Raw genomic sequence first — 72089 nt, forward strand, 5'->3', positions numbered from 1 at the left:
TGAAAAAGGCATTTAGTCCTGCATCAAAAGTCCCCATAGTGTATCACAATATCAGATAAATTCAAAATCTCCTCTGAGATTCAAGCACTCTTAACTGTAATTCCCTGTAAAATCAAAAAGAGAATGCCAATTGCATACTTCCAACATATAATGGCTTCACATCACCATCCCAAAAGGAAAGAAATGGGGCATAATGAGGAAATATTGAACTAAGTAAGACTGAAAACCAACTGGGCAAACTCCAAATTTTGTATCTTCATGTCTTTTGTCAAGACACTCTTCAGAACTCCAACTCTTTTCAACTATATTGAGTGCAATACTTTAATTTTTCTTGGGCTGGTTCCAATCCCTCTTAGCAGCTTTCTTCAGCAGATATCAGACTGTGGCATCTCCAATATCTTGGAGTCTCCACAGCAAGCCAGGATTATTCTTTACAGCTTCATGCAATAGCTTCTCTGCGTCTCCATGCAGGGACACCCTGAACACATATTTGGCCTCAGTACCTTTCCTTAGACATAGAGGGAGATTCTACACCCCTCCCTTCTCTCCTTGACTCTAAAGTTAGAACCACATGACCAAAAATAGTACCCATTTTTCTCAAAGTGTACATTTTGTAATTTTCCTTGCTCAACTTGCTACCTTTCATTATATATCTGAAAAAGCATGGCCACCAATAACCAAGCAACACTACTAGTACTAATATCTTTGAATATCTCTTCTTCCAAAACTATTAACCCATAACTCTTTAAGACTCAGGAAGATTTTTTTGGACAAGGGCAGAAAGCAGCCTCATTGTTTACCAAACTATCACAAGATCAGATTCTACACCATTTATTAATGTTATTCTTCTCTGGAAACTCTTGAGCTAAGCCCCCACAGTTCAAATCACTCCCAGAAACCCTGTCTTCTATGCTCCTACTAGCATGGATCATTAAGCACCAACTTAATACATCCAACTGCTTTTCTAGTCCAAAGTCCCAAAGTGTTCCATCATCCTCCAAAGGCATGATCTAGCCTATTACAATACTTCAGTCTCTGGTACCAAATTCTGTCTCAGAGTTTCTATTACTGAGAACAGACACCATGATTATGCCAATTCTTATAAAGTGAATTTAATTTGACAATCTTACAGTTCAGAGGTTAGTCTATTGTTGTCAAAGTTTGGAAGCATGGCAACACACATGCGGACATGGTGATGGAGAGGTAGCTCAGAGTTCTACACCTAAATTGACAAGCAGCAGAGAATGAGAGAGTGGATCTAACTCTGAGACCTTAACGTCACGCCAGTGATATGGTTCCTCCAACAAAGCTATGCCTCATCCAACAAGGTCACATCTCCTGATAGTGCCACTTCCTATGAGCCTATGTGAACTATTTTCATTCAAACCACCACACCCAGAATACAAATCTCAAAAAAAAATGTTGTACAAGTTAAGATTGAAAAATGCCAACATTAGTTTCAAAACATTTATATGATAAAAAAATGTACTTTGTTATATCCTAATGAACTTCCATGTCAACCTGAATACTACATTCTTTGTTATCTATTTGTTTGATCCAACACTCAGCTAATATTTTACATGTAGTGAGAGTTCATGAAATAACTATTTTTATGGATTTGCCACAATTTAAGTTCTAAGTCAAGTCAGGTTATTGTTGTAAAGTCAAAAACCTAGCCACAGCCGGGCGGTGGCGGCGCACGCCTTTAATCCCAACACTTGGGAGGCAGAGGCAGGCGGATCTCTGTGAGTTCGAGACCAGCCTTGTCTACAAGAGCTAGTTCCAGGACAGGCTCCAAAACCACAGAGAAACCCTGTCTCGAAAAACCAAAAAAAAAAAAAAAAAACCCTAGCCACTAAGGTAAAAGTAAACAACTGAACTATAATTTATACTTGATGGGAGAGGGAAAATTAGTTTTATCTGGTGGAGTAACACTGGCTGTATCAACCACTACAAGGCGGGCCTCACATACAAGTGTTTTTGATCAAAATATAATGGACTCCACAGTTTTTGTCTTGTTTTAGCTTTTGGTTTTGGTTTTTCTTTTGTGTGCGTGTGTGCAAGTGTGCATTTATTTGATTACAGGTTGGTGGGTTTTTGTTTGTTTGCTTGTTTGTTCTTTGTGGGTGTTGTTTTACTTTTTTTCTTGCTTTTTTGAGAAGGAAACTAGAGCTGAGTGGGTAGGAAGGAGGAGATGATCAGGAAGGACTCTGAGGAAGAGAATTGAATGAAAATAAACTTATATTTAAAATTGCTTTTAAAAGAATATAATTAAATATGAAGAAAATGACATACTAAAATAACTTAACATTATTAAGAAACTATTCCTGTTGACTCTCCGAGCTGGTTCTTGTATACAAAATGGGTAGTAAGAGTGGAAGTCTGGCATGCCATTTGGAGATGTATATATTCTACTGTCACTAATGATACCACAAAAAAATTATCTAAAAGTCATTTTGCTTAAATTTGAATATTTGAAAGGACTTTTCAAATCTTTCATTAAGTGGCTTTTTAGTAGCTGATCAACAAGTCTATGAAAAGAAACAGATACATTAATGAAATGCTTATCTCATATGTCAGAATTGTTAATGCAATCAACAAGAATCTAGTGAAGTGATAATGTGTAATAAAATAAGTTATTCTACATACACAGTTTCCATGCCTATTTTGATGCCTATTAATTATGACAACTTTCAACATAAATAATTTTTTTATGTACATGTAATTTTTCTATGTATGTTTACATTGTTTAACTGAAACAGACTTGGACAAATATAGATTAGCATTGTCCTTTTTTATCTGTGTCTCTGTAATACTGTGATAAAATAAGTTTAACACAAACAAATGTGTTCTTGCTGAATTGTGAAATCATTCTAACAATATACTATTTACTTTCCCTACTAGCCATTAAGATGTAATAGATATTTTTGCTAATATAGCATGAACACACAGAGTGAATGACATTTGGAAAGTAATTAACATCATTTTCACAGTTAATATTGTTTCCTCCATCATGAGTATCATGCTTTTTGATCTGGCCTCATGTTATGTGACATTCCTATTTTATAAGACATGTGTCATTGTCTTGAAAGTATCTTCAAAAATCTGACTTTTACAGTTCAAATTATGCATTTCACATGGAGGTTGTAAATCAACCACAGCATCTTTTTATTGAAGAATCAGTCATGCTCCTTATGTCTAGAAATCAGATATAATAGTCATCATGCTCAGTGGTTATTTTAAAACAAATAACATCACCATTATAACAAAAATAACCCTAGTCATTTCTCAATTTCATATCTAATTTCACATGTTACTGTCTGGTTCCTTCTGCATAATTTACAAAAATTCTATTATCTTCTAATAATGGAACCTGTAATTTTCCACATTTGATAGATATCATTCAATTTCAACTATTTTGGGGCAAAGATCTTTCCATTGCTTTCTGTTCTTTAAATAATTTATATTATAATTGATTTTTGGTCATATTTGAAAGGGAAAATAAACATTTTGCTGTTATATACATTCCTTATATTTTATAAACTATTTTGAGAAAAGTCACTTGTAGAAGTTTTGTGTGTGTGTTATAGTTTTTCATTCACCCATTTTATTTATCAAACCATTATATATGTCTGCAGAAACTAAGTTACACATAGGTGGTAAACACACTGGGAAAACAAAGCACACTTACCTCAGCTCTAACATAGACTATACTTGGACTTATAAGGCATAAAATTACAAATAATAAGAATAACCTCAAAAAAGAGATACCAACCAAAACCAAAGGAAGCCGGTCTGAAGTGAAAGTGAAAGGAAACCTGTCTCACATAGCACGCAAGTGAGAACAACTCATGGACATACTTTCTGGGAGCAAAAGCATCATGGACTTCATAGACTATGAAGCTGACAAGTGTATTATCAGAACACAATGAGTTCTGAGTGCATAGTGAAAAGGTAATTCCAGAAAATTTGGTTGCAGCATGAGCAAAGATTAGAAAACAAAGATTTTTAATGTACTCAATAGAGTTTTCTTAGTGAAATAATTTGCTCATGATCCTTAGTATTTTTCCCTTAACCTTTGCTCTTGGCTGTTAAAATATTACCACTCTTGGGGAAAGTAGCACTTGGGCATACTATAGTCATTTCTACAATATCAACATTGATTAGGTGATAAGCATGTTAGGTTACAGTCACATGGTGATTGTGTGTGATCTTGGATGATCATCTCTTTGCTTTGATCCTAGAATAGACTGATAGCATCTAAGGAACAATTGTGATGATGATGATGAAGATAATAATTGTGATGATGATGACAATGATGAAGATTATAATGATAATGATAAGAATGTGAAATAATGAAATACAAGGATATACCTTTAAAAATAACAGAAAAGAAGTATCCTGCAAAGTGTGAGAAAGGAGTCATAAGACATAAACCTCAGAAAGAAAACTTTTGTGGATAACACTGTTATGTTACAAAGGCACAAGCTTAGCGATTACAGAGGAAACTTTGGAACAACCTAAGAGTTATTGACAAGAAAAATGGCTGCAAATGCTAGTTCAAAGCAGTGCGCTCAAAAGAGAGTGAGGACACACAGCTGTGCCTATGAGGACCACAGTGGATGGTGAGGGCTTCCTTTATAGAAGTTCTATTCACGATTCCAGCACATCGACTAAATTAATGGAGAAATGTTCCACTTCAGTGCATAAGGAGACTCAAAACTGATGGGCCAATTCTCTGAAAATTAATTATAGGTTTAATACATTTTCAATCAAACCCTGTTAAAACAAAATAGAAACTATTTGAATTCATCTATATTCCAAATAAAAGCTCCAGACTTAGAATTTAACAAGATTTAAAATAAGAATCATAAATTTGTGAGACTTACATTCTTTCAACCTTAGACATGACACAATATTGCTAATAAAGATGAAAAATATTTGTGTAGAATAGTAAAGAAAACAAAAGGACTAGCGGAAGCATACAGACATGCCAGTACCCGATGGATGAATTTTCAACACAGACAAATAAGAGCCAGAAGAATGTCAATTTCTATTTCTGGTCTTCTGTCAAGGATCTTCTCTCATACAAGTTCAAATGATCTTGTCTTATATAAGGTGTGACTATAAATTAGGAAACTTTGATTGCTAGGAATGTCTTGTGTATATATATATATATATATATATATATATATATATATATATATTCCACAAAGTTTACAACAAAAGTAAAACCTTGATTCATCAATGTACTTATTTCAAGGGAAAGACCGTGATACCTTAAATAAAAATAGGATAACTATGGAAAAAGTTCTATGGAAAATTATGCTGTTAGGTCTAGGCCGAACAGCATGATAGTTTCCAAAGAATTTTCACTGATGTGTCGTAATTTTATTTATAAGAGAACTATCATGGTTAGATTCATATTACAATGTGCAATGACAGGAACAAGGCAATTTTTCCAGATCTTTAATGATTTATCATCTTTTGTGCTAGAAACTTTCAAACCCTCTTTTCCAGTTCATTACAAAATATATGAACAATCATGCATCACGATTTATATTATTATATACAGATATGAGACGTGATCCCTGTAATCATAAGGCTTAATAACCTGGTCCTATCTTAACATTTCAGAAGGGACCGAAATCCTATCAAGCAAAAGGATTTAATATTTTAACTAATTTAATTTGGTCCACTTGATTGCATAAATTCTATATGTGTGTGTTTGTGTATTTGCCTATAATTTTGTTCACCTAAAAAGACTGTATACATACATATACACATTACCACCACCACGACCACAGGGAAAATACTGAATATGTCTAAAACTACCACATACCTACATGTCCAATCCCTCCTTCTACTTGGTTCTTCAGAGATTTTAAAAAAAATAGATTTTTGTTTCTGTGTCATTGTTATTCCATATTTTCTTCACTCCTCTTAACATTTATTACCTTAAGATTTATTCACATTGATGCCTCGACAATTCATTCCTCTCTGTTGTTATTGATGAGCATTCTATCAATAGGTTGTTTCTAGTTTGGGTGATATTTCAAGTAATCTATGGATTGGTCATATATGAACCACAAGAAAAATATGCATTTAAAATTTTGAAAGATGAAAAATGCTTTCTAATAAGATGCATTGTTATTTAATGCTGTATATTAAATTCATAATTTTACTAAATCCTTAGAAAATTTTGACAAGTTTATCTTCTCTTCCTGCCCTATGCTTTAATTATCTTTAGAGTTTGCAATATAATGTGTGTGTGTTGGAAAAACATTGTTAATAATTGTTTATGGATTGAGTTATATCATATTTAAAAAGTGATTCTCTAACGACCAATTTTCTTCTTACCCTGTCCTCATCCAATCCTTCCTTCCTTCCTTCCTTCCTTCCTTCCTTCCTTCCTTCCTTCCTTCCTTCCTTCCTTCCTTTCTCTCTTTCTTTCCTTATTTTCCTTCTTTCCTTCCTTCCTTCCTTCCTCCCTCCTTGCTTCTTCACCTCTCTCTCTCTCTCTCTCTCTCTCTCTCTCTCTCTCTCTCTCTCTCTCTCTCTCTCTCTGACAGGGCAAGCCTGTGTAGTCCTGACATGCCTCCAACCTCTACCTTTTGACTGTTGAGATCATAAGCATACGTCATCATGCTTGACACTACAATATTTTTCTACAAGTCCCTCCTTCTAGTTCTCTTCAAGAATACTAATTGTATAGATAGAAAACAATTTGAATATATTTTTCAGTTTTCTGAATAATTTCCAGCTTTCACCATTTTCTTTTGCTTTAAGATTTTGTGAGTGGTATACATGATCATATGTGCATGTGTATGTGTTGAAACTTGCGTATGTATGTGCATATACATATAAAAGGCAGAGTAGAATGTCAGATATTGTATTATTTGGATGAGTATGTTCCCCATAGGCTTGGATATTTGAATACATATTCTGAGATTGGTGACACTGTTAGGGGAGTTAGACATTGCCACTCAGATGGAGGAAGTTTATCAGTGGCAGAGGACTTAAGTGCTAAGACTTCATGGTAATTACAATTCAGTCCCTGTATATTGTGCTTGTATTTGAAGATGTGGGCTCACAGCTTCACTTTCACCTGCTGTGCCTTCTGCTTGCCTTAAGACTCCCAATCATAATGCATTCCTAGTCCTTTGGCGCTACTCACACAAATAACCTTTCCATCAATAAGTTGCCTTGGTCATGGGGTTTCAGAGGCCATGAGAGTTAGCAGGTGACAACTAATGTTCAGATGTCAGCCCACTAGAAGAAGATTCTCCAATGGAAGAGAATCCCTTCAAGGCATGGCCTACAGGACCACCAACTCTTGAAACTGTTGCTCCTGTCTGTAATTTCACATTTCCTAAAGCAGCTATGGTGTCTCCCCAATACCTGCACTGTAGTGTGTAATGTCATATGATATGTATGTGTGATCTTTTGGTTACATCTCGATCTTAAGGTCACATACATCCATGGGTGGATTGTATAATTTTGCTAATGAAGAACATATAATAGGACATGCTTTATAACTATATCTATTGTCCCATGAGGACGGTAAGATACTTAACAGCCTGATTTATTTCTTTTATTCAGACTAACAAAAGAAAATAACAATTTCTCCCCAATCTAAGACAAACTACACACAATTAGCTCATTTTCACCTCAGTGCAAGTTCAAATTTGATTGAATGTTTCTGTGAATAGATCAAAAGTTATAAACTTTACAGACATGCACAATATCAGAGTTGCAGGTGATTAACACAAAGCATCCTAAAATATCAGACCAATTCTTTGCATGCCACGTCTGACTGAAAAGACCCAACTCTCTGTAAAGATCTCTTCACATCTTATCTCACCCAGACACTGTGCACCAGGCCTCAGGTCACAGTCCTAGGCTGGAACCTTGGAACCTGGTGCTGTCATGGTAAATTGCTTGACTTATTATTATTTACCAAAGGAATTTGATATGACTAATGAGATGTAACTTTTTTCTTATTGCCTCAAGCCTCCTGTATAAAGTGTTTTTAGGCTAGGTGAACAAACCAGCAAAAGAGAATTGTACAGATAATTAAAACAAGGGAGAACTAGAAAGAATTAGAACTTAGGAAAAATAGAGGAGAGAAAAATAGAAAGATAAGTAAAGACCCTTACTGAAACAGCATGTGTGTGAATTTATTTCATATCTCTCAGATTGAAAACCTTACGTTCAGAATTGCTATACAGTGGAGCTGTTTTTCAAACCCTGGGAGTAGCCTTGAGAGAGGGTCTTTTTTAAAATAATTTTTATTGATATTTATTGAGCTCTACATTTTTCTCTGCCCCCTCCCTGCCAAGAGAGTGTCTTTTAAGGCTGCCAATAATGTGGTTTTATCAAGGCAACAGAAAAGTAAGTGATCTTTCTCTAATGTTATTTCCTGTAGGCTATTGTTGGATATTATACTCTATTGCTCTTTTTCTTTCTGAAACAGGGTCCTTTCCTGCACCTGGAAGTCACAAATTCTACAGGACTATTGGGGCAGAGAGTTTCAGGGATTGCCCTTTCTGCCTCCCACTGTCAACACTCCCGACTGTTAACGTGAGCTTCGGAGATGTGAACTCAAACACTCACTTGCATGAAAAGCACTTTTCAAGGTCAGCCATCTCCCCAGCATTACTATCTTTTCTATGGATACCATTTCAGATGATTTCTACTGTAAATTCTCCCATATCAACACTCTTCCCTCAGAGGCTTAATGTGCCATTTAAGTCTAATTCTCTTTATTTATAAAATCTGTTTATTGCAAAGTTTATTTATTGAACATTAAGACACGTATTCAGGTTTTCAATGGGCAACTGCCTTGAGCTCAGAAAAGGCTGATTCAGTAATGGACACATTTATTAGAAGTTATGGCCATTATGGGCATTCCTGCACAAATAAAGACAGATAATGTTCCAGCTTATGTAGCTAAGAAAATGAAACATTTTTTGCTTATTATAATATAAAGCACATTACAGATATACCAAACAATCCTACAGGTCTGGCAGTTATAGAAAGGTCAAATCATACTTTAAAGGATATGCTGAACAAACAGAAGGGATGGAAAATACCCCCCAGAAATAGATTGCATACTGCTTTATTAACCTTGAATTTTCTTAACGCTAATGAGAAAGGTACAACAGCAGCAGAGAGGCATTGGATAATAGCAAGCCAATAGCTAATATCAAATTAAATGGAGAGAAACTCAAAGCCATTCCACTAAATTCAGGAACAAGACAAGGTTGTCCACTCTCACCATATCTCTTCAACATAGTTCTTGAAGTTCTAGCAATAGCAATAAGACAACATCAGGAGATCAAGGGGATTCAAATAGGAAAGGAAGAAGTCAAACTTTTGTTATCCATAATTCTTAACCGGTGTGGGATTGTCTTGCGGCTTCAGTATCATTTCAGGTGATTTCTACTGTAAATTCTCCCAGATCGACACTCTTCCCTCAGAGGTTTAATGTGCCATTTAAGATTAATTCTCTTTACTTATAAAATTTGTTTATTACAAAGTTTATTTATTGAACAACAAGATCATTTAATAAATATTTCTATACTTCAATGTATTTTCAGGATATTTTTATATTCACTGGATTGATTATTTTATGCTCTAAAATTATAATTTGTTCTGTCCAGTTCAGTTTTAATTGATTAAATGCTACAATTATAATTGATTATGGACTGCTGGTTCTTATACTTTTGGGAATTTTTATTGAATTTTAAACAATGTAATTTGGAAGTTTTGCAAAGGTAGATATTTCTGTGTTCCTTAAAATATTGTTTCCCGTCATCTGTGATATAGTCAAGAGCTAAAACTTCTGTCTGATCAGATGCTGCATTTGAGCGCCTTCAAAATGTTTTCAGTTACTCATACGAGATGAAGGTTCAAGCCCAGTTGGTAAAAATGGGAGGTATATATTCCTAGAAAGAGCCACAGTGAATTTCTGCCTAATACATCCCCAGCATTGGGACTTTCTACACATAAATGTGTGGATAACACTCAGTAACACACAAGAAATGTTCTACAAATATCCACAATTTTCTCTAATTGTAGCTCTTGTCTCTCTGTTATTTCCTTTGCAAATTGCAGTGACCTTGACCTCATTAACTTTTGAGTTCCATGTATTTCCCGTCAGAAGGTCAGAAATGATTAGACATTTAAAGAAAACTTGAAATGAGTCTGATATCAGAAGGCACACATTAAGGAATACACAACATAAAACCTCAAAAGAAAAATAAAGTCTGAAAAGGAAAAAAATAGAAACATTTGAACTTTAAAGAATAAAATATTTTTTAAAAGCATTTTCAGCTGGGCATGGTGCCACATGCCTTTTATCCCAGCCCTAGGGAGGAAGGGACAAGTGGATATGGAGGCGTGAAAGGCACACCAGGGCTACACAGTGAGACTTTGTCTCAAAAAAGAAATAAACAAAAACATAAGGAGTATTTTTTAAAAAAGGATAAATTCAGAAGAATGTCACAGAGAAACAGGTGGGTTATAAAATTAAACTTAGGGGGAAATCACCATAATAGAATACATAAAGTTGCTTGTCTATAATTGCACACTCACATACACACACACATATACACACAGACACGTATACACACATGGTGCTAGAATAAAAATAACTGGTCTAAAGCTACTTCCTTCAGTTAAAATGTTATATTCAATATTTAAAATGAAAACGTGGCAAATAAGACAATAGAATTGATCAGAAAACATTTTAGTAGAAATAACAATTCCTCAAAAATTCTTACAACTCTATGTATATACTATAATTTGTAAGAAACAATAAATATCCCTTACAGTATTCGAACCAATGAACCAACTGATAAATCATTAAGTTGTGTCAGATGGAACAGTACTGAGTTATTGATATGTAAGCATTTTACATAATATTACATTAACTTCTCTTACTATTTTAACAAGTTTCTACACTTTAAAACTAAAGTTAAAAAAAACAAGAAATTTTGAACTGATAACTTTACCCTCATTAACTGCATGAGATTAAATGTAATTAATGCAAGTAATTGTTATATTCTATAGCAGTCATTTGCCATAACGATGGCAGCTCCCTCTTAGTGAAGAGCATAAGTGATATAAATGATATCAGGAGCAACACTGTTTAAGCAGCCAAAACTATTTGTTTAAAAGTAGACATAAAACTAAAGGAAGACACTTGTGGAGGTTATCAATGTTAGGTAATGACGATCTAGTTTCAGGCACCAATTTGCCAAATACTATAGCATAGAGAGTGAATGTCAGACATTTGAATTGAAATTTAGATAGAGTCTCTGACCTTATCACACACTGATTTCTTTTTCCACTGAAACCTTTGTAAATATTCATGAGTATACCCTAGGATGGAAAAATAATACATTAGAAGGAAGAAAGGAAGGAAGGAAACATGGAAAGGAAGGAAGAAAGGGAGGGAGGGAGGAAGGCAAGGAGGAAAAAAGAGAAAAGAAAAGAAGAGGAAAAAATGTATCCCTGTTTTTTTTTTTGTTTTGTTTTGTTTTGTTTTGTTTTGTTTTGTTTTTTTGAGACAGGGTTTCTCTGTGGTTTTGGAGCCTGTCCTGGAACTAACTCTTGTAGACCAGGCTGGTCTCGAACTCACAGAGATCCACCTGCCTCTGCCTCCCGAGTGCTGGGATTAAAGGCGTGGCTAAATGTATCCCTGTTGTAAGACCTGCGGTGGGCTGCGTTCCCGCCCAGCTCCGCAAGGCTAGCTTTACCTGAAATAATTACATGGAAACTGTATTCTTTTGAACACTGCCTGGCCCATTAGTTCCAGCCTCTTATTGGCTAATTCTCACATCTCGATTAACCCATTTTTAATAATCTGTGTTGCCCCACGAGGTGTGGCTTACCAGGAAAGATTTTTTTTTTTTATTCTTTTTTAATTAAAATTTCCAACTGCTCCCCGTTTCCCATTTCCCTCCCCCTCCTCCCACACATTGTCCCCTCCCCCCACTCCCCTCCCCCATCCCCACTCCTCTTCTCCTCCCCCCAGTCCATTCCCCCTCCCTCTCGATACTTAACCTGCGTTTGTGTCAGATGGGAGAATCATGGTGACTGCCTGACTCGGCTTCTTTCTCCCAGCATTCTGTTCTGTCTACTCCGCCTACCTAATTTTCTGTCCTATTAAAGAGGCCAAGGCAGTTTCTTTATTAACCAATGAAAGTAACTCCTCCATCATATCCCCCAAGAATTCATCAGGTGAAATCAGAGAACAACAACTTAAAGGGTGATTAATCTTTATAAAATTCAGGGTGGTAATAAATAAGTCCCTGGTTTAAAGATGAAAAGGTTATTTCGAACAACTGTTGGTTAATGCTGTTTATATTTTATTAATAATTAATAAATGAGTGAGTAATGCAGATTGTTTTCTTCGAAATAAATTATCCAAAAGGGTTATAACAGATGTGAATAAATCATGGGCTCCTGTTCATGAGTTCTCTGTAGAAATTTAGAGGGGGAGAGGAGTGGGAGAGGGGGATAGGAGTGGGGGAGGAAGAGGGAAATGGGAGGCGGGGAGGAGGAGGAAATTTTTTCAAAAATAAATAAATAAAATAAATGAAAAAAGAAATTTCGAGAGTATAATATATTTAAATATTAGTTATGTGTGTGTTATATGGATAAAGACTCAATCATAATGTATTAACCACTATTCTTATCAGTGAGGTATTAATTACTGAAATTTAGCATGATATAAAATGATTTTCTGCATGTTTAATTGTTTAAATCCTGTATTGATACTGATCTAATTTCTCCTTTGCAGTTAGTGTTATATAATTGGATTGGGGAAAACACCATTTATAACAATTAGTGAAATGCAAAAATTATCAATACTGCAGTAAGAAATATGAACTTTCCTTTCTTCTTTTAAGAAATTGAGTTTTACGTTGGATGGTGGTGGCACACACCTTTTATTCCAACACTAAGTAGGCAAAAGCAGGTGAATTTCTGTGAATTAGAAGCCAATCTGGTCTACAGAGCAAGTTCCAGGACAGCTAAGGCTACACAAAAAAATCCTGTCTCGAAAAGAAAGAAGGAAAGAAAAAAAAGAAAAGAGAAAAAGGAAGGTAGGATGGGAGGGAGGGGGGAGAGAAAGAGAGGGAGGGGAAAAAAGAAGAAAGAAAGGAAGAAAGAAAGAAAGAAAGAAAGAAAGAAAGAAAGAAAGAAAGAAAGAAAGAAAAAGAAAGAAATTAGGCTTTTATTCAAATGATTTGAAATTATTTTCTTTCATAAAGCTAATGTTTACATGATGATAATAAACTAACAAAGTGATTTTCTATCATCCTAACCATTATTATCGATATTAGTGATAATGAATATGACAATCAATGAATAACATATTCTAAGTTCAGCTTCCAATATCCCAATCTCAATGCATTCTGAATATATCGCTATGATTATATTGCTTGCCTTAAAATGGAGGAAATCATTTCAGTATATTTAAAATATTTCAACATACAACATTTAAGAGACTGCATTAAAAGTGGAAAAGATTATTTCTGGAGATACCTTAAGAAATCATTTATAGAACACAAAATTATGGACTTTATAGTTATGGAACCTAAAAATGTATTCCACTTGAATATAAAAATTGACTTAATCTCAACATTTTTCCATCCCCAATCTGAATTCTCAAAGAATTATGGCTAATGTCTAAGGAACAGAAAGCAAACAACCCATCAGTTATTTGTGCCATTTGTGTGTATATGTATATATGCATACATATTTAATCATTAAATATATTTTTAATGTGCTAGAACTTAGGTTTCTCTTTCACAGATAGAAGACACTGAGATTTAAGCAGCTTTCCCAAGTCTTTACAGGAAAAGTTAAAATAAAACATGAAACTTAGCTCTGCTTACAACCTCTGTTTCTAATCATCAAGTTTAAATGCTGAGTGCTTATGAATGTGTTTAAGTGTGAGGTGCAGGCACTTATTTATATAGGAGACTTCTACTGAGCCCAAACTTGGGTCATTAGGGATTCTGTTTTCACTGCTGTAGCCTATGTTCCCCATGGATATTTACAGTATGAACTTATTTCCCGCCAGACACAGCATGATTCCGAGATGCTTGGCTGGTCCAGCTTCCTGAATGCTGAACACATGCTTCTTGTCTTTCCCTGTGTCTTAAGTACCTAAATGTCAAATTCTGGATGTCTAAAGAAACAAACTGGAGACATGGGAATTTGAAAAGGGCAGAATCGTCTCACAAGGTAGGTACGATCTACTGATAATTTTCTGTAGTGCCTTTTGGAATTGAGAGTGGTCTTTGAATTGGGTGTTGTCAATTGATTCACAATATTATTTTATCATAAGCTTAGCTAACAACTGCCATGCTCCTGAAAATGTGGTTAGCCACCAAATCCATCTCACTTTCTTCCTGGATCTTCAGAAAATTGACATTTTCAGGCTATTCTGTTCCATCATGTAACTGGTTCATTTAATATAAACTGATTTGATGCTCACTACCACCAGGAATGGCTCACAAAAAGCCCACATGTGCTTGCCATTCTTTATCTCTCTCCTAAGTGGGATGTAACAGCACTTTTGTTAAAAGTGGCACCTGCTGAGCTTCATGTCAGGTGAGTAAATACAAACTTCTCCTGTATCTGAGCGGAAACAGCTTTCTTTCTGAGGCAAGTGTTAACAGTAGCCACCATTACACTCAATAATACATAAAGCAAAATACGTAATAGTCAAAAGTTGCCATTGTTGACAATGTTTTAAGAGGAACGGGCAGTAACTTTACTTTCCAGCCTGCTGAGCCTGCCTTGTTGTGGAATTTTCTGTCAGCTCTCTAGTTTTATCTTACCCCAGCCTTTTCTTGGGGCCACTCACCTTCACTTGTATTCTACAGAAGCACACTTATTTTTTTCCCACCTATATGTTCTGTTTCCTTAGTGCAGACACTGTCTCCTGACAACTTTTAATATTTAGTTCCTATTATAGTTTCGGGTGTCATTACAGCAGGGGGATTGCTGATACTGGAGGTCAATATATCAAAGTTGGATATATGGCATTGCAAATATGTTTTAGTTTTATAGCAAGGCTACGCAATGTGACAGTTTTTATCATTTGCTCAGTTTCAGCGGTCACAGTAATTTCCTTAAGAAGTCTGAGGAGTGAGTGAGAGCAGAGTGGGGCAAAGGTGGGAGGAAAAGGTCTGGAGGGAGATAAAATTGGGATTGGTATGGAAAATATGATTGTTTTAAAAATAAAAAAAGAATCCTCTTGTGACTCTCGTAATGGATAATACAGATTATAAACATTTCTATAGGCAAATAGCTCTAATACACAGTGCTGACATTTACAAATTAGTTAGAGGCTTAATCTGTCTTGTGTTTGAGAGGTCATGCTATAGGGAAACAGCCATGAGTCTCTCCCTTTGTCTTGGTTAAATTTGCACACTAAAAACCAAGTTTCTGATAGTGTGCTAGTCTACTAAGAACAATCAAGTGCAATTGCCTATAAAATCATAAAACAAGAAAAACAGAGAAGGAAGCTGAGGCTTCTCAGTTATTAAAGAGTTGCATACTAAGAAGCATTATTGATTTCCTTAAAAGGTGCTGACTCCAGTCAGAAAATATGACAGATATTAAGAGTTTGGTATAGATTTTATGGAGGTTATTATCTGAGAAATAAAAAATATGAATTCATATCTAGTAAATGAGAGGAGACTTTTAATAGATGAAGCCAAAAAGAATCGTGAAAGTGGAGAACACAACTGTTTCTTTGGTGGCCAACAATTCCAGCCTTCAAAACAAGTGGTGACATGCCAGCCAGCAGAGACACGGCCTTGGCATTGATGGAATGGATACCACCCTCAGTCTTGATGCTGAGTCTGACTATGGAAGCCGCTTTCGTGTAAAGGTGCTCTGAAGATGTCCTGTTTCTCTGTTGTCCCTGATCCATGTTCTTTTACTCACTTAGTCCCTGCATCAGGATATCTTTTTCTCTGTTTAATAGAGATGTTATTTACTATCATGGGTTTTCTGAGATGCATACTGAAAACACATATATACATTATATATGAAGTGTTGTTACTTCAAATTACTGAAGAAAGCATTTGTGTGTGTGTGTCCATGTTTGAGTGCATGTATTGACACTTTTTCTTTTCTTTTCTTAATTTCCTTTCTTGATTTTGCATCCTACCCAAACCTTCTCCTCCCTGCCCTCTTCCCATCGCCCATACCTCTGCTGCCACCTTTACTCCTTCTCCACTGTTTCTCTTCAGATACAGGTAGATATCCCATGAATATCAGCAAGCCATGGCATACCAAGCTGCAGTGAGACCAGGCAACCCCTTTCTACCAAGGTTGGTTGAGGTAATTCGGTAGGAGGAATGGGTCCCCATAGCAGGCAACAGAGTCAGAGACATCTGCTTGTGCAGCTAGGAGTTCCAAAATAAAACAAAGTCTCACAACTGTAATACAGGCATAGGATGTAGGCCAGTCCCATGCAAGCTGCCTGGTTGTCTCTTCAATTTCTGTGAGCTCTTATGAGCCAAGGTTAGTTAGTTTGTGGTTTTCTTGTGATGTCCTTGAACCCACTAGGTCCTGCAAATTCTTCTTCCCCTCCTTTGAAAAATTCCCAAGCTCTGCCTAATGTTTGGCTGCTGGTCTCTACATCTGTTTCAGTTAGTTACTGGTTGAAGCTTCTCTGATGACAGATGGACTGGGCAGCAATCTATGAGACTAGAAGAATATCATTAGAAATCATTCCATTGACTGTTTTGTTGTTGTTGTTTTGTTTTGTTTTTGCCATTAGTGTACTAGTGTTTGGTTCTATCCTAGGTCTCTGGGGGTATCCTGCTTCTGGGTCCTGGCCCTCAGGGAGGGATCTCCTTCTCAGGGTATAGGTCTCCAGATGTGCCAGTCATCTGTTGGTCATGCCCACAATTTTGTGTCAACTTTATCCCAATACGTCTTGTAGGACAGGGCAGATTGTAGGTTGAAGGGTTTGTGGCTGGGTTGGTGTCCTGGCCCCTCCACTGGAAGTTTTGTCTAATTACAGGAAATGGCTGGTTAAGGCTCAGAATCCTCTATTGCTAGGAGCCTTAGCTAGGCTCACCCTTGAATATTCCGCAGAGTTTCCATTGCTCTAGGTTTCTAGTTCATCACAGAGATGCCGCCGATTTCGTTAGCATCTCCCTCCAGTGCGTTTCTCTCCCAGTACTTTCTCCCTCCATCTTTCCCCTATCCCTCCTGTTCCCATCCTCATTACCACTTCCAGATCCCTCCCCCAACCCCCTGGCAATGTCTATTCTATTTTCCCTTCACGGTGATATTCATGTGATTCCCATTGAACCCTCCTTGTTAGTTTTCTGGATCTGTGGATTGTAGCATGGCTCGCCTTTAGTTTATGGTTAATAGTCAATTATGTGTGAGTGCATGGTATGTTTGTCTTTCTGGGTCTGAGTTACCTGACTCAGGGTGATCTTTTAAAGTTCCATCCATTTTCCAAAATATTTCCTATAGTCATTTTTCTTAACAAATAAGTAAGACTTCATTGTGTAAATGTACCACATTTTCTTTATCTATTTTTGGGGGGGACATCTTATGTTCTTTGCAGTTTCTGGCTATTACAAATAAAACTGCTATGGACATTTGTGAGAAAGTGGCCTTGTGGTATGGTGCATCATTCTTTGGGTATATGCCCAGGAGTGATATAGCTGGGTTTTGAGGTAGATCAACTCCCAGTTTTCTGAGAAACCACCGTATTTATTTTCAAAGTGACTGTATAAGTCGACACTCCCACCAGCCATGGAGAAGTGTTTCTCTTTATACATCCTTTCCAACATGAGTTGTTACTTGTGTTTTTGATCTAGGAGATTTTAGTAGAAGAGAAATTATGATAAACCTATTTTTCCTCCTACTATATTAATCTCTTAAGATGCATGGTTTGACCTCTTGGTCTTAAATAATGTTACTATAATTGTGATTACTGTATGTTTGAATTAAATATTCAAATTTCCATTTGAAAATTAATCATCTTACTAATTTAAGATTAGTATTTGCCCCACAATATGCCTATTCAAATACATACTTTGTCTTTCTGTAACCTTAGATTGCTTCTAAGTGCAGGTTGAGCCAATGAAAACTGCAGAATATTAGGAGTAAGTCTTGTTTAAGTGAGTAGGCCTGTGTGTTCAGTAATGGTAGCTGGTTGTGGTAGCACATGCCAGTAGGATTTGCCTGGGAGGCAGAGACAGACAGATCTCTGTGACTTCAAGGATAGCCTGGTTTACAGAGGGAGTTCCAGAACAAAGATACACAGAGAACCTGTCTCAAAGCGCCAAAAGTTAAAAGTAGAAATAAAAGAAATAGAGGTTAAAATAAAGCCACGTAAAGATGGAAAATACACAGAGAATCTTGATACTGTATGCTATTATGCTCTCTTTAAATTGTTTGAATGCTGAGGAAGGAGCAACAGCTACTAAAAGATATTTGCTTATAAATGCTGCTGAATTAATCCAAGATAAGTATTCTGAAAATACCTTGACTTCAAAATTGAAGTCAAAAGGTATATTACTTTGGAGAAGAGATTTTGCTTTTGTTTCCACAGGAAATGAGAGGCTGTGGATTCATTCAGAGTTAAGAAAAATCAGCTTTGATCAAGGAAGACCACCTGAGAAATGTGCAGCAGGAATAGATGGCCCAGATGTCTGAGTTCTTCATCCAGAACAGGTTCAAGACTGCTGCCTGAGATGATCAAGACTCACAGGATACTTTAGTCAGGACTTGATCATAACTCTAAATTTTCTTTAGGTCCTTATAAGATTATCAGAAACCCCAACAAGCAGGGCCCTCATGTTACAAATGGGCATTTACTAATGTGACTCTTTAAGCTCACAAATACTAGGTTGCAAGGTCATTGGGTTCATTGATATTTACATTCAAAGGGAAGACTCTCAGATTCTTTAAAAGACAATTTTGGGTTGTATGTCAGGTGAAACACTGGAATTTCATCTTGCAAGAAAAGAAAAAAAGAGTTTACAAGTGAGATTTTTTTCTGAAGCAAATGCTCCCAGGAAGGATGTACCATGAAAGTACTGTTAGTAAGAAGACTAAGATTTAATCAAACTGTGGGGTTAGTGAATGTTATTTTGGTCATGGAATAAGTAAAAATCTTTTCTCTCAAGTCTCATGCAATGTACTTTTTCTAATATTCATCAGATTGCTGAATTATGAGATAAATAATTAGTGATATGACTTGGGATCTTCATTAGTGATGCTCACAGTCCACATATGACTCTTTGCTTTTAGACTTGTCTATGGCATTTTCTATTTCCCTCAGGAGTAGGTGTTGTATGGTCATAGTGTTTTCCAGTATTTGTGGAACAATATGATGCAGATCATGGTGAAACCACAGGTTGTAAAGATGGTGTGTAAACTACCACCAAGTCAGCCTCAAAAGTGGCAAGGATGCTACATAACCTGATTTACACAGTGAAACAATATGAAACTCAACCTGCAACAATCTACCATAAAACCAAGAAGAAACAAACTATTCTGCCTAAAAGTCACTGCATTTGAGACACTGCAGGCTATTTAAATGCCTTACATGATTTTGAATTCTGTGAGGATTCTAACTTTCTTCAATCAGGAAAACAAAGCAGAAAAATTAAATCTTTGTGAGTTCCAAGGGTTAATCACCAAAACTAAGTAATAAAGTAGAAGTAGGTTCAACTCATGACAAAACTTTTGCATGAAGAGTGCAGAGTGGGCTGTGCATGTGGGCATGAAACATTGGTCTCTCTTCTATTATTAAAAAGCATTTATTTTTCCTTGTTCATTTTTTGATAGAAATATGAGCCATCAATTTTCTTTTCTTTCAAGATCCTATAGATTTTCTCAAAATCCATAGCAATGAAAACATTTATATTTTATTATTATACATTCTACAGGGAGCCCTTTCTCTCTTTTATACTTCTCAATTTTATTACATAATTAAAATGTGAAGTTCCCCAGGGGAAATAATAAAATATATGAATATATACCTGTCCCAGGTAAATATGTAGAACATTTTAAGTTGCTTTTGCTTTCTCTTGAAAATATACTTAATGACCTGACTTAGACAATTACCTAAACTTGTACATTAATACACTCAGAGTGGCAATTATATTTTAATTAAAATGTCAAAGTGATAGAAAAGGCAAGAATAAGCTATTTACTGTGTGGAGTCTAAACAATGAAATAAATAAGGTGATGGTTTAAATCTTTATAATGTTTTTGTTCTAGTAATGCTAAAAAAGTGATATTGAGAGCAATTATTATTTTTTTTCCAAAACACAGCAATACATAAATAAGGGCAAATTAAATCTACCACTCAGCAAATTGTATTTGCCATGGGGAGATTAATATAAAAGGAGCTTCTGGATTTTTATCAGAGCAGAAAACTTAATAGGATATTTCGAAAATTCAGCCGTGGATGGCTTGAGAATAGATAATGGAAGTTTGCAGCTTAAATCTTGAGGTCACTATTTCAAAAATGCCCCAAGTTGGCAGTAACTAAAAGGCATTGCTATCTGATGGCACTGTAGTGCCTATGTGAAATGAATTATTGGTTTCACTCTGATGGATACCAGATAGAGATCTAATACCACCTGAACAACTAGGGCTAATTGGCCCAATTGCTGGTATTTCAAGGAGGCATCCAACAGTTGAAAATGGAATTACATTGCCACTCTGCACTCAGCTGCTTTCCCACGATGGGCATGACCGTTGTGAAGTTTATCTAGGTCTATCTTGAGCTTTGATGTAAATAAACCGAAGATTAGTTCTGGCAGTTCATGCTTTCAGCCCTCGGGTCCTGAGGATCTAGCGTATTAACTTAGGGGATAATGTATCTTGTCCTGCTTGCCCAAAAGAGTGACTGTGCAAATGAAAGAGCAATGTTTAGTGAATCCTGAGCTCTATGGATAAGGGACTTGCTCTGAGCTACAGGAGGTCATGAAGGCTGATTTGTCTATGGCCCAGTTGATACACATCAGGCTCCTAGTATTTAAGATTGATAAAATAGGAAAAAATTGGAGTTAGACAGATGTTTTATTTAGAGCAAATAAATTGTTCACCCTTATATACTCTTCAATTTAAAACAGTGAATGTGGGGTATAGACCAAAAGACAGGGTCTGTGTTTCAATCATGGATGTACATAAGTAACTCTGCTTTGGTAGTGTGCTCTACCAAAGCCTCAGTCCTCCAGTCCCCTCATATGACTATTTTGAGAACATAGAAGAGATAATGAGCACAGCAAGACTCTCACACTAAGTAAACACATAACAAGCCCATGTTATGCTATTTTAATTTTATTAAATAATAAATAATGTTACTGTCTCCTCTGAAAATTTATCTATGGCTTTTTTGAAAATCAGCTGATGCTGAAAGATATTGATCTCAAGAATTCATGAAATGGTTTTGAAGATTCATGAGCTTGATAAGTATAATCTTATTTGTATAGCTTATTTTTTTAGTTTTCAGTGTTATCATTCTTTTTTCTTTAAAAAAAAACAGAATTTCTAAATAATTGCACTGGGAATTTTTCAAAACCAGAGCTTGTGTTAAAGGAGAATCAAATGGTAAGAGAAATAAAGAAGTCCTGCGGGACTCTTGGGCCAGGGTGGGGGATGTGTTGTGAGATCTATCATTGCCTCAGGCAGGTTCCCTAGAGCTCTCAGTTAACAGGACTGCCAGGTCACCAAGACTTTCTTTGTACGCACTATTTATTGCAGCTGGTAGGTATTAAATTATTTCATCAAGCAGTCCTGTAACTTTGCAGCTCCCTGGTGGGTCCTCTAATCTCAGATTATGTTCACCCATCGAGCCATGATTGCTGGAAGGGTTATTACTATTTCTCATTATGCTGTCTCCTGAGTCTTCTTTTATCCCTTTGTTAAAATTGCTCCACTAGGAATATTTTTTTTAATTCAAATTGAATTTCCTTCCAGACTTCCCACTATGATGGCATAGGGACTGGGTTCCTATAGATCATTTAAAAATTATAAGAAAAAACAAAACATGTGGGCTATGTATAAATTGTTTCTTTTAGTGGGAAAATTGCTTCTTTTTCTGTCTTTCAAGTGTATATTAACAAATCCAAGGTCAGGGTTTGCAAACGTATGTGTATACGATCATGCACGTGTGTGTACAGATTGTACATAGTGTATGGAAAAGGAAAAAAACTGTTTTGATCTAAATTCATACTATCTTTTGAAGAAGATGTCATTAAAATTAATAGCCATCTATCCAAAGTGTTTGAACCCCAACATTTATTTTATTACTCTTTTTTGCCCCTGCATTCAACACAGGTCAATATTTTTCTTCTTTTTATTGATTGACCTTCTTAATATATAGCCATTTGCTAGGTAGTGTGGAAGTGAATTATACATTAAAGACTAGAAACAATAAATCAGGAGTACCCTTTGCACAGAGTGGTGGATCCATTATGTCTTCCTTGGACACACACAAGGTTTGTGCTCCCAGCCTGGAGTTTTATGCCTGAAAGGGCTTTCCTGTATCTCTTATCAAACATTATCCTGGTCTTCTGAATATCCCCAAACCTTGCTAATGAGTGGCAGTTATGATCGAAGACCAGCACCTAATTGCTTCTGTTCGTTAATCTTTGATATTCATTCCTCTTATAGATTTTTCAGAAGATTTATCCCAAAAGAAAATACCTATTTTCTAAATCTCAAATCAGGAAGTTAAAATGCTTATTTTCTTTCTGTGTTTTTGTTTCACATTTTAAAATAATCAATTAATTAATTTTTCCAGTCTGATCACAGTTTCCCCTCCCTCCCTCCTCTCTTCCCAGTCTCTTCCCCTAACCTACACACACAAACCCTCACATTCAAATCCTCTCCCTTCCCTTTTGTAAAGTGGAGGCCTCCCATGTATATTAGACAGCCATACATAGCATATCAAGTTGCAGCAATATTAGGTACCTCCTCTCCTGTTTAGGCTGGGTGAGGCAACCCAGGAGAAGGAAAGGGTCCTAGGAGCAGACAGGAAAATCAGAGACAGCTCTCACTCCCTCTGACAGGAGTCCCACATAGGGCAAAGCCACACAACTGTGACACATGTGCAGAGGGCCCAAGTCAGTCCCATAAAATTTATCTAGTTCAATCTCCATGAGTCCCCAGAAGCCCAGGTCATTTGACTCTGTGTTTTTACCTATGGTGACCTTGGACCCTCTGGCTCCAATGGTCCTTCCTCTCCCTCTTTCACAGGATTTCCTTATCTCTACCCAATGGTGGATCTTTTGCATCTGCTTCCTTCAGTGTTGGATGGAGTCTTTCTGAGCTAGTCAATGATCTATGCTTATAGCAGAATGTCTTTGGTAATAATTTCACTGACTTTCCTTTTTGCCAGACTTGTTTAGTTCTAAACTAGGTCTCTGGCTAGTGGGCTCCCTCTCATAGCATGGATGTGGTGTAATTCCCCTCTGTATGCTGTAATTACCATTACTGAATAAAGAAAACTGGTTGACCTGAGAGGATAGACAAGAGGTAGGTGGGGAAAATTAAACCGAATGATGGGAGAAAGAAAGATGGATCCTTTCTTCACACTAACCATGAACTCAATAAACATTTTGTATAAATAAGAGTCAAGGGAAGATCCTTGACACAAAGTCAGCAGCTTGCAGAAGCCTGTGAAGCAGAGTAAAATGGGAACAAAAAAAATGCTTAAGGACACATGCAGGAAAATCCTAATCCCATGGAGCCTGCCTCTTGATATCTAGAGTGCACAATATCAAGAAGGGTATCATGGGGGTTTTCTTTCTCTGGACCCCTCCTAGTCTTCAAAGGCTCTTCTTTCAGTATCCATTGCCTTTTCCTGGTAGCTAATCTTAGGAAATAATTATCAAATCAAGATTTATAGTTTCTCCCAAGTCATTATTACTAAATATTAGAAATAGTTGTAACCATGGTCAGCCTCCTACATATGACTTATGTTTCAGCAAACACTTCCTATGTGTCAAGCACTACAGGAAAAAACTGAACATGAAATGATCAATAGAATCCTATTAGCAGACTGTAATATTAGCCATTTCCCTAACAATAATGAGATGTAGCTTCAGAAGAGTTTAAGATATATTTACTGTGAGCCAGAGTTAAGAGGGGCAAAAGGAAAATGAAAGAGCCATGTTATTAACATGATTGAATAAGTGTTTTGTGGTATGATAGGGAATCCTTTGGGTATATACTAAGGAGTTGTAAACCTAGGTCATAGGATAGATCAATATCCAGTTTTTGTAGAATTGACCATATTGATTCCCTTCTTAAGATGTACCTTGATTATTATTGAATACAAGTTTATTCAAGTATATAATGTATACTATAAAAGTTATATACTTGCATATTCATAGCACAATGGTAACAAAGGCTGTATGTTTTATGTTACCTTATCTCCGGACATGCTGTATGTCTTTGGGAAAACTGAAAGAAACTCTTTCTAATTGCATGCATATCATTAATAAAGAAAATGCTGGTATTTATCATTATGTTTCATTGTAAAGAATAAATATAAATAATACATGTAAATCAGTAGAATATTAAATTTTGATAATCAAGTTCCTAATAAAATTTACTGGAGAAATAATTATTTTCATAAAGTCAATAATTAATGTACCGATAATTAGAACACCAATCTTAGGGAAGATTCACCTGATATGACCATTAGGAATGAATAAGAACTGTCTCAGCCTTACGGCACAGGACACCAGTCGTGACAGAATATCATGAACATTGACTATCAGTGTAAAAGGAAATTTCTTGTAAGACACTCACCTCCAAATTATAATCATGGGCATGCTTACTGACTCTTGGCCAGAATGAAACCCATATTTCACAGCAGAGGATGGATTCTACAATCTGGACCATTGATCATACAGAGATGCATTGTCAGTTTGACTTTTAAGGTTTGCCAGGTATTAGAAGAGCTTATTTATAGAAAGCAGATGGCTTTTTGTCGTTTAATTCACTGAAATTTACTTAGCACGAGGAAGGGAGGAATCAAGCTGGCTCCATGATAAAAGCTCTTTAAATACATTAGCTCCTGAGTGGACTGCAGAGAGACAACTAGAACTCTGCTTTTAAAGTGAATTAGCCTTCTTTTATGTTTTAGAAAAGATAAGACTGAAGTCCTCAACAGCGAATGATAACATGAGTAGAGGCAATTTCAGAATTTGTTTTATCAAATGCTGAATCCTTTTTTCATCCCATTGACCACAGAACTGCCTTCATCATAAGATGCCCTTGATGCTTTCCTAAGATACATCAAGTTGAAACAGCAGCCTAGTGCCCAATTTCAAACCTTGCTATAATTCTTCTCCTCTCCTCAAAACTGTGCAGCATTTATTGACCGTTATTTTTCCATTTAATTCAAAGGACATTGGTTGTTTTTCACATTCTATACAATTACTTTTTGCTGATTTATGCAATGACATATTGTACCTACATCTTATCAAAATCCTATCCTTTATGCCTCCCTTCTCTTTCTGTCTCTTAACTATCTTATACCATCAGCATTTGTCTTAAGTGAGAGAAAGAACAAATTTGGAGGAGGTAGCTTTGTGTCATGTTTTCAGTTTGTTTACCATATGTCTTAAAATTCAATAAGAAGACACCTTCTTGTAACTGTCCAGCCTATAAATAATTCTGCCTAACTAAAACAAAAATAAAGTAACTGAAAGTAGTACCTGTGAATGTAGCTATTTTTTGAGGGCTGTTTTAATTCATCATTCACTATAAAGTCCTACTTAGCTCCCACCATTTCTAGCAATCAGAGAAAACTCTGAGGATGCTCATGGAGAAGCACACTGTCTAGATCTAGACGAGATAGAGCATCATTATGGTGGTAAAGATGTCCTGGACTAGTAAAGTCAGGGTTTTAATTCCATCTTTTAGCTCAATAAACAGTTTCTAAGAACCTCTCTGTACCAAGGAAAGCACTTAGGATTTATTCTGCTTGAACTTGTGATGGCCTTGAGTTACCTTCCCAGGAGCTGCCCAGAACTGTAAGATAACAAAATGATCAGGTCGGTGACTAACTCAAGACATAGCCAAGCCTGAATCACATTTGATTTCTCTCTTTCACTGGTTCTGCTGGGTTTCTAAAACTCCTTTTACAGATTTTGATCCTTGCTACACATCTTCCATACTAATCTCAATCTCTTCATTTATTTCTGGAGAAGATGACTTGTCATACTGCATTTCAAATTTAGGACGGTGTGAGCCACTTTTTTTGTACAGACAGAACTTTTCCGAATACAGTCCTACTCTGCATTGTATAAAGAAGTTTATGATAGTCCTAAAGAAATGGAAGAGGATGGACACAGAATTACCTCACTTTTTTTTTTTTTTTTTTTTTTTGATTTTTCGAGACAGGGTTTCTCTGTAGCTTTTTGGTTCCTGTCCTGGAACTAGCTCTTGTAGACCAGTCTGACCTCGAACTCACAGAGATCCGCCTGCCTTTGCCTCCCGAGTGCTGGGATTAAAGACCTGCGCCACCACCGCCCGGCCTCACTTTGTTTAAATTGAAAAAAATCCAGGAATCGTCCAAACGGTTGGAGTTACCTATGTTTATTGATGTTTTTAACCTTGGAGGTTATAACAATGGATTTTCTGTTTTCCTTCTTCAAAAAGCCATTCAGGATATTAATGAAGATCCAACAATATGGCATGATGGGAAAAGGCACTTGGCATCAAGCCTCGGTGACTTAAGGTCATCATCCACTAGGTCACACATGATAGAAGGAAAGATCCATATTCCACAAGGTGTCCTCTTCTGCACATGTGCTAATGTGTATATGCATATGCCCCCAGAGAGAGAGAGAGAGAGAGAGAGAGAGAATATTTAAAGATGATAATACAATTGAACGCACATCATTTTGAGTGTACTAAGTAGAGCTGGATCACACCCTGCACAGGAACTCGTGATTGAGAAATGATGCAAAAGTGACATGAAAATCTCTCATCTTCAAATTTCTGACATCAACCTTCCCAGTCCTAGGAGGGAGTACAAAATAAGCATAGAAGGGAGCAACTCTGGTTTAGGAATGGAATAGATATTAATATTCACCTCAACTAAAAATATCATTTTCTAAAAATTCACAAATATATAATTACACCAACACAAAAACAATTTAATAAAAAAATATTCAGACAGACAAGACTCACTTGAGGCAGTAGGCTTCAACCTGCTTAACTTACTGTTATATTTTCTCATTCATTTATCTGAAGAGTTATTATTCACAAAAGCAATTCTGGCTATGTCATTCTTTTGTTGAGAACAATTTAATGACATTTGTTTTACAAATATTCTAACTACTTACATGGTGTCATGTATGTATCTTATATTCATATTTTTTCTCTCTCCCATCTTACGAAATTAACTCATACTATTGCCTCTGACAAGTATGTTCATTGTCCTCCTTTGGTCTGGTGTTTGATATTAATTGTTCTAATATCAGATTAATTATTGCTTCTACTAAAACATTCCCTAATCATCAACCATTGCAGAGAGTAAAAATTAAATAATAAAAACCAGAAATAATAGCATACTTAATTCTGAAATCATGCATATCCGGTTTTTTCTTTTCTATTGGCCCCCGAGTTTGAAGAGAGTATACTAATGCCAATTTGACTCTTCATTTCATCATCAGGACTGATTATGTCTTGTGCTTTGATAGATGTGCTTTCTCCTTAATGATGGGGTGACCCACTGAACTTACATGCTGTTACAGAAAGCCCTAATGGAGGAAGAATTCATCAAACTCTAAACTACTGCATCTTTCCATTCCAGAATGTTATTTATCCATCTTCAAATTAGATAGACATTTTCTTGAGAGTCCCTTGAGTCCATGATTAGTCACAAAAGAATCACACCTTTAACTGGAATAATGATGGCTTGGAAGGCAGATGACACAGGTGCTCGTGTGTCACAGAGGACTCAGGAGAGTGAGACAGATTTGGCATTTGAAGATTTGTTGAAGCAAAATGAATACCCCCACCCATCAATCTTGATAAAGGTCTGATTATATGAAATAAAAGAAAGTACCATTTAACTCAGTGGGTAGAGCATCCATACTTCTATTTTCTCTAAGACTGGAGAATATAAATAGTTGAAAGAGGATTGAAACAAATTAACTGGTCCAGAAGACAGTACACATCATTATCTATCGCCAGGCATCAACAGCTCACCATGACCCCGTTTCTCCTTTCTTTTTGCATCTCCGAGTGTAGGGAAGTGAATCTTCACTTCTCCTAACCTCTTACAGATACCACTTTCATAGTTCCTTTTACTACTCTCTTTGAGGCCAGAGAGAAAATTATAAGAAGAATACCATCAGGTACTTTAAGAGAGCAGCCCAAACCTTCAAAGGTTTTAAAGAAATAATTGTACTCGCAAGAAATGAAGTACATACCATTGTCCTAAACCTAGTTCTTTAAACTTTCCCTCTCTTTGTGGATTTCTCTTAAGCATAAGGTCTTGAACATCACTAACCTCATGGTCAAAGCATGAGTATATTTTCAAGGACCTCAGCTACCTGGCCAAAGAATATTAGGAGGCAAATTCAATCATTCTGATTATAGGAGGTTTTCTTTGCATAATGCAGTGGTATGCAGGGTCAACAAACACTGTCACCAAGCCAACTCTGTAGACAACCAAGTTCTTTTATTATTATTTTTTGTTTTGTTTTGTTTTTTGTTTTTTCGAGACAGGGTTTCTCTGTGGTTTTGGAGCCTGTCCTGGAACTAGCTCTTGTAGACCAGGCTGGTCTCAAACTCACAGAGATCCGCCTGCCTCTGCCTCCCAAGTGCTGGGATTAAAAGCGTGCGCCACCACCGCCCGGCAGTTCTTTTATTATTATACAGCTGTTATCCATTGCTTAAATATTATCTGGCTGCTTTTATGACAACCGCAAAGTAGTAGGGTGAGGCAGGTATTACTAAAATTGAATTTGTCGGTTATATAAACTTCTGACACCTGAGAATTTATTGTGTTTCTGATGCTTTACAAATTGGCTTCAGATGGAAGTGGAAAAGAGAAGACGGCCTGCTTGCTGAGCCCAAACCTGCAGAGTGGCAGTAATGATGCAGATAGACGGAGGCTGTAGAAAGGATCTTGAAAGCCCAACACAAAAGGGGGTGGAGTCTGAGGCAAGGGATTTGAGCACTTTGAGATTATCTTTAAAACTAGCAATATATAAAAATATATCAGTCCAGGGATGGGAGTATCAGCTGTATTGATGGTATTTAACTAATTATGGGCCCCATTGGAAGTAAACAGACCACCGCTTTCCAGAAGCTGATTCAGAACAGGTGACATTGTGCGCTCAGCTAACATTTTACTGCAGGCATAATCACTGAAGGCATTTCTTTCTTTTTTTTTTTTTTTATCAATTACTGAGTACCCAGTAATTACAAAGAGAAATTACTAGATCGATGTCCAGAAAACTGAGACTTAAGGCTTTGTTTATAAATAGCTGGTTTGCTATTTGTATTTGTTTTTAATGAAAACAGCTTTTGAAATAACGTCAAAAATACCCAAACAAAAGAAAACAGGAATCACTTGAGAGTCACTTAACCGTCAGTCAGTTACTGCATGCCTGGTACTCAGTTCCTCAATTGTGTGACAGAGATAACAGTAGTCATTAATTATTAAAGTTGAGAAATCAAGTAGTCATTATATTAGAAATACACAAAACATTTTTACATGGAGTACATAATTAAAATCTGTTTTTCTGCTCAGGATGAATTCATATCCACTAAAATGAATGTGGTATGCGCAACCTCTCTAATGTCCCCGTCCTCTGTTTAGTCAGGTTATTATCTCAAATATGAATTTGGTGGCTGTTAAAGAAAAGAGATTATTATCCTCAACATCGGAAGCTATGCTATTTTGTCTTATGCTCATTTTCTTACACATAAAGCAATGGCCTTTGATTCTCATTAATTTCTCCCCTGGTGGTGACCCCATCTCATCTCTAAACATCCTTTCAGACAAACCCAATTTCCTCTTTTTTCCTCAGATATTTCTAATTTTCCACAATTTAGACTTTAGATTTCATACCTTCAGTGTGGGTCAAGACATTGTGACCCCACTTCATGTACTTTGTTTGATTCTCCGGCTAGATGGCATTTGTACTGATTGCTTTCAGTCATTAGGAAAGCCACCTGCCTTCTTGTCACCTAACAGCTACTTCCTGAGAGATGTGTGTGATCTTAGATCACTCAGTGTTTCTCAAAATGGGCTTTCATGTTCTAGTTTATGTCTTCTCAATACTATCCATTGTTGGAAGTCTATCCTTTATTACAGGAAACATTACAGTAATTAAATAATGGAAATCTAGTGAGATTTGTTTTCCTTGGCATTTTATAAATATTGCAGCAATTGTCATAGCCAGTATTGTACTAAATCATGAGTTTGAGGCAGAAGACCCTATTTTATTTATCTTGTTCAGGAACATGTTGCATCTTGTAAGTACTAGTTCAATAATTTTTAAACCGCAAATATCATAAAATATAAGTGTCATTTTAAGTCCCCTCAGAGATTAAAACAGAGTACCATTTCTTGTATAAACATAAAATTAATTTAGTAAAGAACACAGAGAATTTATTCTCATTCACCACTCAAAATGCTGAATTAGATTTTATAAGAAAAAAGCAAAACCAAAAGTGGATACTCTCACTGATGACTTCATAGCATCATTGTCAAAGACTAGAAGTTGTAACAAACTGGTTGTGATTGAACTTCCTAACATAATCGGTTATTTTACACACTTCTGCCACATTGGTGATTATGAGAGCCATTTACCATATGTGTTTACTTAGATGTAAATTTATTAAAATAAATACAAATTAAGATTTTAGTTATTTTACTAACACTAGCCACATTTCAAGGATGTAATTGTCACAAGAAGTCAGTACTGATGTGGAGATTGCCTGGGACAGAAGTCTACACACAGGAGTCAAATCTTTAAAGAAAATTGACTGTTCCTCGCATAGAAACTATCGATTGCTGGGATCTCCTCAGCTAGGGCTGGAGTTTCACGTCCACATTCTCTCATTCACGCTGGGATTTGTTCTGGCTTGAGTCTGCTTCCGTCTTCCGCATTCTGTCTCAGTCTCTGTGAGTTCCTGTGTGAAATCGCTCTGTTGTGTCTGGAGAAAAAGACTTCCTTTTAGCAATCTACCATCTCCTCTGGATTTTACAATTTTCTGTCCCTCTTCCAGGATGTTTTGTGAGCCATTTTAATGGTGTGTACCGTTTTAAATTGGCAAGTCTATTGTATGCATTTATGGGGTGAAATGTGATAACTTGATACATTAATGTAAAATGAAATGATGAACTATACCTGACTAGCATATTTGGCACCCATTTTATTTAAGGGGATGAACTACTTGGGAGACACTCTCAGTAACATTGAAGCATACATCTTTTTTTCTTTTTTGTATTGCTTTTTATTGAGCTCTACATTTTTCTCTGCTCCCCTCCCTGGCTTTCTCCTCCCCATTTCAACCCCTCCCCCAAGGTCCTCATACTTCCAATTTACTCAGGCTGAAAGAAAATGTTTTTAATTTTGACACTTTTCATCCTTTCTACAGGCTCTTTCAACTTGTAGTCCTCATTTGTTAATGCTTTGTGTATTTGGATTGATAAACGTTCCTTCTATCCCATCACCAGTACATTTTATTTATTTTTTTACAGTCTATTGTTCTTAATTGCATTGTATCTTATCACATTTCCCCCTCTCTCCACTCTCCCCACTCTCCCCATCTCCCCTCCCCCTGAGATCCACTGCTCCGTTTCCCTTCAGAAAAGAGCAGGCCTCCCAGGGATAACAACTGAATATGGTATACAAAGATACAATAAGACTAGGCACGACCCCTCATATCAATGCAGGACTATGCAACCTATTAGGAGGAAAAGGATCCCGAGAGCAGTCCAAAGAGTCAGCAGCATCCCTCACTCTTACTCTTAGGAGTCCCACAAGAACAACAAAGTACTCAGCTATAACATATATGCAGAGGACCTAGTGCAGAGGCATACAGGCTCTGTAAATGGTTATTACTTCAATCTCTGTAAGTCCCTATGAGCCCTGCTTAGTTGATTCTGTAGACCATGTTTTCATGTTGTTCTCAACCTCTTTCTCTTGCAATCATTTCCCTTCCTCTTCTGTAGGGTTTCCCAAGCTCCCAACTAGTGTGGGCCTCTGCATCTGTCTCTGTCAATTGCCGGATGAAGCCACTCTAGTGATGACTGAACTAGCCATCAAACTATGAGTATAACAGAATGTCATTAGCAATAATTTCATTGACTTTTTTGCCATTTTTGTTTGGTTTTATCTTAGAACCTCTTGGACTGAGTCTTTTTTTTTATTAGAATTAGTTATATAACTGTATAACTTTTGTAAATATCCATATATTTTATGTATAACTTCTTTTTTTAGTTCTTTTTTCTTATCTATTTATTTATTTATTAAAGATTTCTGCCTTCTCCCCGCCACCACCTCCCATTTCCCTCCCCCTCCCCCATCAAGTCCCCCTCCCTCATCATCCCTAAGAGTAATCCGGGTTCCCTGCCCTGTGGGAAGTCCAAGGACCACCCACCTCCATCCAGGTCTAGTAAGGTGAGCATCCAAACTGCCTAGGCTCCCACAAAGCCAGTACGTGCAGTAGGATCAAAAACCCATTGCCATTGTTCTTGAGTTCTCAGTAGTCCTCATTGTCCATTATGTTCAGCAAGTCCGGTTTTATCCCATGCTTTTTCAGACCCAGGCCAGCTGGCCTTGGTGAGTTCCTCATAGAACATCCCCATTGTCTCAGTGTGTGGGTGCACCCCTCGCGGTCCTGAGTTCCTTGCTCGTGCTCTGTACAAATCAGACATTAGCATATTTTTCAGATAGGACAGACTTTTAGTTAAAGGTTTTGTGGCTGGGTTAGTGTTCATGTTTCTTTTTCATGAGCCTGCAGAGTACCTACCTGCACCATAGAGACCTAGAATATAGGGTGAAGATTCCATGTAGAAACCAGTTCAGCTTCTCCTTGCTCAGTGAGTTGTATGGGAATTGACCTCAGCAATGGGATCCCACTGTCGATTTGCAAGGTAAGCAACCCATTGCCCAAACAACATCCTGGATTGTTTTAGAATTTCTATGAAATCCAATTGGTCAACAACTCAACTGAATGCAACCTATTCTTACCAGTGGCCATTCTTAGCAAATGCAAAGTAAATCTGCTTTGAAATTCCATCTTACCAGTATAGGATAGGGTCATTTCAGGTTCCCTCTCCTCAGTTGTCCAGGGACATCTCCCTGGACACCTGCGAGCCCCTCTAGAGTCAAGTCTCTTGCCAACCCTAAGATGGCTCCCTTAATTAGGATATATATTTCTCTGCTCCCGTATCCACCCTTCCTATATCCCAACCATCCCATTCACCCAAGCTATCCCCATCCTCCCCTTCTCACGTTTCTCACCCCATTTCCCCTTAGCCCCATGCCACCTCACCCGCAAGTTCCCAGTTTTTGCCCGGCAATCTTGTCTGCTTCCCCTATCCAGGTGGATGATTATACGTTTTTCTTTGGGTTCACTTTCTTAATTAGCTTCTCTAGGATCACAAATTATATGCTCAATGTCCTTTATTTATGGCTAGAAACCAATTATGAGTGAGTACATCCCATGTTCCTCTTTTTGGGTCTGGGATACCTAACTCAGGATAGTGTTTTCTATTTCCATCCATTTGCATGCAAAATTCACGATATCATTGTTTTTTACCGCTGAGTAGTACTCTAATATGTATATATTCCACACTTTCTTCATCCATTTTTCCATTGAAGAGCATCTAGGTTGTTTCCAGGTTCTGGCTATTACAAATAATGCTGCTATGAACATAGTTGAACAGATATTTTTGTCATATGATAGGGCGTCTCTTGGGTATATTCCCAAGAGTGGTGCACCCACCCACTGTGACAATGGAACTGATCTATTGGGAGCCCACCAAGGCCAGCTGGACTGGGACTGAATAAGTATGGGTTGAAACCAGACTCTCTGAACATGACGGACAATGAAGGCTGATGAGAAGCCAAGGACAATGGCACTAGGTTTCGATCCTAATACATGAACTGGGTTTGTGGGAGCCTAGCCTGTTTGGATGCTCACCTTCCTGGACCTAGATAGAAGTGGGAGGACCTTGATCTTCCCGCAGGGCAGAGAATTTGGACTGCTCTTCAGTATCGAGAGGGAGGGGGAATGGAGTCGGGGGAGAAGAGGAGTGGGGATAGGGGAAGGGGAGTGGGAGGAGGAGGGGGAGGGAAATGGGAAACGGGGAGGAGGCAGAAATTTTAATTTAAAAAAGAATAAAATTAAAAAAAAATTCCATCTTACATCTGTCAAATGTCTAAAATCAATAAAAGTGGCAGTTCATGCTGGCAAGGATGTGATGGAGAGAAAAAGAGTACAGAGAGATAACTGGGTTGGAGGATGTTTGATGTGTGGTGTGGAAACCTAGTGCAGGTGAAATCTCTCAGAATCTATTAAGGTGATCCAATTGTATACTAAAGAGTAATACAGTCTCAACTGATTATTTCCTTCAGCTGGGATCCTCTGCAATTTTATTATATGTTACAATGTCATTTTCATTTCTAATCTTTACTGATTTATAAATTCTCTAGTTTTGGTTGATATAGATAAGGTCTAGCCAATTTTACTCTTTTATTAAATAAACTATTTTTATTAATATATTTACTGTCTTGCTATTATTTAATTCATTTATATCTGAGAGTATTGTTATTTCCTATCTTTGCTAACTGAGAGTTTAGGGTTTATGCATTCTTCATTTTCTAACTTCTTGAGATGCCACATTAGATCATTTTATATTTTTCTTCTGTTTTGATATAAGAATTTATTGGTATGAATTTACCTCCTTATATTCCTTCCGATTTCTCCTGAAAGCTTAGTGCTGCATTTCCATCCGTTTTTGCTTTACACAGAGTAATATTTATTTATTATTATAGCTTTTCTTTTTGATTTTTGTTGACTATTTTGTGACATATTCCTATGTGTAATTTCTGTAACATGTTACTCTTTGTGAAATTTTTCTGTAATTTTTTTTATTTTAAAATTACTATTCATAATATTTTTATTGATCCAGTCAGTCTTTATTCCTTTTAAAATTTTGTCTCTCTGATTAGAAAGGTTAGTATATTTTGTCTTCATAGTCAGAGTTTCTTTTTACTGCTTTATCATGTCTACTGCAAGTGCTTTCTATTAATTTTTGTAGCATTTGTCTCTGTATTTTATTGTTTCTGTTTGATTTCTTTTGGAAATCCATTTATTTCTTTTGGATTATTTTCAACATTTCATTACTCTCCCATGTTCCTCAAATTTCTTCACTTTTATATTTTTTTTATATTTTGTCTTTTGGTATTTAATTCTTTGTTTCGTTTGGAACTGTTTGAGGATTGTGTTTGTTTGTTTGTTTGCTTGAAATTCTTGAGGTAGTATAGCATGCACTTGCAGCATACAGGCTGTACTTGACCTCACTATGTCTCAAAGGATAATCTTGAACTACTGGTCTTCCTGCCTTTACTTTCTGAGTGCCTTAATTATGGGCATGTGTTTGCATTCCTAGCCCCTGCCCTTCCATAAGAGAATTATTCTCAATTTTTTTTTTTTTAGTGCACTATCTTGTTTTTTGTTAACATGACACAGCTGGAATCATCTGAGAGGAAAACAACCTCATTTGAGAAAATATGTCCATATGATTGGTTTGTGGATAAGCCTGTGAGGCATTTTCTTGATTAATGACTGTTGGGGAGGGTCCTGATGCGTGTGGGTGGTGCCACTCTCAAGCAGGAGGTCCTGAGTTCTATGAGAAAGCAGAATGAGCAAGACATGAGGTGCAAGCCAGTAAGCGGCATTCCTTCACAGGCTCTGTATCTGTTCTCTCTTCTAGATTATTGACTTGACTTCCTACAGTATGTTACATTTATGAATATGTACTATAACCTAGAAATAAACATTTTACTCCCCAAATTGCATTTGGTTGATCATGGTGTTTGTCACAGCAATAATAACTTTATCTGAGATAATCAATTAGATTGTTTCATAAAGAACCATAAATTTTCCCTGATTCAATATTGCGGATACACTAGTTTCTTTTGTTTTTATAAGATTTTATTGATTATTTCTCATGCATATGTGAAAACAATCATCTCTTCTTCCTTTTGAAGATTCAGTTTTGTTGGTAACACACATAACTGTTTATGCTAGCCTGCAATTTCAGATTAACCAATTGACAGTAACCTCGAATAGGTTCATAAAACTCATTGGATCTCTGGTTAGGCTGGACATCTTGCTGCCTGTCATGACGTTTGTAAATATGTGACTATTCCCTTTGCTCTATAGTCTTATATGATGACTGATTAGACTCCAAAGTCTAGATGAGGGATATTAGCTGCTCTCTATGATGACACCTTACAGTCAGTGTTGCAGACTGTATTTATATTATATTATAAAACTACTGATTAAGATTGAATTTTCAAACATGTGTTTGGATAGGTCCATGTGTTTGATTCTAAGGCTGGCTGAAGGCTAGGAGCTCAATGTTCACTAATGATGTGCAAGGCTAGAGGTCATGTCTCACAAACAAGAACAGACAAATCAAATTAGATGAGGGAAATATGTCAGATTTAGGTACAACCAGATATTCCCATTTATTGACATACATCAATATAAGTTTATTCCTCACCTGAAGAAAATTTAAGCAAGGAAGCGGGCTTGAAGGTATTCCACTTTTTAACTCTAATTGGGCAGTCCAATTGTTCTTATTCACAGATGCTAGTAGGCCAGATTTTTCTTGCTTAGAGAGTTCTTAAGCAGAGTACCAAATCTGAGTAGGAAGGGCAGCAAAAACCTACAGCCTGACCATCATGTCAATTGGAGCCTGAGAAATGTTATTAGCTAGTTTCTCCGATGGGAGACTTCCATCTTCAGAAAAAAAGGTCTCAATGACCTCAGTGATGGACCATCTGATGGTTGTGAGTCACATGCCTACTATTTGTCTCTAACTGGCTCTTTTGTCTCTAACTCTCTCAGTTCCAAAAATGTTCTTCTTCAGAAGAAACTACAGCTGACTTTCTACCAATGATTCCAGACTGAAGTGGAAGCTGAAATTTCAACTACAATTATTTTCCTACTATAGAAGCCATGGGATCTGGTATTACTCAGAATGTGCCATCGCATGCTGGCTTATGATTTTAATTCAGATTTTCTATGTCTGTGGTCCTAAAGTGAATCTAGGCCACGCTTTATTTCCGCATGATTTACAAGGAAATTCTTATCTTTATGTAGTTTCTAGTTCAATTTCTGTGAGGAATCATGGAGCCAACAAAGTTTATTCTAAAAATTTTCTTACATCATTCTTCTCTCAATTTTTTAAAATGATAGAGATACATGATGGTTTGGGGCATTGCAAGCATTATGCATCTGAAAATGCACTTCAGTTTGTTATCTCTTCCTCTTAGTCATGATTAAAAAAACATAAACTTTCAAATGATTTTTTTTCCTGTGGTAAATCAGTACCTTTTAATTTAAAAATAGTCATGAATTTGAAAGAGAGCAAGGAGAGAGATATAGGATGGTTTCAAGGGAGGACAGGAAAGAAAAAAATTGTGTAATTATATTATATTATAAAACTATAAAAAATACAATAAATATTTTTTAAAAGATTTGTAGGCTACATGAAAGGTGGAGACAGGAGAAATGGTGGGAAGACTCCAAGCTGTTAATTTGGTGTAAGCAGTAGAGCGAGAACTTTGTCTTTCCTCAGACAAAGTGGATGATAAGAAGCAACTCCTAATACTTTTCCCCTTACCTCAACACATGCAAACATGCATGTATCTTTCCACATACAGACCACAAGCACACACACACACACACACACACACAAAAGAGAAAGAGCCAGAGACAGAGAGAGACTGAGAGACAAAGAAAGGAAGGAAGAAACAAAGAAAGAAAGAATTTACATATATCCAATTTGAAAACAGAGATAGTGAGAGTATCTTGAATAAATCATGAACAAATCTAATTGCAAAAATCCTTACAAATGGAGGACCATACAAACACGGAGTTTTAGGGTTGTTGATTAAAGAAGAAACAAACATTATTGTTCACTTTGAAGAAAGTAACTGGGTGATTTAATGCCCTGTGGAATCATGGTAGAAAGAGGCAAAGGAACAGGAAAGCAAAAGATATCAGCTAAGGAAACTATGAGCACTGTGGTATATGCAGTCATATTTTCTGCCAAATATTTCCATTTTTTTCTCTCAACATGCTTATCTTTACTCCCACACTCATCTCCTCTGGACTAGATACACAAAAATAAAAGCAGTTCTCGCCCCCGCCCCCGTGGGGTTGTGTGTAGTTCTAAATGGTACATGAACATGTGTCTGAGGGCGCACTTGCTCAGGAAGTCATATGTAGAGGTCAAAGGCTAACTGCGGACTTCATTCTTCCTTAATTCTACACCTTACTCTGGTGCATGATCTCCCTGAGGCTAATATTCACTGTCCCCACTGGACTCTCTAGCCAACATCCTGCTGATCCTTTGGTTTACACAGAAGTTCTCAAGTTACAGACGCTTCCTATTATATCCTGCTTTTGGTGTAAGTTCTGGGGATCCAAACTTAGGTACTCATGCTTAGGGGCAAGGAGCAAAAGGAGACACTTTACTTGCTAATTCACCTCCAGGGCATCTTCCTGTTCTGAAATGTGTTCTTCCATCCATCTAGGATGCTATGCCCACTATTTAGACAGATGTTTTTGGTCATCCTTTATCAGTAAGTGCTATGTGTGGTCTCTGATAAGTAGTTGCATAAAACCTGTGTTCCAATTTCTACACTTTATTTTTATTGGTGAGTGAAAGCTTCAAGTAATAACATCACCTAGATCACACAGATTTTAGTAACAAATATATACTTACTATTACTTTATCGGTTTAACTTTTCTGATGGATAAATATTTGTTGAGTATCGTGTATGTGTATATATTGTTGGAAACTACTAATAACAAACCTAACAATAGATAAATATAGATCATTCTTCCTGGGATCTTAAGGCAGAATCCTCCAGTCTAATAACTCACATATCCATCATTATAACCAAGAATACTAACCACAACTAACCTAAGATAGGAGGTGCTTGCTAAACATTTTAAGTAAAGACAGAAAAAAGAAAGGGACAAAAGAAAGAGAATGAAAGAAGACAGAAAAATGAGAAAAATTTAAAGAAACACTTTGTGCCAAAACCAAGGAAGACAGAAGGGGTGGAATATGAAAACATAATGGGCTCTTTATCTACCCAAATCTTCCAATCCAAAATTGCACTAGACCTGGTATGGACAAGAGAGGAATAATCAAGTGTCTATAGAAAATACATAGCTGCCATTTTGGCATAAATTCATTATTTTTTTCATGTAGAATATCAAAGAGTTGGTGGTGCAGGCTTTCACACATATTTCCACTGAATTATTCTAATAGGAAAGGGGAGTCGCTGAAAAAGAACCTCCAGAGGCATTCAACTGACGGGAAAAGCAAAAGTTCTTTTAAGTCTCTGAATTTATTTGAAAAATACATGCAAATTTCATATTCTACTCATAAGCCAGCTGTGTTAGTTTAAATATAAAAACACTAGATTTCTCTCAAATCTGTTACAAAATTTATGCTCTAGGAATTCTCACCTATAGTTACTGTTCAAGTACTCATTCTTCTCCCAAACTGATGAATCCTCTCTAATGATAGATACATACCACCCTATAACGCTACTGACTGGGAATTGTCTGGGATTTATGGTCTTTGAATCTGACACTAAAAGTGGACAAGAAGCCTTTCCACTAAACTTATCCTAGTGAAAGTTTGCCATGTAATGACCTGATCTAAATTTATATTCCTGAAGCTCCTCAAGCATTTTATAATAGCAATTTCTAATTAAGTTCTGTTTTAGCAGTTACTAAACTAGTTAATAACATGTATTTTCCTTTTACTATCCTTGTGAGGAGACTAAAGTGCCTCTTATATAACTTCACTAATCTGTGCCTTTTCTTTTCGAAAATAGGTCCTTTCATCACTTAAAGTGCATTTTTTTATACGAAGTAAATATGTAATATCAATGGCTTTGGCTTAAATAATGGCAATGTTAATAAGTAGACAGCAATTGTGGTACGTGCTTCAAATTATGAATAATATTTTGCTATTTGATTAATGTAAAAAACTGATGGCATATGTAAATCTTTTAATTTTGGAGATAAATACATGGACAGCAAGATGACATTGACAGACATATGGGTCATTTAAATTTCAAGGACATATTTCTAATGTGAGATTTTTTTTTTAACTTGAAATGGTCAGCTTATAGTGTCACAACTCATACAGACATTTCTAATTATGGAAGTGTAAGAATGTGTGCAGAGTCAAAAAGTGTTGTTCAACTTATTACATGTAAAGAAGTGGTACTGATAGTTCATTCAATTGATTAACCTATTGCCAAGTTTCAGCTTCTTCAGGGCGGTTCAGGTCCCAAAGAGGAGGTGTGGCATCAGTAGGGGAAGAAAGGAACAGTGCATGTCTGAGGACTCAGCAGCTATCCCTCAACCAGAGAGACTCTATTTATATTGCATCTACATAATTCATTTGAAAAGCATCGGAGTCTTGGATCTCTTTAGCATTTCCCCATTAAACGTCCAGGTAGAAAGGGCAAAGTACAAAACAGACAGTCTTATACAAAACAACATCTTTGGACAGAATCTGTCCAAATTTCTCTGTTACAAAATTTCTCTGGGTTTGCAAGACATGGGACCTTCCAGTTTTACAGCCTGTGTCTAGGCTGGCTGCTCATACGGTTACAGTATGTTAGACAGTCTGAAATTAGTTTTACCTTAACCAAGTACCTGTAGGATCTTTTGCAATCTTCTAAAATGCAAGCTTTACAAAATATCTCATAATAATCATTTAACTGGCTGATTATAGAATTTTTCTTTTCCTTGATTTTTAGTAGGGGATTGTTCTTTTCATATTTTCCCAGAAAGGAAGATTCTCTTATCTCATTCTTTTCCCATCAATTTCCACTATTTCTGTTCCCTCTACACAGACTCTAGTGTAGGGCAGTGGATATGCTTGTGACACTTTGGATCCAAAGATGAGCAAAAAGTTTCTCAAAATCTACAATGTTGGTAGATTGAGGCACAAGAAGGACTCTTTATTCTGTGACTCTCCTTTCATGCCAAGAACCTGTCTTCAAAGTTTCCCCCAGGAACATGACTATGTCTCCCCAGGGGACTGCATGTTGTAATAAGAGCGGCGGGGCTGCGTCCCCAGCACCCAGCCACCCACATGGCTAGCTTATGAACCAAAATAATTACATGGAAACTGTATTTTTTTAAACACTGCCTGGCCCATTAGTTCCAGCCTCTTATTGGCTAGCTCTTACATATTGATTTAACCCATTTTTAATATTTTGTGTAGCACCACGAGCTGGCTTACCAGGAAAGATCTTAACCTGCGTCTGTCTGGAGTGGGAGAATCATGGCGACTCACTTACTCGGCTTCTTTCTCCCAGCATTCTGTCTGTTTACTCCACCCACCTAAGGGCTGGCCTATAAGGGCCAAGGCAGTTTCTTTATTAAATGAAAGTAACTCCTCCATCAACTGCATAAGCAGAAAACTCCTCATCAAACAAATAACTGCTCCTAAAAACAAAAGCACAAGCCACATGCTAAGTTCCTCTGGAACTTTATCAAGCAGTGTCCTCTGCCTCAGGACTCCAACAGTCTCTTGCACCATGGCCTGTGTCAGCTTATATATTTAAAAAACAGTTACAAAGCCTTAGTGTATGCATCACATACCCCAGTATCCCAACCCGATTCTTCCTAAAAGATTTGAATGGGTTTTTATTAGTGACACCTGTGAACTTTTTTTATTCAGATAGTGCTCATGTGACTATGATCTTTTCTTGTCTCAAATATGGCTATTGGTAAAGGCACCCCACAGAGAGAAGGTACCGGTTTGCATTTCTAGTGTATGACATGGATGAATGTATGTCTCTGCCCTGTTTCATTTGCTTGAATATGTTGGCACATACACAAGCCTAGCTTTTCAACAATAGAACAATCCCGATGTTTACCTTAAAGTATCAAATAAAGAGCCGGGCGGTGGTGGCGCACGTCTTTAATCCCAGCACTCGGGAGGCAGAGGCAGGTGGATCTCTGTGAGTTCAAGGCCAGCCTGGTCTACAAGAGCTAGTTCCAGGACAGGAGCCAAAAGCTACAGAGAAACCCTGTCTCGAAAATCAAAAAAAAAAAAAAAAAAAAAAAGTATCAAATAAAGGTCCCATTGTCTTCCCTAGTACTAACAGGAGGATTGGGAGTTTTCACTTTAACAAATGCTCAGTCCACTGAGTAGCAAATGCACGGCAAAAATTTTAAACCTTCTGAGTTGTTTCATGGTGTGTTGATAGAGAGCAAGAGAGAAAACAAACAACCCAGTTTTCCTTATGCCACTGCTCTGGCTGTGTGCTCACGTGACTCAGAAGGCACGATGTAGCAATCACTGCTGATTGACAAGGCTGTAACTAGATGTAGAAGTGGATGTGCTAGCAAATTCCCACATGGCTCAAAGGAAACACCAGTCCTCACCACACCTTACAACATTGCCTCTGCGACCTGATTTAAAAAAAAAAAAAAATCTAGCAAAGTGTTTCTTTAGTCCTAAGTAACTAATTTTAAATCAAGCTATTCTCCCACATTATTAACAATAAGATGTTCTTTTTGTACACAGTATTCATATAAGGCAGACTCATGAAGGAGTGACATTGAATATGAGAAACAAACCTAGAGTTTTGTGTGGCTTCTCAGTGGCAGTGTCTAAAATATGGAGGACTAAACTGTTTTAGACAATGAGGAGCAAGAATTGTGGACTAGGGAAGCAAATGCAAGTCACATATCCTGGCATGGCAGCAAACAGGCCACAAAGGCAAGGGTAAGTTGTAGAGGGAGAAGCATTGCATGTGAGCAGTGTAGACACTCCAACCAGAGACTTGAGCAGCAATAGCACTTGTTTTACTTATGATTAAAAGCGAACATTCTTTGTACACCGTGTGGGAAAAATTGAAGCAGAATAAAGAAAAGTAAAAGGGACCAGGGAGCAATCAGGAGAACCCATAAGTGTCTAGAAGATACTAAAAAAGGATTGTTTGTACTTTTATATGCTAAAAGGGAATGCATTTCTTATATCATTCGGAATTTAAGGTGGGGGAGAAAAAAAAACTGCTGAAATCTCGAATTTGAAGAGTAAAAAGTAACTGTATGGGTAAGGAAGTATTTAAATAACAGTGTAAATGTCACTGAGATTTACAAAGATGAAAACACAGGGTAGATTCAATTCGAGCAAGCACACATGATCTACTCCCCACTTTGTGAGGATAAGCTTTGAATTAGATATGGATGTGTGGATGTAGTATAGTCCTAGTGATATTTCAGGGCAGTTCAATGTGAGAACATACATGCAAAAACAAACATTTCAGTATTTTCAACCAATGTTTCGCAGTGAGAAACAACTCAATGAGAATTATGAGCTGAACACACTTAGGGAAAAGAAGTATAATGATTGATCCTTTGTCCCTTCCTCCACTTTGATGTCAAGATTAGAAACAGAGGATGCAGTCATAGAACCTGAAACTCTTCAAGCAGAGCAGTTGGAAAATTGAGAGATGAATAATTCTAGGAAGTCAAATAAGAGGTTTAATTTAATGAAATTGTTATTGGGGCTGGAGAGATGGTTTATCAGTTAAGAGCACTTTTGCAGAGTACCTGAGTTCAATTTCCAGCATCCATATTAGGCAGCTCACAAATAATTATATATTCAGCACCTCTGAGGGATATCACACCTCTGGCCTCCGTGAGCATCTGTAGACACACACACACACACACGCATACATGCACGCACGCGCGAGCACACACACACTAAATAAATAAATAAATAAATAAATAAATAGTCTTTTAAAATTGTTACTAGCTATATCAAAGGATTCCATATGAAAGAATGAAGTGAACATTTAACCACTGGCCATGTCTAAGTTAAAATTGTTGGTGATACAAAGTAGTGGGGAAATATAGGAAACACTAGGGGACTGGCCAATTTTAACCACTTATTTAAACTTGTTCATACAAAATTGTAGCTGTAGCAGGAAGGGACATTGAACCAAAGTGATTATTTGTTAAGAATTAAAAGTTATTGGAATATGTTTTACTTATTTAGTCTATTAAAATATAATTACATCTTTTCTCCTCTCTGCCTTCCCCCGCAACCTCATCTGTGTCAAATTTACTCACTTTTTTTTCCAGTGTCACCTCCTCTGAAGAGTGGACAGGGATGGGGTGGGGATGTGGGGGATGGGAGAAGGGGTGGGAGGCAGAACCGGGGCTAGTATGTAAAAAATAAAAATGACGTATTATTGTTTCACAACATCGATTTTTAACTGATTATGAAAAGGTATACTCAAAGTTGTAAATCTAGACATTCATGTTCTTCAGAACATATATATTTTATAATGTATCTGCGGATTAGCCTTGTCTGTCCTAGTATTTCCTTTGTAGAACAGGCTGGCCTCAAAAAAAGAAAAGTGTGTGTTTATTCAAGGTTAGTAATGCAAACTGGAAGGTTGGCTACTAAAGAAGCTGAGGAAGGAAAATCACAAGTTCAGAGCCTGTCTGAAGCAGAGAATGAATTATTCCAGGCCAAGCTTAGGAAATCCACGTCACAAAACCACGACAAAGCAAACAATACACACACTAACAGAGATACTCACACAGACACATGTAGATGCACATATACATACATACACATTTACACACACAAACGTACATACACACACAAACACACATACATACACATATACATACACAAGCATACATATAAATAAACAGACATAAACAAATGCACACACATACATACACACACATATACATATACACACAGGCACAAACAACCACATATATATGGACATAAACACACATATACATAGATACATATACATACACACACTTAGTTACACAAACATACATGAGAGAAACCGAAGCTCAATAGTAGAGTAATTTTCTAGGATTCCTGAGATCTTAGGTTTTTTTCTCTAGCATTACAAAAACAAATAAAGATAATAAGGCAGCAATAATAAAAAATACATGTTAAAATAACACCCTATGATCTCACTAACTCCATGAGCAGTCTTTCAAGTGGCCCTGTGATCCTGCTTAGTAACCTCTACCATCTGAATTAAAGCTGCGTGAAAAATTTGTCTCAGCAATGAAGTCAAATCTACTAAAGTCTTCTTTCAAACTGCTCAGCCTCAAAATCATGTGAGGGCTATCTTCTCAGTTGTTTATATAACATCTAAGCGAGTGGTTCTCAACCTTTCTAAAACTGCAGCCCTCTAATATAGTTCTCCAGGTTGTGGTGACTCCCCAACTTGAAATTATTTCATAGTTACTTCAAAACTTTATTTCCTTACTGCTATGAATCACAGTGTAAATATCTGATATGCAGTCCCAAAGGGATCTCGACCAACAAGTTGAGAACCAGAGTGTCTCTGATATTTACTTAGAGGCACCTAAATTCTTGAAGGTAAGGTATAAACAGATGAGTTCTAAAAAAATATTCTGTGGAATGTATAGGAACCTTGAGAACCCTAACATTTCTTAATCTGAATTTGTGTCAAATTTAAAAGACATTGCACTTTTGTAACTTATAATTTTAACAAATAATCAGATTTTCTGTTTGAATTATAGTAAAGAAAGATAAAAATGCCAAAGCACCTTGATTCTCGGAAGCAGTTTATCTGTGTTTTAATCCAAAGACCATTTCCTCAAAATTACTGATGCATGGGTGAAAGGACTAGCTCACTCTGGGCTTCAGAAATCATACACTTTGTTTTTGAACATGGTTTTACTGATCAAAAAAATCCCATGACTCTGTTTATAATAAAGTTTTTAGGATAAGCTAAATATGTCTATAGTCTTTAAGGTCAATAATGAAAAGAACTTTGGTCACATTGATTTTTGGAGGCTAATTTCACTGAAAAACTTATTGAAATATAAATCTAAAGTACAGAACAAGCTGTATTTTTTAAGTTTTATAGCTCATATTGCACTAAAACAGAAATCTGATAGAGACACACAAGTCTCCTCTATGGTTTATTACCATGTCATCTCTACTTACAGTCTGTCCTTAGAAAATTTGCTCTGTTTTTACTGAAGAAGGACTAAGTACTCTAGAGGACAAAGCCCCTCAGACCACAATTAATTAACTAAGGCTCTAGAATGAACCATATATTTTTTTAATTTTTTAATTTTTGAATCTCAGAAACTATAGATACATGATATTTGAATGTGGTATTAATTCTATCAGACATGAGTGTTTGGGTTGTTTCTGTTATCCGAAAATTGGGAGTGGAAGGAGACTGTAATATAAGTCTTTGTCTGTGTTAGTATGTTTGTCAACTAGATATAAGTTAGAGTCATGTGGGAAGAGGGAAACTCACTTGAGAAAATATTTCCACCAGATTGGTCTATGGGCACATGTATAGTGCCTTTTCTTGACTGGTGATTGATATAAAGGGCTGACAATTATGGGAGGTGTCACCCATGTGCAGATGATTCTGGGGTATATGAAGAAACAGACTACATAATTCATGACGAACTCTCCAGTAAGCAACATTCTTCCCTAATTTCTGCTTCAGTTCCTGAGTCCATGTTAGTGACATTGGTTCCTGCCCTGACTTTATTCAATGGTAAAGAGTCACATGGAGTTGTAAGCCAGGTTACACCATCTCTTCCCCAAGTTGTTTTCGGTCACTGTGTTTTACCATAGCAACAGAACTCCTTACAAATACATTGTAGAACATTAGGACACAACAATCTAGCACGGCAAGTTCTGCATTCAGATGCTTGCTCGCTCTCTCACTCTTACTTTCTCATCCTCTTACTTTCTCATTTTAGGAAAAAAAAAAACATAACAACACAGAAACATCATCAAGTGACTTTGTTTAGTTTTTCCTTTAGTAAAGATAGATGAGTTTACATTACAATCTTGGAGTGGAGGATTCATCACATTACTAATGACATTTATTTTCTTTTAATTCCTTCAGTATGTGTTAAATTGAACTTCACTTAGGCGAATGAATCAGGGCATCTGTTACAGTTACCATTCAGTAAAGCCAACTGTATTCAAGGTATTTAGATTCCCTAGGAGGCATTTCTCTCCTATTTAGTCTCAGTCAGTCACTATAAATTCCTCTTATTCAAAAATGACCTTATATGCATGCAGTCTTACAATAAAGGTATTTCTAATCAAGTTATAAAATGACTTACCTTTGTATCAGAAGAAACCTGCTTGCTCTTTGGGCTGAGGAGGGAGAAAGACTTGATTGGGGGAGGGGGAGGGGGAGGGAATGGGAGGTGGTGGCGGGGAAGAGGCAGAAATCTTTAATAATTAAATAAATTAATTAATAAAAAAATTTAAAAAAAGAAGATGGTAATAGAATTTAATGTTGTAGCTGTCATCAGTGCCATGTGCTTAAAGATTTACTGAAGGTGTATTAGTTACACTAATTAAAGAACCATAGTCAGAGAAAGCAACCAAGCTACTTGTACTTCCCTCCTCTAATTATAACCTACTTGATCCCTTAAAATGATTATATTTTATGGGATATTTTTAGGAATCTATGATGTACTGAGTTCCAAGCATGGAAGAAGCTATGATTCTAACTCTGAATGGACTCAGAGCTGAACAGACAGAAAGCCTGGAAACTGCAGTGCAATGTATTAACTGACCTCGCTGTGTGATAGAGAGCGCTGTACACCAGAGGTCATAGCCAGGTCATTCTTTGCTTTATCTTTCAAGGAAATGTTATTCCTCATGATCAGGAGGACTTTAAGAAAGCTCAGAGAAGGCATTATATTCTTGCAATTTGTTTGCTTTATTTTTATGTCTCTGCAGCTAAGAAAATTATCACAGTCAAACAAAGTGACTATATTATATGGAAAACTATTGTATATCTTAAGAAGTAATAAGGAATGGAACTCAAAGGCTCTAGTAATAATGAAGACATGGATGCATAATTCCCTAGATTTGATAAGAATTCTCTGTGTACATATATTAAATTCGTATCATGTGATCCATAAATGTGAATAATGCAGATAATTATCACTTTGGAAAATGTCTCTGAAGGCTAAAAATGTACAAATACAAGCAAGAATAATAATTAACATATGAACAAGAAATATCATAGTATTTAAGATATGCCAAATATTTTATTTAACTATAATTCTAGAGGCAATGGTACAAGGCAAGTGCTTCATTAAGCATGGTAGCAGTAAGGGTACATGTTATCTTACCAAGGTCATAAAGATACACTGGTAGTGATGCAGCCCAGAGTACACATAAGTCATTTCAACCTTGGCATCCATACTGTTAACTGTTGCTTGATCTTGACTGCTAAAAATAGAGCTAGTAAGTAAACAACATTCACTATTTATGAGGAATCAATAAAATAACTCAGGTGTGCTCATGTTCAAGTTAGGCATTCTGAGAGGACTGTGTCTTATGTGAGTCATGGATAGAGCATTTAAATGTTTACAATAGAAGAAGTATTTCTCCCATACGAGTTTTCTGTGATTCCAAATAAACATAGAAGCAAAGTATCAAAGTACTGAAAGAATTTTCTTACTAATAAAATGAATGCACAGATTTAAGTATATTCCATCATCTGACAAGAAACAAGCTCCAGATGATGAGCATCGTTAAATCATGTACTGTTTGCTGTAGCCATATAAGTGCCTGGATTGATCCATTTCAGTGTAAAATTGCTTTTAAATGGGTAGATAAACTTACATTCCAAGTTACTTGAGAAAGCTTCAGCTATAATGGAAATATAAATGACGTAGATGCAATAGTTTTGGTCATACTACGGACAGGGGACAGGCAGAGAAGGGTGCATGGAGACCACTATGATTTAGGTCTTCTTTAAGCAAAGGAAAGAATGTGGTTAGTGACAATGTGGGTTGTGATGTGTCTGACTGTTCTCTTGCTTACATAGTAGAAACAAAACAAACATAAAAATTAGCACACTGTACAAAATCATAATGTCTGCTTTGCAGAATTGTCTGCAGACTAGAGTGAATTTGTACATAGGCCTTCCTCAGGATCTGGTACATTAAAATATTTTTATGTTATATAAAAGAATGTCATAGGCTATAATCTGGCATTGCCCAAAGTTGGAAATTCAGTAGTGAAAAATAAAGTATACTTATTGATAACAGAGACATAATTATTTCCATCAACTTGCTATTAAATTCACTCCTCAATTTCTGAGTTGAGTATTTATATCAGGAACATTTCAAATGTGAAGAAGTACTGATCACCCAGAAACCACCACTGCTAATATGACAATACACATATCTCCCCGTTTTGTTCCACAATTAACCCTTTCCCTCTACTAAGGGTTGGAGATATTCCTTGCCAGCTAAATGTTGTAAGCATGGCCTCATATTCCGATGTCTTCATCTTTCATCAAACTAAAAATGACTGATACAGTAAAAAACATGCGCTTTTCTGAAGTCAAAAATTATAGGTATTTGGCATAGTTTCACAAATTCAAGATATCTAAATTGCAGGCATGCATAATCTACTGATACAGTTTGGATGGTTTTATCCCTCCCTGACTCAATCCCTACAGAAACAGTATTGGGAAGTGTGGCCTTTCAGAGCTGGTTATTAGGTCATGAGGGCTCTCCCTTTATAAATAGATTAATGTTGTTATAGAAAAAAAATAACGTTTCAAAAGTGTGTTCACCCTGGACAGCTCTTCTGGTATGTGAGGACAATGAATTTGCTTTCTCTTACCCTTCTGTCATGTCAGTATACAATAAGAGAATACATACCAAATGCCATCACCTTGTGCTTAGTATAGGAGACTCTAGAAATGTGCAGGAATAAACTTATTGGCTTTGTAAATGAGCCTAACATATTTCATAAATGCACAAAGCTGACACAGACAAAAGTAATGGCAAAGAAGTTAACTCTTGATACATGAAAAGTTTCACTTTATATGCATAGCTATGAAACACAGTTATAAAAAGGATCAGGGAAGAGGAAGGAATCCCTTTGTTATGCTATGTCTAGACTTTATTCCAGGTGGCATAAACATGCATTAACTAAGCCGAAGACTTCTCTAGATTTAAATAAATCTTCAGGTTTTATTTTTCCTCCTGCATTCCTAACACTAAACACTAAATTAGAAATGCATGTGTTACTTATTTGCATTCACATGAACTGGTTCAAGGGCAAACAGGAGATTCTGTCCATGCTACTTTACATTGCTTATTTCGGAAGTGCTAATTCCTCCGTCATCGTAAAAAAGCTAATAATTATTTCTAGATTTCTTCACTGCTGTATGACTCACAAATACATACCCAGACACTGGTGTCATGTATATTTTATTAAAACCTCACCAAGCTTCAACAAAGATAACTATTCATACCTCCAGAATTTCTTATTCATGTTTATCCACAATGGGTGAAAGCAGCATGCAAAATAAATGAAGAATGATACCACAAATGTCTTTAGAGAGATATTAGAAGAGAATCAGCAGAGAGGGTTATGAAAGTTGCATGAGCCATATATTATCTATGCATATGATACAACGGTCAGAACATTTAGTATGTCATACTCTATACCAGTCCCAAATAATTTATTTGGTACACAATGACGTTCTAGCTTGGGGTGGGGAGGTACATTCTGCCTTCATTATTATTTTTAAAAATAAGCATGCCTCTGAATATCCTATTCACAGTCTCAGCACATTGCATGATCATTTGAAATCAGCTCTCTGTACTTGAGCATCTAATATCTTTGCTATATGGTATATGTAATCCAAACACCATTGTAGGAACTCGAATAGTGTCCCATTTCTTAAAGCCATTCAAATTTCTTTTGTCACCATGTTACCAATGAATATTGAAACTGAAGACAGAAAATAAAGTGCTCAAGACAAGGTCACTAAGTTCAAATATTATCTTATTTGTTAAATGCCTAAAACCCCTTTCTCTGAGCCCAGGAGTCATGTGGTGAAGTAGAAGAGTTAGAGAAACTTTTTTCCTTTTTTTAATTACATATTTATATGCATCAGGCAGGAATGGATGGGAATTTCATGATGATGTCTCAGACAATATGTTTGAGAGGATATTCAAAGTACAAGGTTAGCAAAACTTCAAGCATGTTTACACACGTTTATTTTATTTTTTTTTATATCTTTCCCCTCCATAAATACAATAGATACGGTTTAGTTAGAAGTGGAAGGTCAGAGTTGTGAGGGAAATAAACATAATTTAGTCTTCTCTGTTCATTTATAAATATGAGAACACTGTAGTCCAAAAGATCGAAGGAATTTCTGCTGTCCATATAGCACAAGAGAGGAACCATAATGGAAAAATCTCTCATGTCCTTCAGGGTCAACTCTTTCAATTGTTTTCTTTTGTGTTATGAGCAAAGTGACTCGTGTTTCAAATAAAGAAAATTTTATTTTTTTCCCAGAATTTTAGGGATGATAATAGACTTACTACAAATGGTTTTGACTATCTCAATGCTTTTTGACTAAAATCTGTTGTAGTTCTTTGTGGCATGGTAAGCTTAAGTTCTTAAGTCCTAAGAGCTGCAGTCAAGTCAAATGTTCCTCATTTCAATATAAGGCTTATATTCTTTTTAATGGAATGGTGGGTCACTTAATTTCTGTGCCTGAAATATTTTTTTCTTTGTTCAAGTTTAGGAAACATGAATGATAGTATTTACAAATCTGTAGAACTGTTATTGAGATTGTATGAAAAAGATGCATTTAACACTATTAGAACAACCTTGCTCTCAATAGATATTATCAGCTAATATTGTAAGTACAGTCATTTCAATAATAAAAAGAATGATTTTATTACTTTGAATCTAGATGCAGAACACTGGGTTGATAAATTAATTTATTATATATAAGTTAAATATACATATATGGTAAATATATATATATTGTGTGTATGTGTGTGTATATATATATATTTATTTACCATATATGGTAAATTAATTTAGCTTCCAACAGTGAATAGCCATAAGACACTGGACAATTCTCATGCAATAAATTAAAGCAACACAAAATGTTCAGTCTTCCTGGCTTCAGAACACATAGACAGATGGCCTGCTTTGACATATTGGATTTCAAATCCTTCTGCAGTCTTGTAAAGTTCAGTCAAATGAAAACCACACTGTAAGTCATGGTACAGGGAAGCAAGCATTTGGCCATAGTTGAAATGCCTGTGATGGATCAAAGTAAATAACCCTAGAAAACAAATGCTACTAGACGAAGGGATTTCTTCTGCACACAATTATGAAGCCACATCTTCTGGCAGGTAGCTATTTGGTCTATAGGAAAATCCCCTCACCATATATAGAGCATATTTAGGGAATGACTATTTTCCTAATAAACACCCCACACTTGCAATACAGTAATCTGTGTCCTGGGGAAAATTCTCCAAAGTTTCCCCATATATATCCTTAGGGAAACTTTGGAGAATATATATGTGTGTGTGTGTGTGTGTGTGTGTATGTATGTATGTATTGTAGTGAAGAGGCAAGCAGGCCTGCTTTTTGTCACACCCGACTCCCGCACAGCTAGCTTTATGCCCGAAATAACAACACACAAATTGTATTCATTTAAACACTGCTTGGCCCATTAGTTCTAGTTATAGCCTCTTATTGGCTAGTTCTCACATCTTGATTGACCCACTTCTAATAATCTGTGTAGCACCACGAGGTGGTGGCTTACCGGGAAAGATTCAGCATGTCTGACCTGGCAGCTGGCTCTATTGCCTCTGCCCTCACTCCCCTTCTTCCCAGCACTCTGTTCTATCTACTCCACCCACCTATGTTCTGACCTATCAGGCCAAGCAGTTTCTTTATTAATTAACCAATGAAAGCAACAGATAGACAAATAACCTTCCCACATCAATGTGTGTGTGTGTGTGTGTGTGTGTGTGTGTGTGTATATATATATATATCAGTTAGGACATATACCAAGCTTAGAACATCTTGGGAAATTAAATTATCCACTATGATAATTAAAGTCAATGCTATATTAGTAAGTATTCCATCATTATTTTTTTTGGGGGGGGGTGTTTAAGCCATATTTAAAAGTCAGAAATGTTTTTCCATTACGTAAGTTGTATGTTTTGGAGTGCCTTATCCAGGTAGATACCATGAACTACCTTTGCTTTTGTTTTTCACTTTTACTTTATTTTTCTCTGTAATCTTTAAAAGCAAAGGCAGTACAGCATTTGAGTAACTAAACCCCCTAGTTACCAAATGGAATGTTTTACCTCAAAGCAGCTTCCAGTAATAAACAATTGATTTGTAACTGACATGAGATCCAATTTATGCATGACACAAAGACTTAAATATCTCTTGAGTATTGATTAATTGAATCATAAAATAATCATAACTGTTGTGGAACAGTCTACATATAACAGCAAAAAAATCATAATGAAGATGATAGCATTATACTCTACTTTTTTTCTCAATGGAGACACTTAAATAGTGAGCTTTGAATGGCATCTCTTTGACCAACACTTGCAGCAAAATGTTTTCAGAGAATAATTGCGTCCAGTGTTTCATTGCTTCTCCCTCTACAAAACTTACTAAGAAATCAAATTGGAACATTTGAAAAGCAATTAACAATAATCAACAGTTGTGTATACCAAGATAGCATTCTGAGACAAAAACATAAAAATAAAATAAAAATTAAAAAATTACAACTGAGTTCCTGGAAAAGAAATTTCTCTATGACTCCTCACAGAATACCTGGATGGGCATTTAACGTCTCTCCCCAAGGCCCTCTTCCCACATTACAACATCAACACATCAGTCTTCGAAGTTAGATAAAAGGAATCTGATGAAGACTGCGTTAACATTTATGTTGGGCTTAAATAAAACATGAAACTAACAACTTGAAAGAGCCTGCTAGTTGAGCGAGCAGTATTCACACCACTGCTCAAGAATTATTCATGAAGGCTCAGAGCTGCTCAGGATTTGAGCTGCTTATATCTGATTTTACTTAGGGTTCTCCCTTGCAGTGATTGTTTCCAGCTATTTCATCCACAGAGCTGGGAATTGTGGAGTAGCAGGAAGCAGCAGCGTCAGCACCTAATGACAGCTAAACGTCCTAATTGCTTGATCATCTCCTTCCTGATTGTAAAATATCCCTATTTATTGGGCTAGGAAAGGTGACACAGTGGGGAGGGGTGCAGGGAGGAAAGGTTTACATTTAAGGAAAGGAAATTAAATAGAATGGTCCTATTTAGAGAAAAATCTGGGGCTGTTCATTTCCTGAGTTCAGGGTTCAGTCTGGTCCCACATAGTTGATTGACAACAGAATATCCTTGCTTTATCTTCTAAGCAGGAGCCCGCAGAACTGACAGGACTGACCAAAGTTTACTAACATTCATCTCAGGAGGATCTTTAAATATCTACTGAAAAAAAAAAAATCACGTACTGTTTGTTTAAAACGTGCTCAGTGGTACAAATTTGTAGTTCTATGATCAAAGATTTCTGAGGGTCTAACATGCACCACTGTCTATACTATGAGAATTTGACATTTTGAATTGTTTAGTTTAAAAGGGCTGAAATAATAGATTTTAAGAATTTTCATTTTAAACATGATCAGTGCGTGAGTCGACAAATGCGCTAATGAATTTGTGTCAATTATTTGGCATTGTGTAAGTATATAAAATTATTAGTTGATACAGCTTAGATATGTACTATTTTATGTACGCATTACATTTAGATGAATGTGTGGAAAAGAAAAGACCTTGCTGAACTTTCAGTTAGAATGTCAATATTGCAAGATGATGACAGTGACTTTCCTTAGTCCTTGAAAGGGCTAAGTCTACCGCGTCCTTGAGTGTTTCTTATGAAGCAGGCCTTAGCCTTTTGTCACCAAGTCAAAGGCCCACTAAGGACAAGGACAAACTTCTGGTTAAAAGAATAAAATCTTTGACCTAGATGGAGAGTTGATATTCTAGTTTAATTGGTCAATTACCTGTAGTAAAACCATCCCTCAGTGGCTCAGAACCATTCTGAACTTTCCTAAGGAGAGAGGATTAATGATTATCTCTTCAATGAAATAAAATGCTTACTTCTCCCAGAATGCCGATGCTTGGGTGCAGTTTCTGAAAGGATTGCAGTCATGCAGTCACACAGCTGGTAAGCCTGCCCCCCTCTTTAAACCACTCAGAAAACCATGATCTTCCTTTTCCCTCCTATCTTTTGTCTAAGTATGCCTTCCCTAACACTTTGAGCTTCACTCTTTCTGCAGGGATCCCCTTCCATCCATGTGGCAGTGATCGACATGTGACCGACCTCGATGCCAACTTACAGTGAGTGGCATGGCTTTCTATCTCCCTCTTCTCTCTATCTCTTTCCTCCAGGAAGCAGCCTAGATTTACACCTAGTCTATTTTAGAGGTGATTTTTGTTTGTGTGCTTGTTTTGCTTTCTTTTATTTTTAAGCTAAAATAAAATCATCTCAAGCTTCCAATCAAATCAGTTTTTAAATTCGTTTACTCTGGGCGGACCAAAAGAGTGCCCAGACTCCTAGGACAAGCACACAGGGAATAGACAATGTTCCTTTGCATCTAAGAATGCTTCGTTGTTCAAAGTTGCATTGTGATCCTTGTCTTTTAATTAAATCCCAAGTCATTGAGTGTTACATAGTGATACCATGTTTTAAAAGTTACTAAGTCTGAAATCAAGTTCTCCTCTGTTTTAATGGATAGATACCCTGTTACTTGAAGGGCTTATGGTTTCCAAATTCCCTCCTCACACATGCATTTCTGTCATTTGATAACAATGATCTTTCAGTTCCATGGAAAACAGATGCTAGACTAGGGGAAAGGACTGCAGCAGATGTGACATTTATGGGATTTCACACAGGGCAGAAATTAGCATGAAGAAGCCAAGACTGTTCAAGTGTGTAAGACCCATCGTCCATAATCACAGACAGAGTGTCATTTGTATTTACATGCAGGAAGAGCTAGAAATGCTGATCATGAGACATTCAGCAGCGTTCCCCCTCCCTCCCTTTTACTTAGCACTGGCGTGTATTTTTTTTTTACTAGGGATATGCAGAAATAATCTGTGCAAATCGAAAAGATAAAGACTGGTTTGACTCAAATTCTGCACTAGTTCATAAAAGGGAGAAAAAAGAGCCCACCAAGCATATAAATGCTAAATAGTTTTTTTCAATTAAATTGTTTTATTCACTTTGAGATGAAGGTATTTACCAGAGGAGAGGCAGACTGGGTAGTTTCGTGATTAAATGTGTATTATGGCATTAATATTTTGCAATGATGATTATTTTCCCAAGCTTACCGCTAATTTTATCACTTTAATAACTTTTCCCTGGTTTTGATCTGGAACTCTTTTAAGGAAGAAAGTACCTACTGTGGATTGTTTTTCTACAAAATAATTTAAGTGTAGAGAAACTACACATAAAGAGTTTTATAACTCAGGAACAATTTGTTTCTCTGTGTCTTATATTTGCACAGCTTTCATAATTACTATTTAAAAATACTTGCAGGTATCACATAAGAAAATTAAAATATTATTTTCTCTAAGAATGCCATTTTAGTTTTCAGATAATTAAAGGGTGGGACCATGAACCTCTCCACACAGTGTATGAGTGGTTAATGATCAACCCAGTGCCTGGCCATGAATGGCAGAACAAGAAACACTGAAGAAACCAGAGGAATGCCAGACCTTGTAGAATGGAAGAGGGAGAGGGTTCCTAGAATAAAGACTTGAGACTCCACAGTGTTGTTAAGGTAGGCAAATACAGTCTTCAATCCAATCCATGCTTGAAATTGAGTATCTTTCTCACTCCTTTCTGGGAAACACACAGAACAGTCATTAGCAGGTCTGTGCACATTTTCTCTTCTGACTGAGCCTCCCAGGAGTTCTAAATGTGCATATCAGTTTACCCTTAAATTTTACATTCATTTAAATATCAGTCCATCCTTAAATTTTACATTCATTTAATTCAATCTCTCTGTGCCATTCCATCTATACCAGTGTTTTGTGTTTTTTTATCTCTCTATATATCATTTTTTTCTTTTCTCTCCCAGCTCCACACAGAGTGACAGGAGCCATAAGTTTGTTCTCTGGCAGGATGAGCTGAAAAGTCTCTCAATTTCAGTTCATTTGATTTCCTCACATTCCAAGCTCTCTGCTGGGATTTACAAATATGACTTTGGAGGTTATCTACCTAGTCTCATCAGTAAGGTAGGAGTGATCCTCCAGTGGTTCTCCACATTAAGGAAAAGAAAAAGTTCGCCTGGTGATTATTCATAGAATGCTTCCATAGTTTTGGGAAACAGTAAGAAAAAATAAATGATACAATCTTCCACCAGCAAGGCCTTGCTTTTGTTTGGTGGGTAATAGAAAGGAACCCTGATTATCTTCATTCAGGTCGTATTTGAGGCAATTTGAGACTGTGAGGCTGGCCCACTTTATATTTGCCCCACCCACCCTTCTCCCGACCATAGCTGAGTTCTACTTGGGTTTTAGGTGAAAATTTTTGTTACTTTTTATTTTTGAGATTATGAAATAATGGCATCATTTTCCTTTCCTTTACCTTTTTCCAAATCCTTCCATATAGCTCTCCTAATGTCGGAAGCTACATTCACAAAATCTTACTGAATTCTGAGAAAAGGGACCATGAATATGAAGGGGAGCAGAGAAGTGTGCATGCTAGGCTTTTGAGGAAGGAAAGGGAGGGAGAAATGTTGTAATTGAAAATACAGTCTCAAAACCAAACAAACGATTTCTCACCATCATGACTGCTTAAGTATAAGCTTACAACAATACCAGTAGAAAGTGTTAAGTTGGACAGGGAAGACTAGGAGACCTCATCCCTAAAAGAAGCTTAAATATTAATGATCCTGTATCATACGTCCCCGTTGTTTTAGGTCTTCTTACATTCCTATTGCTTCTTGTCATATACTGTGTGATATACATGTAAGCATTTAAATGTCTAAGAATTGGATACACAAGATTTTCCACATAACTTTTGAATTTATATCTTAATATATGTCTAGTAATCAAACTAAAAAACAAGGTAGATTGTCTATCTGTGGGAATTTGATGGTATCTTTACTTATAAAGGTCTTAGGTCCTTTAACCTCACAGATTTCAGAGTATTAAAAACCCAGTAACACCAAAACAAGCCTGTACAATAAAGGAACTTCCAGAGGCATCGCCAACCCTGACTTCAAGATCTCTAACACAGCTATAGTCATAAAAAAAAAAGCTTGGTATTAGCATAAAAATAGGCATGTAAATCAATGGAATCAAATTTAAGAGCCTGATATTAGTTTTTCCACCAAACAATGATCATCTAATTTTGACAAAGAAGCTGAAACTATACATTGGAAAAAAGAAAGCATATTCAGCAAATGGTGCTGGCATAACTGAATGTTGACATGTAGAAGAATGCAAATAGATTCATATCTATCCCCATGCACAAAACTAAAGTGTGAATATATAAAAGACCCCCAACAAAAATCCAGTTACATGGAACCTGACAGAAGAGAAAATGGGAAAAAGCCCTGAATGTACTGGCATAGGAAACCACTTCCTAAATATAACACCAGTAGCACAGATACTGAGATCAACAATAAATAAATGTACCCTCCTGAAACTTAGAAGCTTCTATACTGCAAAGGACATGGTCAATAAGACAGGACAACTGCCTATAGAATAGGAAAAAAATGTTTACCAATCACACATATGATAGAGAACTGATCTCCAAAATATATAAAGAACTCAAGAAGCTAGACACAAAACAACAACAACAAATATTTTTAAAATGGTGTTTAGATCTAAGCAAGAATTCTCAAAAGAAGAAACTTAAATGGCTGAAAGATATTTAAGAAAATACTCAGCATCCTTATTCATCAGGGAAATGTAAATCAAAAAATAAAAAAAAATGCTGAGAGACCATTTTGCACCTATCAGAATGGCTAAGATCTAAAGCACCAATGACATTTCATGCTAGATGGAATGTAGAGTAAGGGAAATACTCCTCCATTGCTGGTGGGACTGCAAAATTGTATAGCCACTATGGAAATCAGTATGGCAGTTTCTCAGAAAATTGGGAATCAGTCTACCTCAAGATTCAGAAATACCACTCTTGGGCATATACCCAAAGGATGCACAATCTACCACAAGGATATTTGCTCAATTATGCTCATAGCAGCATTATTTGTAAGTGCTGGAACATGGAAAGAACCTAGATGCACCTCACCTGAAGAATGGATAAAGAAAATGTGGTACATTTACACAATGAAGTATTACTCAGCAGTAAAAAGCAATAACATCTTGAAATTTGCAAGCAAATGGATGGAACTAGAAAAAAAAAACATCTTGAGTAAGGTATCCAAGACCCAGAAAAACAAACATGATATGTACTCACTCATAAGCGGGTATCAGACATAAATAATGAAAAACCAGGCTAGAATCCACAACACCATAGATGCTAGGTTTAAAAAAAAAGGAGGCCCCTAAGAGGGACACACCTGAAGAGTCCCAGGAAGGGGAAATAGTTAAGATCTCCTAGGTAAATTGGGAGTGGGGATAGAAGGGAGAGGATGGGGGATGGGGACATGAGGGATCCAGAAAGGGTGAGTTGGAGAAGAAATAGAGTGAGAGAACAATGAAAGAGACATCTTGATGGAGTCATTATTGGGTTAGAAAGAAACCTGGTGGTTGGCAAATTCCCAGGAATCCACAAGAATGACCTAGCTAAGACTCCTAACAATAGTGGAAAGGGAGCCTGAATGGGCTTTCACCTATAGTCAGATTAGTGACTACCCTAATTGTCGCCATAAAACCTACATTCAATAACTGAAGGAAGCAGATACAGTGACCCACAGCCAAGCACTAGGCTGAGCTCCTGGTGTTCAGAGAGGAGGGAAAGGTCACATGAGAAAGGAAGGTCAATGTCATTTTGTGGGAATGCACTGAGACAGCTGACCCTACCTCGTAGGAGCTCACAAACTCTGGACTGATAGCTGGGGAACCTGGAAGAGACAGAACTAGACCTTCTAAAGATGATGCCAGTAATGTGGCTTGATCTGTTGAGGAGAGAATGCTTGAAGAGGGACCAGGACTTATCTCAGGTCCATGAACTGACTTTTTGGAGTCCATTCCCTATGGTTGGATACCTTGCTGAGTCTTGATACAAGGGGAAGGTCTTGATCTTGGCTCAATTTGGTATGCCAGACTTTTTTACTCCCCTAGGAGGGTCTTACCTGCTTTGAGAAGTAGGTTGAGGGGTTGCAAGGGGCAGATAAAGGGAGGGAGGGGGCACTGGTGTTGGTATGTAAAATGAAATAAAAAAAAAATTACAAGCCGTTGGTCATGGTACTCCTCACATATTTCTCCCCTGAGAATTAAGAATCTCCCTGTAAGAGAATTAGTATAAAATGTGAAGCTTTTTCGATGTCTCCTCGTGCAACCTCTAAAATACTTTAGGCTTTTTCTGGGTGATATTTGTTGTTCTAGACAATTCCTCTGAGCCTAGAATGGAAACTCTTTTAGAGTTAGTCCATAAATGGAGGAATTTGTTTTTGTAGCTATTGAAACAAACTACCTGCATCATAAAAAAGTTCTTAAATAATGCAGGGTTTTCTCCCTACAGTTAAGAAGCAGAGTTCTGCAGGAGTGATGCATGCTCAATATCCTCTATTCCAAATTCAGGTCTATCAATATTACCCATTGACAATCAGATACCACAGGTCAAGGTCATCCCTAAGATTGAATCCCTCTCCCAGTTTCAGACACACACAGACATACACACATATACACACATACGTGAGAAGTTAAATGGAAATATAATTAATTCATCTGCATGTGCTATATAATTCAGTTCCCTTAAAAACATAATTGCAAGCATTGTTTTCTTCAGTGACTCTCAAAACTTGTGGAAATACTTATGTTTGCATTTGTGAGTTTATTACAAAGGTGTTAACAAAGGAAATAGGTGAAGAAATGCACGGAGTGAGATAACAGCAAGAATGTTTAGCTCCTATGTGTGGGAAATTTGATAAAATGTGCTTTATATTTTTAAAGAAATTTGTAAAGACCCCCATCTTTCAAATATCCTCCCAGTTGACATTTTTATAAGATCAAAATATATGTTCAAGGTTACATCCTGTCCACAAACATAACCCCTTTGTTTGTTCGCTGTTCCATTTTGAATTAGCCAGCAATGGAAGAATTTGAGGCCAAGGTTTGACTACTCAAAGTGAGGCACAGAACCCTTTGCAGTACAAATTCAAATTTGTTTTCAGCAGGGTACCTGTGCATCCTTCTGCAGAAGCAGAACTTTTTTGTCTTGATAAAATATTTTGGAGTCTAGTGTAATTATATTTTTGAAGATCACACCCATTTTCAACCAGAGGATCAGCAGTCGATGATGATGATGTTGATGATGATGATGATGATGATGGATTTGATTACTATGAGCTTTGAGTCCTCTTGAGTTTTCATGGAGACTTCTTTGCTCCAGCATGTTTGCTAGTAGACAGACAATCAAACAAACAAACAAGCAAACAAACATCAAAACAGTTGAGTCTGTCTATTCAGGCCCCTCATGTCTAGAAAGAGTTGGGTTTGAACTTTTTTAGAAAAAAAATGAGCGAGGTCTTAATTGTAGAATAATGAGATCTTACGACTTCTACGAGACATGGTAGGTCAGATAATATTTCTAAGGGGTTTTCCAGGCAGAGTAACTTTGGCGCTTATAGGGCTTCCTTGGAAAAAGAATTTATTAGCTAAACACCACATACAAAAAAAAAAAAAACAACAAATATGTATGCCTATAATATCACACAGAATTATCTAACTATTCCATAAATGCTCTTTGAGAACAATGTTTTTATCTTTCATGTTACTTTAGCCCCTTATCTATGAAGTGTCCCCACAAGATACTGATATTTAATTGAAGATTTTTTCATCTTCTGTGACTCTGTAGGTAAGACCTCTACAAAGCATAAACATGTTCCATTCATATCTCCTCCTCTCTCCTTTTCTGTAGTCTTTGATTTATTGAGAGATTTTCATGATCCATGACCATGACTCTCTCTGATATGTGTCTACAACTTACCTAATAGTCTTTCCAAATTCTCTATTCCTAGAACTCATGAATCATAGAACTTCTCACCCTGGACTTGTTGATTTCCTTATATATAAATACCTTATCTACTTCACTCACAAGATTAAACCTTTATCTCCCATTCCTCTTTCCTTCCATCTTAGTATATCTATTGTATAAACATAGATTTTATATCAAATTTGCTTGCTAGATTCTGTAATATAAATCAGGAATGTTACCATTTCTGCCTTTCTTCATCTTTACCTCTACTGAAGCACCAGTATCTTCTCAATAACTTTTATTCTAGCTACATTCCAAATGATATCATGTGAAGCTCTGTCTAATAATTACTTCTTCTGCCCAAGACCATAAATTAAAATAAAAATTAATCCAGGCAGTGGTGGTGCATGCTTTTAATCCCAGCACTTGGGAGACAGAGGTAGGCGAAACTCTCTGAGTTCAAGGCCAACCTGGTCTATGAGAGTTAGTTCTAGGAGAGTTACTGTTACTCAGAGAAACCCTATTTTGAAGAGAAAATTTTAAAATAATAAAAGAAGTAATATAAAATAAAAATTAAACTAATTTGTGTTTTGACTCTCCTGGTAAAACCAACACACAAAGATGGGTACACCCAGAAGAGGCATAATTTATGTAGAGCCTGAGGAAAGGGAAGATGGGTAGTTTCTTGGAAATATCAACACGTGAGATTCGCATGAGCAGAAAAAATGAGTAGACGATCAGAATGATGAAACTGAATGGAGAAAATTGTGGAGTACTGTGTGTGCCACAGTGAGCTCTTTTGGACTCTAACTATAAATAAACACAGGAGACACTGTTGAGATTTGAGGATTAAAGTGGTCTGGTTCACATTATCAACGAATGCAGTTGGTAGCCCCAGTGAATGTCATCTTTCTTTATTTTTTTATAGCAAGCACACAATGCATTTACTTACTAGGCTACATCTTATTTTTTCCTGTTCATATTCTGAGTTTCTCAAGAGTAACAGTTCCGTTGTCAATCGATACACATAAGTCTGTGTATGTATACAGCATTGTCTGTGTCCAAATCAAATGCTAAATTAATTGCCAAATACCACCTGTCCAGGATATGTCAGACACAGAGGCAGAAGCAGCTGCATATTAATTCATTCAAATCACAGCAGAAGTCAGAGGTACTATCGCACACGAATGAACCCCCATATTCAATGTGCATTCTTATTCACCTTGGGTTGATATTAAGTAACCATCTGCTATAAAGACTAAACTTTACCACATGAAATCTTTATGAGATTTGAACAATATTGGAGATAAGGAGAAAAACAGAACAGGAAAATGAAGGTGTGCAAGTATGAACAGAACAACACCACTCTAAAATATAAGTGTATTATATTATAATACATTTGCTTTATCCATATGATGATGAGGAACTGATAATATTTAAGTTTAATCCAAAGCTGCCATTGCCAAAATCAGTCCTTCCTTCCTCCTCCTTCCTTCCTTGCTTCCTTGCTTCCTTCCTTCCTTCCTTCCTTCCTTCCTTCCTTCCTTCCTTCCTTCCTTCCTTCCTTTTTTGTTTGACTGCTTTTTTTATTTCGCTGGGCAATGTGCATTTGCAGTTCACAAATACATTTCAAGACTGAGATCCATAGAACAAACATAAGAAATATATGCAAGAAATGACTACTATATATATGAAAAGTACATTTTATGCAAAGATAATGTGTTGTTTAAGTGGCAAAGAAGAAGATGCTGGTATACACATGCACACGCATGCTCACACACACACACACATACACTGAAAAAAATCTGTAGATAGGCCTCGCAGTTTGTTTTTTTCAATTTGGAAGCTCTGCCTGCTTCAGTAAAATTCCATATCCATTTCTCACTTTGAAAGATACATGAGGCTTTAAATTGTAACCTTGGTTCTTCATGACCTCTCATAGTAGATAGAAACTTTAACTTTGTGTCATCCCTGTATCTTAGTTGTCTGTATGTTTTCCTGTACAGGGTCACTTTGTTTCAGCCTGAAGGACAGTGGCTATCAGTACAATGATTCACAACTACATCAAGTATATTGAGACATGCAAACTTACATATATTCCATACACAATACGCACATACATGACAAGCTTGTGTAGGTAGATTTGCATAGAGATTTAAAAACATTAGGCTCTGGCGTCAAATAAATTGATAGAATCCAAACCCATATAATTTTAGCAAAGACCAAAGTCACTAAGAGCAAACTTTGAAACTACTGAACACAAATAACATTTAAAAATGACTATGAAGTGGGAAGGACACAGGAAAATTAAAGGCAAGTGGCAGAAACTAATTATTCACTTAGTAAAAGTGCTTTGATATTGGTTAATAATTAATTAAGACCTATGCATTAATATCTGATATGTCTGTGCAAAAAATGTATTTACTGGGTTTGTATATATAATGAGCCAATGACTAATTTCCATGGTGGAGTATCTTTTATGTAAGCAGGGAGATAATTCTATTTGTTTTGTAAAGTCTTTGCTGTAACTTGAACACAAACAGTAGCATTAGATCGCCACTTTAAGGGATTTTACCTCTCAAACCTTTCTCTTGGCAGTTGACTATTCTAATATCTGGCAATTCACACTTTTCCCTACCATGACAGGAAGCCATACCATTAAGTAGATGGAGGTGACCCACATTTCAATCACCGTGGCCTGTCATTAAGCACCTTCCTCCACTTTGTAGGCACTCTGATGAGTGTTGACAAGGTTAATTGTCCTAGTGAAGACACTGGGTTTAATAGAATTAGATCTCCCTCTGCAATTATGCCTTGCTTTTTTTCTTAGGCATACTCAGTGTGCCTAACACTCTTTTAGTAGTAGACTATCCTTAGAATTTTTAAGTTACATTTATTTATTCTTTGTGTTCTCTCTCTCTCTCTCTCTCTCTCTCTCTCTCTCTTTCTCTCTCTCTCTCTCTCCCTCTGTGTGTGTTTGTGTCTCTCTGTCTGTCTGTCTGTTAGCATGCTTGTGTGTGGCATGACTGTGGAGGTCAAAGGACAACTTATAGGTGTCAGTTCTGTCCTTCCACGCTGTGTGTGGGTCACTGGAACTACAGTGAAACCTTTGTCTTGGTAGAAAATACTTCTACCCACAGAGTTTTCTCATTTGCCTCAAATTTCTGTCCTTCTAAATCATATTAGAGTAAGTTTAAGGAAGTTTTGGTATCATAGGATTTGCTCATCTTTCCAACAGAGAAAGTATGCAACAGTATTTTTCTCCTTTATATTTTTCCTTTTGCTAAGAAAACATTGAAGATATATAATCAAAATCTACTTGGAAGGAGAAAGAAATGTTTCCTTAAGGAAAAGCTTTGTTATTATTCATGACTTAACAGTAGAAATACAGTAAATTTCATGGAAAGTAATATTATTTTAAATTAAACACAATAGAAGTTGCAGAATTGCTATGTATTTAGTAAGTGTTAGCATTGTCTCATCCTTTATTTTTCTCCTTCCCACCTTCACTTTTCCTACATGCTATGAATAGTGCTTTACACCTTTTGTGTCTACAAGATTCAAAATAACAATTATTTTTCTCATTTTAGACAGGTGTGAAAAAGTGCCAAAAGGAAGAGAAATTTAGGAAAATTATTGTATAAGGTAGTTTATCTTTTGCTTTTCCCTCCTGAACATGATCCGATGGTACTATTACCAAACAAAAATTTTGAATTAGGTTAAACGTTTATACCTGTCTTTGATTGGTATCACCACAATCGGCCTTGGGATGGTAAATCTTGAGCATGGTTAACTAGATTGAAAATTGCTTCAGAAATTGATGCAGGATATTCTGGGTATATCTTTAAGTAAATTTCCAGAATAAAAAGTTAAGTAAACAGGACAAAATATCTAAATCATGTAGGCAGAAACTGCACTTTCATTTCCTGGTCACCTGGCCCAACTAGTCACATACAAACTACATTAATTGCAACATTGTTTTACCAATGGCTCAGGCATTTTCCTAGTTAGCTCTTAAATTTTAAATTAACCCATTTCTACTGGTTTATGTATAGCCATGTGGCTGTGGCCTTACCTCATTTTCTATGTGTCAGCTGGTTTGCATCTGACCTGTCTCCACCTTCTGTATCTCTGCTGAGGTTTCCCACCTGACTTCACTCTGCTAAGTCATTGGCCGAAACAGCTTTATTCCTTAGCCAACAGACACAGCACATAAGCAGGACATCCCACATCAAAATTAGTGTCACACCATTCCAGAGTCTAGCAACACTGACATGAAGTAAAGTAGGAAAATGGTTGGTTTTTCATCTCTCAGCCTCTCCTCGACACCTCCATCCCTTCCTGCCTGCCATGAGGGAAACAGTCTCTAGAACAGGCCCAAGCAGTAATGTTATTGGGAAGTGATTAAGCAAGTACCCTTAACAGGATTTTGATGCTCTCCTTTCTTCCTATGTGTTTATACCTTCGAGTTACTTTGAAGCAAAAAGGTTTTACCAACCATCTTCTCCTACAGTGATGGATTATGCTGCCACAATACCAAGAGCAACAAGACCAGGTGACTGTGGACTAAAACTTCTGAAGCTATAAGACAAAAATATATTTAAATATTTTGTTGCATTGTTACAGAGATGAAATAAATAGCATATTTTTATTGCTGTTACAATGAATTATCACAAGTCAACTAATTTAAAATAATTCAACTTACTACGTGCAAATTTGGTAGGCCAGAAGTCTATAAGTTCAAAGACAAGCGCTAACAGAATTAAATTCCTTCTGGACTTTCTTAGGTGAAATCAATGTGTTTTGTCTATACCATCTTCTGGGAGGCCGCCTGCATACTTGAGCTATAATCCTCACCTCCGTATACAATAAATACTGTAGCAGCAACTGTCTGCTAGACTTAAAGTCTCTTAGAAAGACCTTTGCATTTCTGTTAGGCTTCCCTAGATAATCATGAACAAAGACCCCAGGTCAAGTTCTATAATGTAATTATGTCCATAAACTGCATTGTCTAATTGTTTCCATGAGGCAATACATTCACAGTTTTTGGAAGATTATGAAATAGACATCTTTAAGTGACCCTATCGCACTTCCCACAAATGGAAACCCACTTCTGCCTTTATGTTCTCATAACTATTCACACTATTTTAAATCTTGCATTTAATAGCCATGTATTCATGACATGTTTGTTGGGATTTCTCTCTTCCTCTCTAAGTTAGAATCCCAGAGGTTGTTATATCTTGATCCTTTAGTCCCATGTGCAAATGCTCTGGACATCTCTTCCAATCAGTTGTCTTTCAGTGACTACAACAGTGAAACAGATTCTGTTTCTTAACTGAACTCAAAATATCGGGAGAAGATTCCATATCCTAAAACAGAAACTATAACTAAAGTATAAGATAGGCACGTTGCTTTGTTGGTGACTGGTGTTGCCAGGTCAGATTGGATTGGCAGAAACAATGCCCAGGTTGAGAGTTCTTTCTTAGGTGAAATCTAGAAAGTAAGTTGATTGCATTTGGAACACTTTCTGGAATTGGAAGCTAACAGTTTCATTCTAAGAAGCAAGTGTGCATCATAACTATGTAGGAAAAAAATGAAAAAGAAATCAGTTAACTATTTCAACTTTAGGCCTGATTCCATTGCAGGAAGAGATATTGGGAACAGTGAGTTGATGTACCTCTGTCTCATATAAAAGTGTTTAAACTGTCTCTATACTTTATATCAAACCATCAACTGTAAAAGTCTTGCTTGGCAACTGTATTTAGGAAAAAATAAGAAATCCATCAGTAAGATAATAATATTGTTCTCAGTTTCTGGCGATGTTGAGAGTAACATAAAGGGATAGTAATAAGAAACATTACAAATTGTTTCTTTGGATTTATAAAATTCAATGTTGAATTCCCCCAAATGATCTTTGCCACTATGCTCATAATTTGTGAGTTTTTCCCACATTTCCCCAGATATCTGTAACTCAAAGAGAAAAAAATCATGTAAACAAGAAAAAAGCTAAAAGATGTTGCTCGAAGAAGAACACACTTTGTTAAGGAGATAAAGACACCATATTCTGGGCTCAAGTTTTGTGCCTTTTGTTTCAAAGATTAACCTTCACAACCTCCCTAAAAGATACTCCTTGAAAGTTCGATTTTCAAATAAAGAGATTAGGCAAAAATGCATTAAATAACATGAAAAATTCAAGAGAATAAATATAAATCAAATATTCATTTCAGTGTCTAGAAGCATATTAAGGCAGCTGATTAATTTTTAAGTGAACAGAATGGATTGCTAAGCTAGCCATCACAAAACACCCATCATGTTGAAAGCATGTAGGTTAGGGTTTTGACACAACAGTTGCTTTTGCGTGGATACTAGATAAATTACCTCTGGCAAGATGGTTACAAGAAAGTTATAAAAATCCTTTTAACATGAATAAAACCCAGTATTTTTAGGAATTAAAATATATGATATGTTATAAATTTGAATCTCTGAAAACCTATTTACTTCTACTGCTTACCAATGATATGAAAAGTAAATATTATCTACACAACATCAATTGTATTTCTTTAGTTATTAGTAGTCAAAAGAATAATTGACTACTTCTAATCAGTTATTCAAAATTAGAAATTTTAATCCCCAATATATGTGAAGAGTTGTCACTATGCAATGTGATTTTTAACAACAGAACAACATCTGATATGGAGATGGAACAACAGGTTTTGGTAGAAGAGATGTATACTCATTAACTTCACAGGGAATGATGCAGAATCTGCATACCAGGATATACTGCCAATTATTATTGTGCATAAGGTTATCTTGGATATGAGTCACAGTTGAGTGAATAGACTTGGAAGTTAGCCGAATGTCTCCCTTGATGACAGGCCTTCACCCAGTCAAACCACTTGAATATTATTTCAGTTTCATCTTTTAGAGGTTAGCCTGTAAGTCACAACTGATCTAGACAGATGAAGGTTTGACTATGATGACACAGGACTGATTCCTTGAGCAAGAAGAGAGTTTACCAACAGAAAGCCTTTAGGCTGAAGGAACTAATTTTGGACTCATTAGCTTCCAACATCACATGAGCCAATTTCTTAAAATAAAATCATGACATGATTCTTTGAAATCAATCTGAATAAGGATGAGTTGCCTGTAAAATTTTAGTGTTTCTGTTTCTCAAGAAAACCCTGTGTAGCACAGAGAGAAAAGGAGGTGAGCTGCATCCCAGAAATAAATCAGATAAAGGAGAGAGCAAGGGATTACAACTAAGACAGTGAGAGTGGGATATGTCAAAGGAAATAAGGCTATCATCTCTTTAGCTTTCAAAAAAGGTCCTTGCTTCAATCTGAAGCCATCATAGCTCCCGAAGAAGTACTCATTACCAGCCTCCATTTGAAAATAACAGTAGTGAGGAATGAACAATCTACAGCAACCAAGAATTGTTGATTAACATGTAAAATAGAGGCTGGGCAGTGGTGGAAAACATCTTTCATCACAGTACTCAGGAGGCAGAGGCAGGTATATCTCCGTGAGTCCCCAACCAGTCTGGTCTACAGAGCGAATTCCAGGACATGCTCCAACGTTACAAAGAGAAACCTAAAAAAACAAAAAGTATGCAAAACAGACTTTCTTTAGTAGTTTTTTTTCCTACTACACACGAGTTTTAACGTGATTGCCCCAGACCCAGCACCTGCCAGCAACCACTCCTTTCACCTACTCAGGTATCTGATTATCCATCTCATAGATGTGAAGAAACCTTCTAGAGACAAAGTACATTACTAATATATTTCCCAACTAAGGGCCCATAAGGGAAAGTGTCCTGTCAGTATTTCATATGATTATAGCTCATATGGAGTGTCATAAATATAAGTGAGATAGTGAAATACAAGTGTAGCATTTCTGTAATTCTAAAGCCTTACACTCAGCGTTGTGCTGATTCAATTACTAGGAATTAATATTCTACGGGTGTTTCGTGTCCACAGTCATTATGCTAGGCTCCCGCAGCAGAGAGAAACCTTCCCCAATAACCCCTCTGTGACTGAGTTTTATTGCCTCAATGATTTTGTTGCTTGTTGTAACCCAATATGTACGTTAGTGTACCTTAAGGAATAGGTTGTCGTCCGATTTATTAGTTGGAGTATCTTACATCTTTCAATGGTAGGGAAAAATTTTATATTGACATATCCAGAGTTTTTATTGAAGTTATATTAGTTCTATCTATCAGAGATATGCTAGAAAATCTATAACTTCCACCAAAATGTTGCCCATGTGAGCAATTCAGTTTATGAAGTGCAATCTTCTAAGGCAGGCTTAGGGCCTCGTGATTCATTTTTCAACCTATGTGATGTTTAATGATTTTGTCAAAATAAAAACTAATACGTAGTTCTATGTCCACATCAAATTATGCCATTCAATTTATAGCTTAAACTATGAAAAAAGACACCCAGATATGGAGGTCTGAGGACTGGGAAATAACTCCAGTCTATGCAATTCTCTTTCCCCTTTTGACATAGATATTTGCAGTGAATAAGAAGTTATTTGGCTTATTATTACACTGGGAAGATGTTGTAGCCTAGTAATGGCATTGCTTCATTATATCAAACAGGTAGATATCTGTCTAGGGTATACTGTTGGTCCAAAGATGATTATTAAAAATAAAACTGCATAAAACAAAAAAGTAAAAGGTTGAAAGGTCTTTATCACCTTGCTTAAACTAATCTCAAATCCCATTTTCTGAACTACTAAACAGCGATACCATATACATTCATTTGTCTCAGCTATCAGAGAGTCTCAGGGAGCATTTTTATAACGTGTGCATGTGTACCTGCATTTTTAAAATAGGCTTAATTCAATTGCCACTGTTTTTCTTAAACATATTCTCTAGAGATATAAATATATCGCTATATATGGTCAATAAAAACAAAAGCGTTCCAATAAAAAAAGAGAATTTTGACTGTTCATTTAATCAAAATTATTATAGAAGTTAGGTTTAGAGTAGTCATCTAAATGATCAACAGTATGCATTGAAACGGGCTTTGGAATATCTGCAGTTGTTTTCATCTTCAGAATAGAAAAGGAGTGGGGTACTGTTCTGAGTCACCTGCTTCATTTCCTGTCTCCATAGTAAAAGACACCTAAAACTTGTAAATAATAGATCCCAAATTACTTTGTGTCAGGTATTTAAACTTATGTGACAACCCACCTGCATCAACAGTTCTATGGGGAAAAAAAAAAGGAAATAAAAGGTTCAAAATTGGTCCAGAACCCAAAGTTAGAAGCCATGGACTCATATTCAGATTTTCAGAGGCAATGATTAATGTTTTTATATAATTTTACACCTCCCCACAAACACACATACACACACTCACTTAAAGAATGACAACTTAATATTGAGGCAAAAATCACAAACACACGTCAGATTTAGAACTGATCACTGCAATGTTCAACACTAACACATCAATCCCCTTCTTCCTGAAAACACTATCATTAATCATTTTGCCTGTTTCCCATACACAGCACATGACTGGAAAAGCAAGGTCCACGTGGAAGTGAGATTTACATTTTAAATAAGGTGTGTGTTCCTGTGTTGCAAAGGATGGATTCACCTCTAAATCCATCACTATTGCGTCATTTAACTATATGTTCCCGTGTAGTTTATCTAGACACAGGAGAATAGGATCAAGGATTTTGGTCAATAACAATGTTATAAGTGGAATGAATGTTGGAAATTGGGGAGGGAGTAAAAGTACCACAAAAT

This window comes from Chionomys nivalis, chromosome 21 (genome assembly GCF_950005125.1).
Source record: "Chionomys nivalis chromosome 21, mChiNiv1.1, whole genome shotgun sequence".
Classification (NCBI taxonomy): Eukaryota; Metazoa; Chordata; class Mammalia; order Rodentia; family Cricetidae; genus Chionomys; species Chionomys nivalis.